The sequence below is a fragment of the Marmota monax genome, unplaced genomic scaffold (assembly GCF_021218885.2).
Source record: "Marmota monax isolate L192 unplaced genomic scaffold, Marmota_monax_Labrador192_F-V1.1 WCK01_AAM20220418_F8-fsc00131, whole genome shotgun sequence".
Taxonomy (NCBI): Eukaryota; Metazoa; Chordata; class Mammalia; order Rodentia; family Sciuridae; genus Marmota; species Marmota monax.
Window position 1 is genome coordinate 4,478,834 of NW_026693141.1, and position 72,089 is coordinate 4,550,922.

The window sequence follows — 72,089 nt, forward strand, 5'->3', positions numbered from 1 at the left end:
GGGTAACAATCCTGAGCACTGCACTGCAAAACAAACAAACAACGACAATAACAAAAACTGTAGAAAAAATACTTGTTTGATGTCTAACTCCACTAAGCACCACGTCACCTCTATTCACTACTGTCATTGCCATGTTTAGTGCAGTGTCAACAGGATATGTTCAATAAATATATTAGACAAAGGAGGGAGTGTGCAATGGCGTCAAATGCCACATATTTCTATATCCACCCACAACATGATTTCTTTCTTTCCTTTTATTCTTTTTTTTTTTGTACCAGGGATTGAACCCAAGAGTGCTTACCCACTGAGCCACATCCCCAACCCTCTTTACTTTTTATATTGAGACAGGGCCTCAGGGCCTTGCTAAATTGCTGAGGCTGGCATTGAACTTGCAATCCAACTGCCTCAGCCTCCTGAGTTGCTGGGACTATACAGGTGAGTGCCACCATGCGGGCCCACAACGTGTTTTCTAAGATTACCATACTTCACCTCATAATCGTGGTCATCCAGGTTTTTCAGTCCAAAAATTGGTTTGTTTGTTTGTTTGTTTGTTTTGTACCGGGGATTGAACTCAGGGGCACTTGATCACTGAGCCACATCTCCAGCCCTTTTTTGTATTTTGTTTAGAGGCCGGGTCTCACTGAGTTGCTTAGTGCCTCGCCCTTCGCTGAGGCTGCCTTTGAACTCGCGATTCTCCTGTCTTAGCCTCCCGAGCCGCTGGGATTACAGGCCCGCGCCACGGCGCCCGGCATGGTTGATAACTTTTTATTGCATTATCGTCGCACGGTATAATTCAGTTCATCGCGCCGCTTAAAAGGTAAACGGAACACCAGGGTCTTCACCAGTGGCCTATGGGGATGTGCCATTTGCCTTCGCCGGCGTTGCCAGCTTTCAGCCTAGAATTCTCAGCGCATGCGCTGTGTCCGTGCATTTCCTAGAGAGCCGACCAGCGCAGGTTGTTTAGAGCGCTGCTGTACGGACGGTACTGTCACTCAACCCAACCGAGGGCTGTGGGTGCAAGGGCAGTGCGCCCAGGAAGCTGCCAGCAGACGGGGTATGTATGGTTCAAGGTGCATCTTCCTGTGATATAAACTTCACTGCCTTTTGCGATATTTCAATGTGCAAAGCATTTCTTGCTGGTTACGGGTAAATATAAAAACTATTGTGCGGGCTTCAAGCTGAAAGTGATTAAGTTGGCTGAACAGCATGGAAACAGCTGCATGCAGAGTGTTATCGGTGAATGAAAAGTTGGTTAGAGGGCTGGGGTTGTGGCTCAGTGAAAAAGCACTTGCCTAGCATGTGTGAGGCACTGGGTTCGATTCTCCGCACCACATACAAATATATGAATAAAATAAAAGTCCACTGATGTTTAAAAAAAAATAAAAAACAAAGAGAAAAGTTGGTTGGAGACTGGCGGAAACTAAAAGACTAGCTGAAAACCACAAACCTTTCTAGATGCAAGGTTCGAGGCCTTAACACAGGCAAGTTTCTACAAATTGATGAAGTGTTTGTATACGTCAACAAAATGCGTAACCATGGCTTCAGTGTATTATACGAAATGTTGCAATTGAAGGCACGAGAGGAAGCCCGCAAAAACAACATTCTTAAAACTCAGTTTAAGGCGAGTCGAGGCTGGGTTAGGAGACTGTTGCGAAGATGCAATCTATCTGTGCGAAGGAGCCGCTAGGATCAGAGTGCGCCACCACGCCTGGCCAACATATGACCCAAATTGCTTGCTGATTACAGTGAAAAATTGTAGCCCTGCAGAATCTTCAGAGACAGATTAAGTTTTGTAAATTCATATTTTGCAACACTAGTAAGTTTTCTCTATTGTAATATTTCAACTATAATACAAATCAATAACAACTAATGTGTTAACTTTTTTCTTTTCTTTTCCAAACCAGAAAAATATTCACTATCCGGGAGCGGTGGCGCACACCTATGATCACAATGGCTCAGGAGGCTGAGGCAGGAGGATCACGAATTCAAAGGCAGCCTCAGCAAAAGCGAGGTGCTAAGCAACTCAGTGAGACCCTGTCTCTAAATAAAATACAAAATGGGGCCTGGGATGTGTTAAAGTGCCCCTGAGTTCAATCGCAGGTACATAAATAAATAAATAAACTGTTAGGAAGAAATGATGCGCATCGATTTGGACTATTCAGTTCAATGTATATTCACAAGTATTCTGTGCATCCTAATCCTGCTCTAAAGACAGTTTAATAATAAGTGATGTTTTATTATTTTTACTTTGTTTTTGTGGTACAAGAGACTGAAGCTAGGGCCTTCCTTGCACATGCTAGGCAAACACACCACCACTGTTACACCTCTAGCCCTGTAATAAATTTTTTTTTTTTTTGTACCGGGTATTGAACCCAGGGGAACTTAACCCTGAGCCACATTCCCAGCCCTTTTTTTGTGTGTTTTATTTAGACAGGGTCTCGCTGAATTATTTAGGGCCTCACTAAGTTGCTGATGGTAGCTTTGAACTCTTGATCCACCTGCCTCAGCCTCTTGAGCCGCTGGGATTACAGAGTGCGCCACCATGCCTGGCCCATAAACGATTTATTTTATTTTTTATATTTTATTTTTTAGTTGTAGTTGGACACAATATCTTTATTTTCTTTGTTTATTTTTATGTGGTGCTGAGGATCAAACCCAGGGCCTCGTGCATGCTAGGCAAGGGCTCTACCGCTGAGTCACAACCCCAGCCCGCAATAAATGATTTTTAAGTAATATCAGCACAATTTTTTTTCTAAAAAAAAAAAAGAAAAAAAAAAAAACAACTTCATATAATTCTCGTACCCCGCTTTTTTGCTTAAAAAAAAAGGCATATAATCTGCGATGATTATTCGGTGAAATACGGTACATTGAGTCCCTTGTCCCCGCTGAAAGCTCTAAAGATTCTTTACCAACCTAAATATTCTGATTAATAAAGGAACCGATCAACCTAAGTTTGGTCTTACATAATGCGATCATCCTTAAATCCTCTTCCTAAAAGCACCAGGAAGGGGCGGGTCCTCCGATTAGACTCTTGCGTGGGAGATTGCTTCAAGAGGCGGATCTTAACCCCTCAGAACGGAAGTTCCTGAGCCTTCAAACCCGCGGGGAAGCAACTTTGCAACGGACCAACATGGCGGCGTCCAGTGAGGAGCAGGCGTTTGCTTCAGGGGTTGAAAAAAACTGGGGTACAGTAGTCCGTTCCCCAGAGGGGACCCCTCAGAAAGTCCGGCAGCTGATAGATGAGGGGATTGCCCCAGAAGAGGGAAGCGCAGAAGCGTGAGTTCTAGAGTCAAACCTGGCTCAGGCACTGGGAGAATGGAGATGGCTTGGGGAAGATAGCCCTGGAGCAGGGGCGGATGGTATTGGGGTCCCCTCGGTTGGCGACTTGGTCAGTAGGGATGAATAGTTATTGGGACCAGAAGGAAACTGAGACGGCTGGGATAGGTCGACTTAGATCTTCTCAGGATGTACCTGATTTCGCACCACGGGAGGAATTTTGCCATAAATTGTTTTTGGAAGGAAATATAAAAAGAACCGTTAGTTAAGCTCACAAACTTCTTTTAGTTGGGGTTCTTAGTCTTTTTGTGTGTGTGTGTGTGTGTTGTAGGCCGTTTGACAGTATGGAGATATGTTTTTAAAGTGCTTAAAGCAAATAAGGGATTATAAATGAAACCCGTTATGTTGGAATGTAGTTATTAAGACAGTAAAAGAAAATATTATGCATAACGTGCGTTTTTTTATTAGAGTTAAATGTTATCTGTAAGTATGTCTACTATCAAATGGTTCTGAAGTAGTAAAGAACATCAACTGTATTTCGAATTATAGCCAACAACCATAATGTGAGAAAATTGTTTTCATTGGTGACAATAGTTATTGCTTTGGTGACAGATTTGTAAGTACTGCTTATACTGCGGGTTTTTGTTGTTGTTTTGTTCTTCCCTCATAATTGAAGAAAATGTTGAATCTCAAAGGTTAGTGAACTCAGTGCCGTTTTATTCCCAACTTCATGGATGTTTTGAATTTTTTCCAAGAGGGGCTCGGAATCTTTGAGGAAGATTAGAAAAAAAAAATGTTTCTTTGAAGCTGTGATTGTTAGTGTAACCCAATTTTTATTAAAATGATACTTGTCTCAGCAGTTCCAACACGGACCTCTACTCCCAGGCACCCTTGAAATGGCTTTCATTGAAAATAAACATATCGCCTGGCTTTTTTTTCCCCCCTCTCTGCAAAATTTTTTCATGAAGTCTCTTAAAGATCCTTACTTTGATTTGAATTGTTTAATTGGTTCTTTTTGGAATGGAGCCATCCTCAAAAGAGTATTCAGATAGCAATATCAGAGTTACTTTTTCTCCTATTATAACATTGCATTTCAGATTGTATGGTGAATACCTGAGGACTTCAGTTCTTATTTTGTGATTACTAAAATTGGGCCAGGTACTGTTGGAGAACAGTGAGTGAGCTAGGAGAATAGCTTGTTGGTATTAGCAGAGTACTGTAGAGGTAGAAATTGACTGAAAATTAGATATGGCTAAACTGTAAAGAATTTTCGATGCTAAGTTAAAGAATTTGGAATCTATTTAGTAAGTGTTATAAAATGATTTGAAAAAAAATTTTGATACCAGGAATTGAACCCAGGGGTGCTTAACCACTGAGCTACATCCCCAAACATATTTATTTATTTAGTATATATTTATTTGTTCTAATTAGTTATACATGACAATGCATTTTGACACATCATACATAAATGGAGTATAACTTCTCATTTATTTGGTTGTACATGATGTAGAGTTACATAGGTTATGTAATCATGTATGCACATAGGATATTAATATCCCATTCATTCCATTATCATTCCTACGTCCATGTCCTTTCCTCTCCTTGTTTATTTTTTATTTTGAGACTATGTTGCTGAGGCTGACTTTGAACTTGTTTCAGCCTCCCCAGCCACTGGAAATGCAGGCTTGAAAAATAGTAAGCAGAGGAATGACATTTCTGAAATGATTTTTTTTTTTTTTTTTGGAAAGCTTAAAATCCAGTGTGGGGGGGGGCTGGGGTTGTGGCTGAGTGGTAGAGTACTTGCCTAATATGCATGAAGCACTGGGTTCTATCCTCAATACCACATAAAAATAAAATAAAGATATTTTGTCCACCTAAAACTAAAAAAATAAATATTAAAAAAATCCAGTGTTGGTATGATTGATGGTGATTTGCAGAGAAGCTAGATATGAAACATTTAAGTAGAATGGTACCATGAAAAGATTACCAACAATTCTATCACTTTGTTTTAGGAGGGATACATCTGCCACATTCCAGTCAGTTAATGGATCGCCCCAAGCAGAACAACCTCCATTGGAATCTACAAGCAAAGAAGCCTTCTTTAGCAGAGTAGAAACATTTTCTATATCCTTTTTCAGTACATGTAAGTTGTGCTTTCTACCTGTTCCTGAAATTTTTATTCCTTCAGGCCATTACATCACTTACTCTGATATTTTAACTTGGTAAGAACTTTTATAGGAAAATTAACATCATAACATGTTATCAATCAAAAGGAATATTTGAGATTATCTGACCTCTTCTTTTTACAGAAAAAAAATTAAACACCTGAGAAAAGGAAGAATAATAACTAATACTTCTATAGTGTGTTTTCTATAAATTACTACATTTGCTCTTCATCTTAAGCCTTTGAAAATAAGTATTATGATTACGATTATTATACATTTTACGAAGGAGGAAGCAGTCATAACAATAGGTTATATGACTTGCCCAAAACAGCCTTCTAGCAAATGGCAGAGCCAAGACTATAGTTTAATTTTTTAAAAATATTTTTCAGTTGTAGTTGGACACTATACCTTTATTTTATTTATTTATTTATTTTTAGTGTTGCTGAGGATCAAACTTAGGGCCTCGCACATGCTAAGTGAGCGCTCTACCACTGAGCCACAACCCCAGCCCTTATAGTTTAATTTCTTAAAGACTGTCCTACTCCATTATCTCTTTCTAGATTTTCCTTTGTGTGTTAGTCCTCTGTTATTACATGAAAAATTGCTTTAAAACTAAGTGGCTTTGGGCTGAGGTTGTGGCTCAGTGGTGGAGCGCTTGCCTAGCACATGTAAGGCACTGGGTTCAATCCTTAGCACCACAGCAAAATAAATAAATAAAGGTATTGTGTCCATCTACAACCAGTGGCTTAAAACAACAAACATTATCTCACAACTTCTGTGGATTCAGAATCTAGGCAAGACTTAGTTGAGTCTCTGGCTCAGTTTCTTACTGAGAGTGCAATCAAGGTCACCTGAGTACAGTCATCTCAAAGCTAAGCTAGGAAACGATCCACTTCTACCCTTTCTCATGATCGTTAGCAGGATTCATATTCTCGTGGCTATTGGACCAAGCCTTCAGTTTTGTGCTGCCTGTCAACCAGAGATGACCTCTTGATTCCTTGCTGTGCAGTCCTTTCAGTAGGAACAGTTCATGACTTGGCAGCTGGTTTCCATCAGAATGAGTAAGCAGGGGAGCAAAATGGAAGCCATATTCATTTTTGTAAACTCATCTAAGAAATGGATGCTCTGTCTCTATTAACTGGTGGTAACTCTGCAGGAATCATAGACAGAAGGTGGAAGAAATGGTGGTCCACTCCAAGTACTCCTATTTTGATGACTTTGTTACCCCATATGCAAGGACCAAAAGGCCCAGCTGCTATTTTTTAGAATTTTTATTTTTATAGTTTTAAAATAGTTAATTTTGTCTCTAAGTTTCCATGGGGGATTGGTTCTGTGACCCCCTTGGATACCAAAATTCAGTGAAGCTTAAAATCCTCATAAAATGGCGCAGTATTTGCATATAACCTATGCAACTTTAAGTCATCTAAGTACTATGTAAAATAATTGTTATACTTTATTGGGTAGGGAATAATGACTAGAGAAAGGGTTGTACATGTTCAATAGAAATGCCTTTTCTTTTTTTTTTTTTAGTACTGGGGATTGAACCTAGGGGCACTTTACCATTGAGCTACATCCTCAACTCCCTTTTAAATTGAGACAGGTTCTAAGTTGCCGAGGCTGACATCAAACTTGAAATCTTCCTGCCTCACCCTGCCAAGTAGCTGGGATTACAGGCATTTACCACTTCACCTGGTTCAAATGTCATTTATTTATGTATGTATGTATGTATGTATGTATGTACTGGGTGTTAAACCCGGGGGCACTTAATCACTGAGCAACATTCCCAGGCTTTTTCATTTTTTTTTAATATGGACACAATATATTTATTTGATTTATTTATTATGTGGTGCTTAGGATAGAACCCAGTGTCTCACATATGCCAGGTAAGCGCTCTGCTGCTGAGCTATATCTCCCACCTCCTTTTTCACTTTTTATTTTGAAACAGGGTCTTACTGAGTTGCTGAGGCTGGCCTCAAATTTATGATCCTCCTGCCTCAGTCTCCTGAGTCACTGGGATTACAAGCATGCGCTACTGTGCTCAGTTTAGATGCCATGTTTGTAAAAAAGAATTTTTTTTTTTTTTTTTTTTTTTAATACCAGGGATTGAACTCAGGAGCACTCAACTACTGAGCCCTATTTTTGTATTCTATTTAGAGACAGGGTCTTGCTGAGTTGCTTAGCGCCTCACTTTTGCCATCCTTCTACCTCAGCCTCCCATTACAGGCATATGCCACTGCACCTGGCTAAAAAAGAATGTTTTTGATTCTATATGGATATAGACCTTGAGAATACTAGGGGCTGACTATATAGACTTAGAAAAAGTTTGCAGAGGTTATAAAGAATATTTTTTAAAAAAACAATTTTTTGAGCCAGGCATGGTGGCACATGTCTGTAATCCCAGTGGTGGGAGAGGCTGGGACAGAAGGATGGAGAGTTTAAAGCCAGCCTCAGGGGCTGGGGTTGTAGCTCAGTGGTACAGCTCTTCCCTAGCACTTGTGAGGCTGAGTTCAATCCTCAACACCACATGGAAATAAATGAATAAAATAAAGATATTGTGTCCATCTACAACTAAAAAAATTAAAATTAAAATTAAAATTAAAAAATGCAACACCATGGTGCTTAGCAACTCAGTGAGACCCTGTCTCTAAATAAAATACAAAAAAGGTCTGGGGATGTGGCTCAGTGGTTGAGTTCCCCTGAGTTCAATCCATGGTACCAAAAAAATTTTTTTTTCTAGTTGTTTGCAAATAATTTCTTAAAGTGATGCCTCATTTACTCCCAAATAATTCCTACAAACAAGGACTTTTTCCTACATAACCAGAATGTAACAATCAAAAGCAGGAAATTGACATTAAGTTACTACCATGTAATCCTTACACCGCAGGTTTATTTGATTTTTTTTTGTTCCTTTGAGATGGGGTCTCGTGAATTGCCCAGGCTGGCCTTGAACTTTGGATCCTTCTGCCTCAACCTCCTGCATTGCTGGGAATATAGGTGTGCAGTCACCACACCTAGCATCCCAATTTTTGTTTGTTTGTTTAAGTCAATTGTACTAATAATGTTTTTTCGTAGCAAAAGGATCCAGCTGAGAATCACACATTGCTTTTAGTTGTTGTTAGTCTCCTTCAACCTGGAACATTTCCAGTTTTTCCTTGAATTTCCTGATTTTGATACTTTTGAAAGCATTTGTCTGAGATTTCTTTATGGTTTATATTGAATTATGTACAAGAGTCATGAAATGATGGTACATTCTCATTGCATCCTGTCATGTGGCACACAATGAAGATTTATCCCTCTAGGTGGTGATCACTTTGATCACTTGATTAAAAGAGTGTTATACTTTTTCATTGTAAAATAATGAATTAAAAAATGTTTCACGGGGAGGTTCTCTGAAATTATATAAATGCCCATTCCTCATCAAACTTTTTATTTAGACTCATGGTTTCTTTTTGTTACTCAGTAGGGTTTTTTTATATATATATATAAAACCATCAGTATATATTTTGATGCTCTAATTGTCTTGTGTTTAGTCAGCGGAATCCCCTTCAGAATGGCTTTTGTGTCCTTTGACATGTCCTCTGTAATTGTTTGATCTCCTTATTGCTTTCTGGGATAAGAAATAATTAAAAAATTTTTTTTCCTGTAGTGCTTAGAATCAAATCCAGAGCCTTGCACATGCTAGCCAAACATTCTACCACTGAAAACAACATTTTTTTGCTATTATTTTTGGTGATACTAGAGATCAAAGCCAGGAGTGCTTTACCACTGAGCTACATCTCCAGCCCTTTTTAAAAATTTTGAGATATGGTCTTGCTAAATTGTTGAGAGTTGGGTCAAAATTGGAATGAATCTTCCTGCCTCAGCCTAGTTACACAATGAATTCTCTCTCTCTTTTTCTTTTTAAGTGGGGTTGGGGATTGAACCCAAGGGTGATCTACCACTTAGCCATATCCTCAGCTCTGTTGATTGATTGATTGATTGGTTGATTATTTTTTGGTAGCAGGGATTGAATCCAGGATTGAATTTAACCATTGAGCCACATCCCTAGCCTTTTTATCTTTTTTTTTGAGACAGAGTCTCTCTAAGTTGCTTAGGGCCTAACTGAATTCCTGAGTGTGGCTTTGAATTTGTAATTCTCCTGCCTTAGCCTCCCAAGAGGCTAGGATTATATGTGTGTGCCATCCTGCCCAATTCCCTTTTTATTTTTTATTTTGAAACCCGGTCTCATTAAATTGCTGAGGCTGGCCTCAAATTTACATTCTTTCTGCCTCAGCCTTCCAAGTATATACCACTGTGCCTGGCTGCACAATGAACATTTTAAAATGTTGTAACACATTTACAGATGTGCTAATGTTTTATTTTGTTTGTTGTTTTGGGTGTTTTGGTACGGGGGTTTGGCTCCAGAGCTCCTCCTTGTACACCAAAAGCTTTGAATGCTTAAGTACCATCTGTAAAATGGCTTTTACTTACACATGACCTATATGTATCCTCCATGTACTTTAAATCATCTCTAGATTACTCCCAATACCTCATGCAATGTAAATGCTGTGTAAATAGTTGTTATATTTCATTGTTTAGGAAAAGGTCTGTACATGGTCAGTATAGATACCTTTTTCATTTGTTCTTTTTCTTTTTTGGTATTCTGTGGGTGAAACCCAGGGCCTCATACATGCTAGGCAAGCACTTACCCTGAACTATAGTCCCAGTTCCCAGATACAATTTTTGAAAATATAGATTTCATATCCACAGTTGGTGAATTTGAAGATGTAGATCCCACACAGAGGGAGAGCTGACAATATACCTCCTATTTAAGTTGTATGCCATAGGATTTATTCTATTTCTCTCTATCCACATTTGCCCCTTCTTTATTCAACATTTGTGAAACCTTATTTCTTTTATTCTGATTATATTTACTTCTTTGATCAGTCTTCCTATGTGCATTTAACTGCTATACTACCATTTCCTTCCTGCATGAATGCCCTCCTTAACTCATTTAGACTGTAGCTCTCAGCACTGAGCTGCCCATGTGAATGCCTTTTATATGGTGCTTGGTTTCAGCATCTTGACATGGGCCGTCCATCTTTATGGACACTCTTTTCATCCCAGTTGGGTTCAGCTACCTGGTACTGAGCTGCCTCTTTACATCCTGGCTCACACATCTTCCTTATTTCTCACCTGTTGTTTTAAGATGAAATTGCTCAGGAAAGGGAAGGTATTTTAAATCATTTTTATAATTGTTTATTGCATTCAATTCTGATTTTGATGCAGTACTTAGATTTATTTCTTTTTTGTTCTCATAGACTATAAATTGATTACCATTTTCTTCTTTTTTAAAATAATTTAACTTTTTTATTTTATTTTGTTTTTACGTGGTGCTGAGAATCAAACCCAGGGCCTCACTTATGCTAGGCAAGCATTTTACCACTGAGCTACAAACCCAGTCCTTGATCACCATTTTCGATATAATAATCAATTAATCAAGTTAAATGATTCTATAACTAGATAATCCCAGTTCCTTTAATATTTATATTTAAATTCTGTTTTTCTAGCCTTCATTTATTCTTTTGCTGATATAAAAATGTTTTCAAATGTCCATATCATGCTAGGCATGGTGGTGCATGCCCATAATACCAGCTACTAAGAAAACTGAAGTAAGAATAGGCTGAGCACTGTGGTACATGCCTGTGATCCCAGTGATTTTGGAGGCTGAGGCAAGAGACTCATAAGTTCAAAGTCAATCTCAGCAACTTAGTGAGACCCCGATAATAACAAATTAAAAAGGGCTGGGGTTATAACTCAGTGGTAAGGTGCCTCTGGGTTCAATCCCCAGCACAAAAAAAAAAAAAAAGAAGAAGAAGAAGAAAAAGTTCAAGACCATTGTGGGTAACGTAGCAAGACCCTATCTGAGGGGGGAAAGATTCTTATAAAACTACTGTAGAACTTTCCTGCCTCACATTTTATGTTTTATCATTTATTTATTTATTTTTTCCTGGTGCTTTATAAAATAAGGGCTGTCAAAGTTGGCGATATAGCTTGGTAGAGTGCCTGCCTTGCATGTACAAGGCCCTGGGTTCAATTCGTAGCACCACAAAAAAAATAAATAAATAAAATAGAAAAGGACTGTCTAGAAAGGATCTATAAAAGTGAGTGTTGAATAATAAGGATCAATAAATGTTTAAGGACTTAACATATGCTTGGCTGATTAACACATGTACTCTGAATAAAATGGACTTGATAACCCTCAAATCATATATGCTCACATACACAGTATATAACAATTAAATTTGGGGGGGATAATAATAATAATAACTTTTATTATTTTTACCACTTTTATTCTTTGGAAAGTAAAGGTGGATGTGCTACAATTAGAAGACAAAGACAAGTTGCAGAAAATATTTCTACCTTTTTGACTTTGCTCATTCCTTATTGCATAAACAGGTCTTAATGCTTTCACTAGTGTTTTTAAGTTTCCAGTATTTCAGATAAAATGAAAATTATTGGCTTCTATATTCCACCCCACAACCAATAATAAAAGAAACCTTTTTTTTTTTTTTAAAGATATGGTCTTGGCTATGTTTGTTGCCTAGGACAGTCTCAGCCTCCTAAGTAGTTAGGACTATAGGTAAGTTATAAAACCTTTGAATCATATAAAATACAGAAGCTTCCTACAGAAAAAATTAGGAACTTTTTCCCCCCTTAGCTTATTACTCAGATGACCTTCATTCTGCAAAGCATGTATCTGCTTTAAAAATGGTCTTTACCATTTGCATTACTGCTTTTCTCCTTAATTTGATGTATTTATTCTTATATGAATTAAGAATGAGTCTTACTTCTGATTTATTCATGTTAATATACTTGCGGTGTTGTTTTTCTTAACATGAATACTCTTTGAAATGGGCAGGGAAGCCCCCTGAGCTGTCTCCACTCGTCTGTGCAAAATATGGTTGGGTCACAGTTGAGTGTGATATGCTCAAGTGTTCCAGCTGTCAAGCTTTTCTCTGTGCCAGTTTACAGCCAGCTTTTGATTTTGACAGATGTAAGTATAAAACATGGATTATGTTTTCCTCTGCTTTTAAAGATACACTAGCTTTTGTTTCACCATATATAATAAGGTAAATTTGCAGTTGCCTTCACCCTAATTGTTAGCTTCATTCATTACTTTTTTAAAAAAATTAAGCTACCCTAGAGTGGACTTGAATCTTGAATTCATGTATTCTAGGTAGCTGATGGCAATCTGTTTACTTTTTGATTTGAAAATTTGTACTTTTAGACAAAGTACTTTCTGAAGTCTCACACTTTGGAACGCCCAGCCTTGTAAGTTAAATGATGTATCTTATTTGTTGATTTTAGGATAACAGTTTAGAGCTTTTTCATGGAAAATGTTAAGATGAAATATTTCTACTATTTTTGTGTATTTTTAAATTATCTTAGTTGTTTCTATTTGTAGTTGTATTTGTACTCTTTAAGGCTTTTGGTTTTTGAATCTATACAGTGTTTTTTTAAGGCATTTCTACCTGTGTGGATTTCAGATAAGGAACGATGTGCTGAGCTGAAGAAATCCTTGTGTACTGCCCATGAGAAGTTCTGTTTTTGGCCAGACAGCCCCTCTCCAGGTACTTATTTCTGAGAATTCTCATTTTATATCTTCTGGGTCATTGCATTTCTAGTGTTGTCCTCTTTGTGTGTGTGTGTGTGTGTGTGTGTGTGTGAGGGGGGCGGCGGGTGAGAGAGAGAGAAAGAAAGAAAGAAACCTAATCCTTCTTTTTCTTCTATTTGTGCTTTTCAAGAACTTGCATTCATTTGTTTTTTAATTTTTAATTTTTTTTAAATACATGACAACAGTGGAATGCATTATAATCCTTATTACACATATAGAGCACAATTTTTCATATCTCTGTATATAAAGTATGCTCATGTCAATTTATGCCATTATACATGTACCTTTTTTGCATTATAATTCTTAATACACATATATACCACAATTTTTCATATCTCTGTATATAAGGTATGTTGACACCCAATTCAAGTCTTCATAAGTGTACTTAGTATAATGATGTCCATCATATTCCACCCATCCTTGCTAATCCCCTTTCCCCTCCATTTCCCTCCCACCCCTCTTCCCTATCTAGAATTAATTTAATCTTCCCATGCTTTCCCTCCCTACCCTATTATGAGTCACCCCCCCTTATATCAGAGAAAATATTTGGCATTTGATTTTTTGGGATTGGCTGACTTCACTTAGCATTATCTTCTCCAGCGCCATCCATTTACCTGCAAATACCATGATTATGTTCCTTTTTAATGCTGAGTAATATTCCATTGTATATAAATGCCACATTTTTTTTAATCCATTCATCCACTGAAGGACATCTAGGTTGGCTCCACAGTTTAGCTATTGTGAATTGGGCTGCTATAAACATAATGTGGCTGTGTTCCCGTAGTATGCTGTTTTTAAGGTTTTTTTTGTTGTTGTTGTAGATGGACACAATTTCTTTCTTTCTTTCTTTATTAATTATGTGGTGCTGAGGATCGAACCCGGTGCCTCATATGTGCCAGGCAGGCGCTCTACCAATGAGCCACAGCCCCAACCCCTGTATTCATTTATTTTACTACTCATTAAGTGCATAATGTGTATACATTATCCCATTTAATCTTCATAGGGCCTAGGATGTAGATATCATCAACTGAGCTTTTTTAATTGAGGAAACTAAGAATCAGAGATCCTAAGACAAACTAAAGAGAACCATAACTATGATTTTATCTGATTCCAAACTCTGCTTTTCCCATATACTGTGTAGCTCCAGGTTCTACCAAAGCTTCTTTAGAGGTAAATACATTTTGGTTGTTACAGGAGGCTCAGGGGACCCCAAATAAGAGTGGTGTCACAACAGAGTGTGGAAAGGCAGGTCCTAGTCTTCTCTCCCCTTTGTGTAAGGGCCATGGCAGGACATAGTCTCCCTGAAATCAGGAACCACTGATGTGTGCACAGAGTGCTTTATAATAAGCCAAACATACAGTATCAGCTAGGATTTTGAAATATTTTGTTATTTATGCAGACATGTTTCTGCTAAGTAAATTGCTTCAACAGCAGAGCCCTCTGGTGGGGAATCTCACTAAGAGCAGAACAAAATTTTTCAGACCCATGTTTACAAAGCAGAACCGTTCATCTGTATTTGTCATTCCTTGACCACAGAACAGTGCAGTGTAGGTATATTTTTTATTTTAAGAAGACAGCTCACGCTAATTCCAGGGTCACTAATGGCTAGGAATATTCCATGAATGACTACTAAGAGGATAAAATAGATTAAAAGTGACTATGGATTGTTATCTACCTCTGATGACACTTTCTAAAAGAAGTTAACATACGACAAAGATTTCCTACTGTTGGCCTAAATTGTATCACTGTATAGCACAGCTCAGCCCTGTGAGGACTGAAGTCCATCCTTCCCAGTGCACTGAGTTTAAGTTTATAGAGTCTGCCTAGCACTCTGTTCATAACTTATTAACTCTTGTAATTATACACATTGCTTTCTTGATCCCATTCACAATTTTACTACCTTGAAGACCTCTAATTCCTATCTAGACCTTTTTTTTGAACTTGATTCATATTTTCAAGTATTCTCTAAATATTTCCACTTATTATTATAGGTACCTGGAACTCAACTTACACAAAGTTGAACTCTTCTCATATACCCAAAGCTTTGCCCAGCTCAGTAAATGGCACTGACCTCTCCATCCATTTGTCCTAAATCCAGAAGTCATTTTTAGCCACCCTTTTCTATCGTCACCCATTGTATCCTATTCATTCTTTCTCCTAAGTAGGTCTCAGATATAACTTCTTAATTACAGCATTCCTAGTTTGGTTCTTTAACATAAAAGAGATTTTTATGTGGAGAAAGGAATGTGCACACTATTTATGTTGTAATTCGAATTTATTAAGCATACCTATTAAATTTTAAGGTAATTTTTTTCTAATAATTATACAGTTGCTTTAAACATTTAAATGACATTTGCTAACTTACTAGGGCTGATTATTTTGAATATGTTCAAACACTTTATAAACAAAATATACAAATACATTAATTATGAAAGATATTTAAGCTTATTATGTTAAGACATTTTCCTAATGGGTTTCATTTCCTCTCTGTTCTTTTACCTTCATAAGATTTTGCTGTTGCTTTCTTAGTATTGTAGCAATCAAACAAAACACTAAATTAGAAAATGATCAGAAGGGCCTTGGGACCTGGTTTCTTTTCCCAGATTTTGCCAAACCTAAGCCCTGGTCATCAGAACATATACCTTTTTATTGTTAAACATTACTTGATTTTTAAAATCTATACCTTTTCCTTTTATTTTAATTTTACTTTTTCTTTGTAGTGCTAGAGTTCAAGCCTAGGGTCTCACTCATGCTAGGTAAGCACTCTACCTTTGAAACACACTTCAGCCTGTAACCTGATTCCTTAGTAAAGTAATGTTTCTTAAATTGATGGTGCTGGTTGCATTGGCACACACACCTGTAATCCCAGCTACTCAGGAGCTTGAGGCAGAAAGATTACAACTTCCAGGAGAGTCAGAGCAATTTTGCAAGACCCTGTCTCAAAATAAAATAAAAGGACTGGGGATGTACCTCAGTGGTAGAGCACTTGCCTAGCATATAGGAAGCCCTAAGTTGAATCCCCAGTATCACAAAATGAATGAATAAATTAAATTAATTGATGGCATGTATTTTGACATATGTGGTTATAGTCGTCCATTTTATCCATGAATAATTGGTTCTAAAACTCCCTTTGATACTAAAACCTGCAGATCCTCAAGGCCTTTATATAAAATGACATAGTGTTTGTGTAAAACCTACTTTCTTCTTCCTATATACCTTAAAGCATCTCTAGATTACTTATGTTACTTAATAGAATATACTGTATCAAATAGTTGTTATAAAAAGCCTGTACCTGCTCAGTACAGATTTTTTTTTTTTTTTTTGCAGTGGTTGAATCTAGGATGCAGTACCCATGGATTTTGAGGGCTAACTATATTTACAATGACTTTAAATATTTTGATTTAATCACCCCGAATGTAGCAAGTCCCACTTTCAGTAACTCATTGTAGAATGTTTGCCTAGCACATCATGCAAGGCCCTAGGTTCAATCCCCAGTACTGGGAAAAAGAGAAAAAGGAAGTATTCCTTTGTTTTAATTTTTTAACTTTTAAAATAATTTCTAAAATTTTGAAAATTTTCAAATATAGACAAGATTTCTACCACCCAGTCCCAAATAATACCAACATTTTCTATGTTTCAAACCGTTTCACCTTGCTTGTTTTTGTGTGTGTGTTTTGGGGGAGAGGGGGTTGTGTGTATCTAGTTATGCTTTCCAACTTCACAGTTTTTAATTTTTCTCTTTATTGCTATTCTTTATTTAGTAAGATATCCTTCTCATGCTTTCCTTTAGTTTTTTGAACGTTTTAAATTTTCTACCTATGTTTCATGATGTGTCAACTTTGGAAATCCACCCCACCACCACCAGTGTTTGTTGTTATTATTTATTGTTTGTTTAGTTACTTTTTCTGAGCTGCTTCTATAAAATACATCTTCTTTATCATAGGTGTTGCTGAAGTCTCTGCTTGGTTAGATGATGATTTGTTCAGAGATTTCCTTAAATGCTTACAAACAATAAGTCCCCCAGTCTTTGTCAAGGAACTCTGTGCATTGGGTCAAGTTGTCAAGCAGGCAGTTTGCAAATCTGCATTAGGTCTCACTTCCTCCTTGCACAGAGCCACCAACTCAGCCATAGATGAGAGCTTAGGGCCTTTTTAGGTCTTTCCTGAGCTTATGTACAGCCCTACACATTCGCATATCTCAGATTCCAAGGAGTGTGTCAGAGCTTTTCAAACCCTCCTATGGACATCTCAGTTCCCAACTTTTCATTTTAAGGTTTGTGGTCCGTTTGTTGCTTGCCCCCAACTGTTTTGGTTGCCTCTGTTTTTTGTTTTTTAAGTGATCCCTCATTTTTTTTAAAGTATTTGTTTTTTTAGGTGGACACAATATCTTTATTTCATTTTTATGTGGTGCTGAGAATTTAACCCAGTGCCCCACACATGCTAGGCGAGCACGCTACCACTTTAGCCACATCCCCAGCCCTTGGTTGCCTCAGTTTAACTGTGATACTAAATATTTGCTTAAAACAACTGTTCTTGAAAACCATTCTCAGGAAAAGAAGGCTTCTCATATGCTAGACAAGTGCTGTACTACTGATTTCACTGGGCCAATATGATTTTTCATTCACTGTTAGATCATATAATAACAGTCTCTAAGATGGGGCTTTGGAGGAGCACAGCTCCCCAATGTCCTCTTCCAAGGCTGTTAAGCTGCTGATTTGCATTATGATTGTGGAACTCTTGGTTTTCAGGGCTATATGGAGGATCTAAGCTGGGGAAAGAAGGATGGATACAATACAAATTAAAATGCCATAAGTTCATTTTCCAAGCTGACTAGAGCCTTTATTCTTATCAAGATTCTGCCATTTTTTTCTTGAATAAACACTTCTCAGATTATTGCAAGCCTTTGGTTAAATTTGAGAATGCTAAGAAAGTAGTTTTACAATTTTACCAACATTCTTATTGCTTTTATAGAAGATAGGATTTTCAGAGGTTCTCAGTCCACCATTCCCACAATGACATCCTACAGAGAAGCAAGTGACATGTACTTAACAGGAAAAAGTACTCAATACATCAGTGCTCTCCTACTTACTAGAATTAATTTAAAATTAACAATTAGCTAGGTGCAAGTGGTGCATATGTGTCATTCCAGCTATTTGTGATCTTAGTCTAGGAGATTAAGGTAGGAGGATCACAAATTCAATGCCAGACTGGGTTACTTTGGTAGACCCTGTCTCCAAATAAAATAAAAAGGGCTGGGGATGTAGTTCAGTGGTGGAGCCACTTGCCTAGCTTGAGCAGTGCCTTAGTTCAGTCCCAGGACGGCAAAAAAAGTTACTCTTTTATGCTTGTTTGTATTGTATTTGTTTGCATATCATTAAGAATTCATAGCCTTTCAAAGGCATTTTATTTTAATTATAAGTAATTTTCTTATTTGAGTTTCAAGGTATTCATAGCTGGAAATAATGGATTGATTTCCTTTAAACTGGCTCTTCTGTACTTTCAACATTGTCTCTAACATTCTTGAAAGCATTCTTGCTTGGCAGCAACAGACTTCTATTCTGGATACAACTTGATTTATTTTCCCTACCTCACAATGTGAAATCAGCAGCTCTCTCAAGAGCTTGATCGTTTTACTAGCATTAGAATAGTATTAGAGACCAAAATCTGATTGCTAATGAGGCCTATAATTATTGGGCAGAAGTGCTACTGTTACTACTATTAATACAAAATAAACTAAAATATTTAGAGATACAAATTGGTAAGTTTTCACATATGACATATGTGTACACCCTTGAAATCATCACTGCTAAATATTTTTATTCTTTCTTTCTTTTTTTTTTTTTGTTTTTGTGATGCTGGGGATTAAACCCAGGGAAGGCCTTATAAATGCTCAGCAGGTGATCCTAGGTACATCCCTAGCTGCTGGATACTTTTTTTTTTTTTTTTGAATTTTTAATATTTATTTTTCAGTTTTTGGCGGACACAACATCTTTGTTTGTATGTGGTGCTGAGGATCAAACCCAGGCCGCACGCATGCCAGGCGAGCGCGCTACCGCTTGAGCCACATCCCCAGCCTTGCTGGATACTTTTTAAATGATCAGTTTAGGGTGACATGTGAAATTTCACGTGTGTGGCGGAGGGTGGTACTGGGGATTGAACCCAGGGTCACTACCACTAAGCTACATCCCCAGCCCTTTTTATTTTTCATTTGAGACAGATCTTACTAAGTTTACCTCAAACTTATGATCCTTCTGCCTCAGCCTTCCTAGTTGCTGAGATTACAGGCATGGCCACCATGACTGGTCAAAATGTATTTTCATTCTTTGTCAGAGCTGATTAATTGTGGTTTTTACTAATCATTCTTGGCCAGATAGCCTAGTCTCCTTAGGAAGTACCTCAGCAAGACCTTTCTGTCCTCAATGTGCTTTTTCCAGTGTACCAGATTCCATAGATGAAGATGAAGATAGGGTTTACCTGTAGGGTTTTTTCCTTCCTGGCTCACAATAAGTTATGTTTCTGACAGCTTGGTAGTTGTTATAAAAGGCTGGTTCTCTAAGCTTTGTCACCTGTTCAAGCCTCTGTGTTTTTTTTATTTTGTATACCAATATCATCTTCCTGTTTACTTTTTCCATAGATCGATTTGGGATGTTACCATTAGATGAGCCTGCTGTTCTTATTAGTGAATTCCTAGATCGTTTTCAAAACCTTTGTCACTTGGACCTCCAGCTTCCTTCCCTGAGGCCAGAGGACTTGAAAACTATGGTGAGTTTTTCTTGGCTAGGTTGTAGTGACCTCCACTTGTCATCAGCATTTGTACATGAAATAATTCTTTTAATGACAAAATGGTGCAGATTATTAGGAAGAGAACAACTCATTCATTTCTCATCTGACCTTTTCGATTTCAACCAGAAAGTGACTATTGAGGGTTGAAGCAAATAGGTTCCACTTAAATGTTTAGGTATGATTCTTGAAGTGGCAAATTTAATTTTATCTTGATTAGTTACTTATATTGTTTAACAGAAGACACTGACATGTGACTGCATATCATTTTTTGCATATAATTTTCCATAGTGATAGAGGCCAAGTAATAAACTCTTCCTGTGAATAGAAGTGTTGAAATACTCTGGCCCATCTGTACTTTGAAATTCCATATTTACTATCCCATTTCATTAGCCTGTTAGTGCTGTGAGGAAAAGCTATATTATAGGAAATAGCAGCTTATTTTAGTCATCTATTACACTACTGTGACTAAAGGACCCAACCAGAAGAACTGTAGAGGAGGAAAAGTTTATTTGAGGTGCTCACTATATCAGAGGTCTCAGTCTCCATTCCTCAGGGCTCGAGTGAGACTGAACATCATGGTGGAAGACAGTGTGGCAGAGGGAACCAGCTCACGTGATGATCAGGAAGCAGAGAGGGAGAGACTCCACTCTGCAGATACAAAATACACACCCCATAGCCATGACCCCATAAATTATTTCCTCCAACCACACCCCACCCATATCCAGTCATCACTCAGTTAATCCCATCAGGGATTAATTAACTGATTGGGTTAAGGTTATGACCCAATCAGTTCTCTTACATTGTCTCACACATGAGCTTTTGGGGGACGCCTCAGCAACCGAGTAAGAAGACCCTGTCTCAAAATAAAACAAAAATGTGGCTCACTGGCAGACCACCTCTGGGTTCAATCCCTAGGACCATAGGGGAAAAATAAAGCTGCTGTGTGATTCCTTAGCCCTGCCTAAAATAAATCTCTATGAGGTCAGTCTCATCATATTTGTCATTTTTTCCCCTGATTTTTGCCTTGTACCATATAAGTACATCATATGAATAATTTTTCTTTGTATAATGGTAAAAACTTGAAGTTTTTTATCTGGTTCCTTTGTAGTGCTTGACAGAAGACAAGATCAGTCTTCTGTTACACCTGCTTGAAGATGAACTTGATCACCGAACTAAAGAGAGAAAAACTCCAAGCAAGTTAGGCTCCGACATCCAAGTCCACATCACTTCTTGTGTTCTCTCTCTGTGTGGCTGGGCATGTAGGTCAGTCAGCAAATTTTGCCTGAGGGCATAAGCTGTGATAGTTGCATACACCCATATGTATATCATTCACTTATAGTATTTGGAAATCACATGATGTTTCCAGTGAGAAAACAGAAACAAAGAGAAAAGTGAGGGGAGGAGTGGATGGGTGCGGGATAGATAATAATTAGTAACAAAGAGAATTAGAACTTGGGGATTCCTTGTCTTCACACCTGAACTTTGTTTCTTGTACTGTAACTATCCAGGTATGTTCCTATAAGCAGTGAAGCTCCTTTTTGAAAATAGAAAATAAGCTATTTTTAGAAAGAAAAATCAGTGTAATTGAGTAAAAACTACCAGAGATTGGTGGGGGATGCAAGTGTAACCAGATAGAGCACTTTCCTAGCATGTGCAAAGCCCTGGGTTCAGTCCCCAGCACTCCCTAAAATTTCAGACACCAGTTGGTATCCCCTTGCCCCATGCTGATGTGTTTTTTTTAACTGCTCAGTTTGGCAGAGACTGCCTCTGAGATAGAAGATTTTTGAAACAAAATTTTTTTGGCCCCCAATGGGGAACAAAGCTAGGCAGGGCCTCACACACCCTAGATGAGTGCTATGCCACTGAGCCATGTCTCTTTTTATTTTTTGTATTTGAAACAGTGTGTTAACAAGTTGCTGACACTGGCTAAAACTTGCAATCCTCCTGCCTCAGCCTCCCAGATTGCTAGGATTGCCGGCATGCACCACCATGCCTGGTTTGATTTACCTTTGATATGCTTTCTTTGGTAGATTAGGAAAGAGTTTAAAGAGGGACGGGGGGCTGGGGATGTGGCTCAAGCGGTAGCACGCTCGTCTGGCATGCGTGTGGCCTGGGTTCGATCCTCAGCACCACATACCAACAAAGATGTTGTGTCTGCCAATAACTAACTAAATAAATAAATATGTTTTAAAAAAAAAAAATAAAATAAAATAAAGAGGGACAGGACAATTTTATAAAATGTACTTCCTACATAGCCTTGCCATAGAGAGCACACCAAGAAATAATGTAAGAGGTGATGGAGAGACATAGGAAGATGACTGTCCTCAGATCAGAGGATGTAAGGACATGGTTTCCAGTTCCCTGAACCACTGAGATTTTTTTGATGAGATGAACCATACTCACATTACACTTGGTCACATAGAAGTGTTATCCTTCAGAAAGACCCAGCTTGTTTTCCATTTCTTCCTAGTTCTGCTTTGGAACCCATGCAGCTCTCCCTGATAACATGTTCACAGTGTATGAGAAAGGTGGGGCTCTGGGGCTTCCAGCAGATCGAATCATCCATGACTGACCTGGATACATCCTTTGGCCTGACCAACTCTCCAGTCCCAGGCCCTGAAGGTCGTCCAGAGCGCTTCCCTCTGGTGCCTGAATCGCCTCGGAGGATGATGACCAGGAGCCAGGATGCCACATTTTCCCCAGGCTCAGAGCAGGTATTGACTTAACTTGTTTGAGGTGGACATTTTAAAGACATTGTTGCCAAAAGTGTTGGTGGTAGAAAGTGGAAAATTGGTGGGTAGGTTTCACTTCTGGCCATATTGATCAGAGTATTATGTCATTTTTCTGTTCATCAATTGAGAAGCTAAATTTGTTATAGAAATTCAATAAAGAAATATAGTATTCTTAGAAGAGTGTACTTATGTAGGTAAAAGAATTTTTTTTTTTTTTTTGGTGGTACTGGGGATTGAACCCAGGATGTACCATTGAGCTTTATCCCTAGCCCTTTTGTAAATTTTTTTAAAAAATATTTTTTAGTTGTCAATGGTCCTTTATTTATTTATATGTGGTGCTGAGAATCGATCCAGTGCCTCAAACATGCTAGGCAAGCGTTCTACCATTGAGCTACAAGCCCAGCCCCTTTTTGTAAATTTTGAGACAGTGTCTAGCTAAGTTGCTGAGGATGGCCTTTAATTTACAATCCTCCTGCCTCAGCTTCAGGACTATAGGAGTGCACTGCTGTGTCTGGCAGAAACTAAATTTTTATTCATTTATTTGTAGTTCCAGAAATTGAATCTAGGAGCACTCTACTGTGGAGCCACATTGCTTTCTGTTTTGTTTGAGACAGGATTTGACTGAGTTGCTGAGGCTGACCTGGAATTTGTGATTCTCCTGCCTCTGCTTCCCAAGTCACTGAAATTATAGGCTTGTGTCATTGCACGCTGCTCCAAATAATTTTTTATATATATTTATTTTTTAGGTGTAGATAGACACAACACAATGCCTTTATTTTTATGTGGTGCTGAGACTCGAACCCGGGTCCCGCCCGTACTAGGCGAGCACTCTACCGGTGAGCCACAATCTCAGCCCTCCATATAATTTTTTAGTAATGTTTTGTTTTGTTTGTACTGAGGAATTGAACCCAGGGTCTCTTTACCACTGAGCTACATCCCCCACCCCCCACTCCCCCCTTTTTTTGAGTCAGGGTCTCAGTTGCGTAGTGCCTTGCTATGTTGCTAAGACTGGCCTCAAACTTGGAATCCTCCTGCCTCGGTCTCCCAAGTCACTGGGATTATAGTCATATGTAACCACAGACAGCCTAAATTATTTTCTTTCTTTTTTTTTAGTGTATTTATTTTAATTAGGTACGTATGACAGAAGAATGCATTTTGATTCATTGTAAACAATTGCAGCACAACTGTTCATTTCTCTGATTGTACACAATGTAGCTTCACACCAGTCATACATGTGCCTAGGGTAAGGTCCATCACCTTCCACCATCTTTCCTACCCCCATACCCTCTGCTTCCTTCATCCCCTTTGCCCAATCAGAGTTCCTCCATTTTTCCCATGCCCTCCCCCATTATGGATCAGCATCCACTTATCAGACAGAACATTTGCCCTTTAGATTTTTGGTATTAGCTTACTTCGCTTACCATGATATTCTCCAACTCCATTCGTTTACTTGCAAATGCTGAGTAATATAATAATTTTATTCTCTTTTAATGCTGAGTAATATTTGTGTGTGTGTTTGTGTGTGTGTGTGTGTGTGTGTATCACAGTTTATTTATCTATTCATGTCTTAAAGCGCATCTAGGTTGCTTCCACGATTTAGCTATATGCTGATTTTAAGTCCTTTGGGTATATATGAGGAGTGGGATAGCTGGGTCAAATGGTGGTTCCATTCCAAGTTTTCTGAAAGACCTTGCTTTCCAGAGTGGTTGCACCAATTTGCAGTCCCACCGGGCAATATATGAGTGTGCCTTTTCCCCTACATCCTCACCAACACTTATTGTTGTTTATATTATTGATAACTGCCATTCTGACTGGCGTGAAGTGAAATCTTAGAGTAGTTTTGATTTGCATTTCTGTAATTACTAGAGATGTTGAACATTTTTTCATGTATTTGTTGATCGGATGTACATCTTCTGAGAAGTGTCTGTTTAGCCCCTTAGCTCATTTATTAATTGGGTTGTTTGTTTTTTTGGTGTTAAGTTTTTTGAGTTCTTTATATATCCTGGAGACTAAATTATTTTCAATGTACCAATTAAAGATTTTCTCTGAAACCTAATATAAACTATAAAATACTTGATTTCATATGTTTTAAGAAATACTTCTGGCCATAATCATCAACATGATGCATGGACTTTCCATGTTTCCTCTTCAGGTTGAAAAGAGCCCTAGTCCCATTGTCTCCCGAACTCGGAGCTGGGATTCTTCTAGTCCTGTTGATCGGCCTGAGCCGGAGGCAGCCAGCCCCACCACCAGAACCCGGCCAGTGACTCGAAGCATGGGAACAGGAGACTCTGCTAGCCTGGAAGTACCCTCTAGTCCCCTCCGGAAAGCCAAACGAGCTCGCCTCTGCTCTTCCAGCAGCTCAGTGAGTCCACCTTCTCATGTAGCCATCACTGAGCACAAACAGCAGGCTGTGCTCTCACCACGCAGCACTGAGACACAAGCGTGAACCACCCCGGGTCCTCTGGCTAAAGGTAGACTGCGTGAATAGGGTTAAAGATGAAATAGGTGACCAAAGGGAAAAGATTGAAGGGTTTTGTCATTTGTTCCTTTGGGTAGATTCTGGAGAGGTAATAAATATTTGAGGCTAATGGTATAGCAGTGAGGTGGGGGGACAAAGCTGATAAGGTAGTTTGTTTAACACAAAAGGACTGAAAGGAATGGGCTGGGGTTGTGGCTCAGCAGTAGAGCACTCGCTTAGCATGTGTGGGGTCCTGGGTTTGATCCTCAGCACCACATAAAAATAAATAAATAGAGATATTGTGACCAACTACAATTTAAAAAAAAAGAACTGAAAGGAAAATTTTTAAAAGACAGAATTTAAAAGCATTAAAACTAGAAGTGAGGACAATTATGAGATTTTGGACTTTATGACTAATAATATGCCTATAATAATATTCCTCCCTGAAGAGACATAGCATCTGCCCTTCATTAACACTCTCTCTTCCTCCTCCCTCAGGACACATCTTCCCGGAGCTTCTTTGATCCTACCTCTCAGCACAGAGACTGGTGTCCTTGGGTGAATATCACACTTGGCAAAGAATCTAGGGAGAATGATGGAACAGAGCTTGATGCCAGCACCCCAGCAGAGCCGGGCTGGAAGGCAGTGCTGACCCTCCTGTTGGCCCACAAACAGTCTAATCAGCCAGCTGAAATAGACTCCATGGTGAGATAAGCTGTTGCCCTGCTTGTATGCAGCACTTGATCTTTATGGGATAAGCAGCAGCAGTTAGTCCTATAATTAGCACCTGCCTGCCTTCAGCTTTCCTAAGTCTTGTAGACTTATTCTGATTTATCCTTAAGAAAGGTGTGGAAGTGGTCAGTCTTTCTGCGGCTTAGTATATGGCATTCCATCAAATTCTGTTAAGTTCTTTGTTCTCTCAAATAAAATGACTCAAAGTGGAAAAGTAATACAGAAACAGAAATAGATGAATAGGCAGCTGCTGTGGCCTCATGTTGCAGCGCAGCTGCTTTCTCCATCAATTGCTGTCACTTGCCTTTGGAGCCTGGCCCGATAACTTAGCCTTTGGATCTGTGCTCTGACACCAAGCCAGTTTCTTTCACTCCCTGTATCAGTCAGGCATGTGCGTTGGACCATCATTAGCCATCACAGTCATGGCTACTGTGGTTAACAAATGTGGGTACATGCAAAGCCATTGTCAAGAATGAGAGTGATGTGTGTCCTTAGTGTCCACCATAATTCCCTAATGGAATGTTAAGAACTATTTTGTTTCCGTTAGCGGACTTACTTTCATATTCGCCTAAAAATTACTGATCTCTACACCCTCCAAGGTCAAAGCAAAGTAATACCTGCCAGCCAGTGTTCCCAAATTCATGGTTTTGTAGGGTCTTAGGAAGCCACTGGAAGGAGCTGCACTGATGTTTTTTTTGGTACTGGAGATCGAACCCAGGGGCACTCTACCATTGAGCTATATCCCCAGCACTTTTTATTTTTACTTTTTTCTTTTTGAGACCAGGTCTCATTAAGCTGCTGAGTCTGGCTCCCAAGTTGCTGGAATTATGGGAGTGTGCTGCCACTCCCAGCTAGTACTTATGCTTAAAGCCCAGCAATGAGGGGCTGGGGATGTGGCTCAAGCAGTAGCGCACTCGCCTGGCATGGGTGCGGCCCGGGTTCCATCCTCAGCACCACATACAAACAAAGATGTTGTGTCTGCCGAAAACTAAAATGTAAATAAAATATTAAAAAAAAAAAGATTACAGATCAGGGCTGAGAATATAGCTTAGTCAGTAGAGTGCTAAAAAAAAAAAAAAAAAAAAAAAAAAGCCCAGCAATGAACAATGTATATTAGTGCCTTTAGAAAATATGTAGATGAATGTGTCCAAGTTTTTGCAGGAAAAAAAAATCACTTCTTTTCAATTTAAAAACAATTGGAATTGTGTAAAGCTATTTAAAGAAAAATATTTGCCCAGCTATTCAATTTGGAGTTATTAAATCTATATTTGCACATAAGTTCTCTCTACCTAGACCTTTAGGAAGTAATATTTTGGCAGTTTTACTAACAGTTCCCTCTATTACTGTTATACCAAAAAGAAACCACACAGGGTTAGGTTTTTCATTCATTTGTAGAAAAAGTTGGCCTCATAATTGGTCCTGGATTCTGGGGCTCTTAGAATCCTTTTTAGTAGCTCGTCTTTTAATCTTCCCACCAGCTGCTATGACTGGGTGAAACAAAGCTTGATGGGGCTATGGTGAAGGAGCTTGATGTTGGAAAAAGTTTATACTATTTCTTTTTTCAACTTTGTTTCTTTCAGTTTTTTACTAAACTAAATTCCCTTAGTTCCTCGAGTCAGAGCTCAAACTTTTCCTCCTGGCTCCTCGTTTTATTAAAAATTTCATCCCACAAAGAGGAAAGGAAAACAGTAGAAATGCCATCTTATATGAGAAACTGGAGGTTATTTTATGGCTCATCTTACTAAATATTCTTTATTCTCTTACTGAAGTTCTTGCTATGTGAAATATCTGCTCTTTATTATCTCAAAGACAGAGAGAACCAAGTGTTCTGATTTACCGAGAACTTTTATCTTCTAATGAATTGCTTTGTCTCCTGTAACACTATTTCTCAGAATCTCAGAGCACTTGATAGGTATGATCTAGTGGCAATGAGAGTCTTCCTATTTTTAGCTCTGCTGGCTAAAAATGAAGCTGAGAAAGTCAAGGTCATAGTTTAGACTCTTAGGGGTTATTCAACATTTATTTCTTGGCCTTGGATTATACTGTTAACCCCAAGTAGGTAGGTTCCAGGTAAATTTGAATCCTGTTCACAAGAAATAATGAACTTGGGCCATTTGAACATCATGGATTTTTTAAAAAATGCAAAATGAATGTGTGCTCTATTAATGGTAGGTCGGAAGTGTCATCATCACATAGAAAGATTAGACACTTAGAAAAGATGATGAGATGGGCTGGGGATGTGGCTCAATCGGTAGCGCGCTTGCCTGGCATGCGTGCGGCCCGGGTTCGATTCTCAGCACCACATACAAAGATGTTGTGTTCGCGGAAAACTAAAAAAAATAAATATTTAAAGAAAAGATGATAAGCCATGTTTGTTGCCTCAGTTTGTTAACAGCAGTCTGACAGTAGAACAAAGGCTTCTTGATTTCATTTAATCTTTTTTTTTTTTTTAAATTTTTTAGTTTTCAGCGGACACAACATCTTTGTTTGTATGTGGTGCTGAGTTTGTATGTGGTGCTGAGGATCAAACCCGGGCCGCACGCATGCCAGGCGAGCGCGCTACCGCTTGAGCCACATCCCCAGCCCAATTTCATTTAATCTTAACTGTACATTATAGCATATTATAAAATGGGTTTGTATTCAGTCCTAGAAATATTTTGATCATTGTAGAAGAAATTTATAGATTCTGATACTGTAGAGTCTAAAAAAAAAATAGTGTAAACTTTTTTCCAACATCAAACTCATTCACCCCAGCCCCCTTAAGCTTTGTGTTGTCTAGTTAGATAAAACTTTTATGTGTTATTTGTTATTTGTCTCTATAAAAGAATTTAATCCTAATAATAATCTTTTTCTACCAATAGAGTCTCTCTGAAAAATCAAGAAAAGTATTCCGAATATTCCGACAGTGGGAATCTTTATGCTCATCCTGAAGCTACTCTACCCCATTCCTGGAGAAAACTGAAATGAGAGTGACTTTTTGAAAAATAAAACCTGAATTCTCTTTGGGTCAGCTGATACTGTTTTTCTCCATTCTGGTTTAATCATAAAGAGCCCCTGCCATTGCAGAGGTAGTGAGCGTCAACAATCTGCATGATTAACATTTCCCTGTGGGGATGTGGACAGGATAAGGTACTGCAAACCCAGTTCTATTAAAGGACTGTGAGGCTACAAAACTAGATGGAAGACCTAGGAACATGCATTTCAGCAGCTTTAGTGTGGGCAGTGTTTCAAGGACTGTATATCCCAGGATTTGACAGTGTGTGTTATTAAAGTATTTGCCAAGATGCTTCAATGCTTGAGAATTGTTTTCTCCCTTGCCTGGTAGGCTGGAAAAAGCTTAGGTGATATTATCAAGAGTTAAACTGTGGGCTGGGGGGCTGGGGATGTGGCTCAAGCGGTAGCGCGCTCTCCTGGCATGCGTGCGGCCCAGGTTCGATCCTCAGCACCACATACAAAACAAAGATGTTGTGTCCGCCGAAAACTAAAAAATAAATATTAAAAATTCTCTCTCTCTCCCCCCCTCACTCTATCTTTAAAAAAAAATAAAAAATAAAAAAAAATAAACTGTGGGCTGGGCATGGTGGCCCACACCTTTACACAGGAGACTGAGGCAGGAAGATTACAGGTTCAAGGCCAGCCTGGGCAACTTAGCAAGATCCTCCACAGCTTAGAACCTGTGTCAAAATAAAAAGGCCAAGGGACATAGCTCTGCATTAGAGCATCACTGGGTTCAGTCCCAAGTACTGCTTTCCCTCCCCCCCCCCCCAAAATAGAGTCAAACTGGGTTTTCAGGTTTTCAGAATACAAAACCTGAAATTTATTTGTAATTCCAGTCAAAGAGGTATAGTCTTTTTTAAACTGGAAGCAAGGTGGTTTCATTCTGTTACCAGGACTCCTGGTGTGATGCAGTGTAAGGTAAGCTGGTTATTTTCTCCTCACTTTGATGTTAACAGAGTAAGAGAATAGAAGGAGGCTAGGAAAAAATACCCAGAAGAGGCCCCTCATGTGCTGTCTAATGCCTGGTTCCCCGGACTGGGCACCCCAAGCCTTTTTCCCTGCTTGTGAGGCTCATCAGTCTCTGTAGTAGGGAAGAGTGACCTGAACCTGACCCATCTAAATACAGCTGCCTACTGATAAAGTGACCATAAGCTACTAGAGGCTGGAAAGAATTCTCTGATATGTTATACTTCAGTAACTGGTTGATTTATTTTATGGCTCACCTTTTTTTGGGGGGTGGGGGGAGGGCTTGCTAGGGATTAAACTCAGGGGTGTTCAACTCCTAAGCCACATCCTCAGCCCTTTTTTATTTTTTATTTTTTTTTTATTTTTTTATTTTTTTTTTTTTTAAAGAGAGAGAGAGAGAATGAGAGAGAGAGAGAGAGAGTATTTTTTTAATATTTATTTTTTAGTTTTTGGCGGACACAACATCTTTGTTTGTATGTGGTGCTGAGGATCGAACCCGGGCCGCACGCACGCCAGGCAAGTGCGCTACCACTTGAGCCACATCCCCAGCCCCTTATTTTTTATTTTGAGGCAGGGTCTTGTTGAGTTGTTTAGGGCTTTGCTACGTTTCTTGAGGCTGGCCTTTAACCTGTGATTCTTCTGCCTCAGCCACCTGAGTCAGATGTCAGGTTTATAGGCGTGTGCCACCATGCTTGGCCTTTTTTTTTTTTTAATAGTTACTGGGGATTGAACCTAGGAACACTCTCCCTCTGATCCATGTCCCCAACCTTTTAAATTTTTTGAGACAGAATCTCACCAAGTTGCCCAGGCTGGCCTCAGACTCAAAATCCTCCTACGTGAGCTTCCTAAGTGGTTGGGGTTACAGGCATGTGTCACCACATCTGGTTTATGTCTTTATTTTTAAACTAAAGTGATTTAAAGAAAATAACATTAATATTTTATCCATACTATACTTTGGCTTACCTCTCTAAAAAATACACCTTTCCCCTTACAAATTAGACCAAACAAAAATTAATAATCCCTGGGAGCTGGTTGCAGTGGTACATTCCTGTAATCCCAGCAATTTGAGAGATTGAGGAAAGAAGGATCATAAGTTCAAGGCCAGCCCCAGCAATTTAAAAAAGACCCTGTTTCAAATTTAAAAAAAAAAATAAAAAGGACTAGGGATGTAGCTCAGTGTTAAAGCACCCCTGGAGTTTCCCTAGTACCACACAAAAAAAGTAATTATCCATGAATATCACGTAATACCAATCTGTATTCAAAATTCCTAATTGTGAGGCTGAGTTGTAACTCAGTGGCAGAGCACCTACCTAGTAAATATGAAACTCTTGAGTTCAATTCCCAGCACCAAAAGAAAGTTCTTGGGCTGTGGCTATAGCTCAGTTGGTAGAGTACTTGCCTTGCATGCACAAAACCCTGGGTTCAATCCCCAGCACTACCAAAAAAAAAAAAAAAGACCTTATTTTTTCTAAACATGTTCTTTATATATCTGATTTGTCCAAATCAGGATTGTGTATTGTATAATTCTCTTTAGTCTTTAACTCCTTATGTTATCAGATTTTAAATTCATCATTTCTTTTTTTTTAAATCTCCCACCTCTTTTTTTTATTTATTTCTTACATATATGACTCATACCTCTTTCTTTATTTTTATTTTTTTAGTTGTAGTTGCATACAATACCTTTATTTATATGTGGTGCTGAGGATTGAACCCAGGGCCCCGCACATGCCAGGCGAGCGCTCTACCACTGAGCCACGACTTCAGCCCCCCACACCTCTTTCTTTAATTTATTTTTATGTGGTGCTGAGGATCAAACCCAGTGCCTCAGATGTGCTAGGTAAGTACTCTACCACTGAGCTACAAATTCATCATTTCTAATTCTAATTTTTAAAATGGTAAACAGTTGTTGATCTGTCTCCTAATCAAACTTTTTCCACTGGAGGAGGTCAGGTAGAAGCTGACAGGTTATTTTTCTAATGCTCTTCTTGCCTTTGACATTGGTAAATGGCTTGACTGTTCATTGTTGGTCTGCATGGTCCTCCTTAGAGACTAATGGGCAGTGTTCTGATGTTTATAGAAATTAGAATTCTGGTGCAGGATGGGAAATCATTTGCTGGCTGATGACTATGTGAATTAGAAATCCACTCAAGAAGTTCTGAGCTTGTAGATCATAGTACCTTTTCTTTTCTTTTTTAATACTGGGGATTAAACCAGAGCCTCATGCATGCTAAGCAAGGACTCTACCATTGAGCTACATACCCAGCCTTTTTATATCATTTTGGATACAGGGTCTCACTGAGTTGCCCTTGGACTTGCAATCCTCCTGCCTCAGCCTCCCAGGTAGCTAGGATTAAATTCATGTGCCACAATGCGTGGCTTCTAGGTAATAATTGTTCTTAAGGAGTGGTATAGAATCATTAATATAAGGTAGCCATGTGGACTTTAAATCTTAGATTCAGGCTTTAATAATGTGAGTAGTTTTTAAGTCTTTCCCACTGTAAATTTTTAATTTATACTCCCTCCAAAAAGTACTTACATTTCTTTAAAATAGGCAAAACTTCACGTTTTTGTGTTTATTTTTTAACATAAATGGAAGCAGACTGAGATTTGCTGTAATTTAAGAAACATTGGGTCTTAAAGGCACCATGGGAGCCATCATAAATGAATGACTACCTAGTTTCTATCTTCAAGAAGTTTATAGTCTGGGACAGAAGATAAAAATGTTGTTTGGGTATACAGATGTCACACAAGACAAACTGTGCCAAATACTCTAGAAGTATAAAAGTCAAGGGAGTTAATTAATGTTCATTATGGAATGCAGAGAATTTCAGTGAAAGTAGATTTGAACTGCATCTGAGAGTATAGTGAGAAATGGAGGCTCCATGAGAACAGGAACCTTGTCTATCATAGTTTTAATCTTAACATGTAGAACAATACCTGTGGCAAATGGTGGACATTCAATAAAAAAGGACATTAGAGGTTGAAGGTGTTCTGCTAATGACTAGAGACTTGGGCTGAATAGATGAAAGAGGCAGAGAATGGTAGTTGGACCAGTTTGAGGTCTTGTATGTTATACAAGGAAGTTTAGACTTGGTTCTGTAGGGAAAGAAGATCTTGAGGAATTTTTGAGCAGAGGAATGACATTCATTCTTCGAAAGCTAATTCTGGTCCCTCTGAATATCTTGCATTAGGGGAGACAGGAAGGATTAAGGGAGGTGTGTAGGCAGTGGCCCGGTAATGGTAGTAGAACATGATTTGATAGAAATGTCAGAAGTGCCTCCAACATGATTGGTGTGCATATAAGGAAAGGGGAAAAATCAAAGGTGATCTTCAAGTTGTGGCCTAACCAATCAAGATAGAGAACTAGGTGGGAAGAGAAGATAGTTGTTTTACTTTTAATCTGTTAAATTCAGTATATCTGAAATGGTTTTCTGCAGGGAGAATGACTTGATGTGTTGAAATCAAGGAACATGCCAGGCGGTGGCGCACATCTGTAATTCCAACTGCTCAGAAGGCTGAGGTGAGAAGATCGTGAGCTCAAACCCAGCCTAAGCAACTTACTGAGGTCCTAAGCAACTCAGTGAGACTGTCTCTAAATCAAATAAAAATAAAAGGCTGGGGATGTGGCTCAGTGGTTGAGTGTCTCTGGGATCAATCCCTTGTACCAAAAGCAACAAACAAACAAGGAACATCAGTCCAAAGGCTCATCGTCTATAGGGCTGTGCAGAGTGAAGCTCTCAACATTGTTTTCTTAAAGCCAGCCTGTCTTGGTCCCCAGTGTGGAAGTATTGGCAGGTGGTACCTTTGAGAGGTATTTGGGTCTATTAAGAGGAATTAATGCTTTCCTCACGGAAGTGAGTTCACACTGTCCTGGGACTGGCTAGGTTACTGCAAGAATGAGTGGTTATGATATGTTTGGCTTCCTTGCTTCTTTCTTGCTTCCTCTTTCAATGTGTGTCCCTTCCACATGACCCCTCCATGTGATGCTATCCACCATGAGCCCCCTCATGGGAATTTAATGCTGTGCTGTGTCCTCAGACCTCCAGAACTATGAGCTCAATAAACTTTTATTTACTTATATGTTTGTTTATTTATTTGCAGTCCTGGGATTGAATTTAGGGCCTTGAAGTGCTATGCAGATGTTCAACCTCTAAGTTACATCTCCCACCCTTATTTTTATTTTATTTTGAAACAGTGTCAGTCTCACCAGTGTCAGTTGCCCAGGCTGCTCCTGAACTTGTGATCCTCCTGCCTCAGCCTCCCAAATAATAAACCTCTTTTCTTTATGAAGTAACCAGTCTGCATATGACGTACCCAGTCTACAGAATTTTGTTATAGCAACGAAAACCAAGACTTTAATTTTCTACAAAAGTTGGGGCTGGGGATGTGGCTCAAGTGGTAACGCGCTCGCCTGGCATGCGTGGGGCACTGGGTTCGATCCTCAGCACCACATAAAAATAAAGATGTTGTGTCCGCCGAAAACTGAAAAATAAATATTAAAAAAAGTTTTAAAAAAAAAATTTTCTACAAAAGTGTTGTAAGTCAACGTGTTAAGAAATGTAGCTAACTTGTATTACCTACAATAAGTACATTATGGGATACTGTGAATCTGAGTTAATTTGTTCCCTCCTGGTAAACAAAAATTTCAAAACCTTCCTCTTTGCCTCCCAGACCAACACCTTCTTTTGCAGCATGGTCTCAGTGATAAGATGGTGGTATCTTGAAGACCCCCTGATATTCAAGGTTATTTAGACCCTCCCCTCTTTACCCAGTTATCCCAGTCTTCAGAATCTTCTTTCATTTTTTTTTTCACTGAGCCTCTAGAATTCCAACAAAAGTTGGAATTCTCATCCAAATCAACTTTTTTTTCAGAGAGGAAGACTGAATCTCATATTTAATAACTAGCTCAGCCATAGCTAGAATATGGCAGAGCTGCACTTCATTTGCTCTTTCCAGCCTCATGTTCTTTCTGTTACAGTACAGCTGGGATGGTCTTCAAGCACTATGATTCTGACTTTCCTTTCCCAAGCTCAAAGTTGAAATCTTCCTCTTACAATAGAAATACCTTACAACCACTCATGGGATGTAAGCATCTTGGTTCTTTTTAGATGTTTAATAAATAGACTTTGCAAGTGGGGCATTTGGGTGGGGGGGTGCTTTGGGGGGACTTCCTTGTGAACTTTTTACACTCAGATCAGTTGTGGCTGCCTCCAAACCAGCTTTCTATCCCTTCCATCCTATCCCTTCTTAGGCACTAAGAGCTGCATGTGCAGCTTGACCAACAACAAAAGTGCAGATGCTTCCTCCTCCAGTTTGCCTTTCTATTTTTAGTTATATTCCTATTCTCAGTTTTCTTTGGCTTTATATAGCTGTCATCTGGGTCAGTTGACCCATGCTCTCAGAAAAGAGTATTACACTTGAGCCCTTTAATGAGAGACCATTCATTCCATCTTTAGCCATGTTCTCTTTTCTCTCATTGCTCCCTGGCTACAATTGTAGCGAGTTCTACTTTCTATCCACAGTGCCTCTGGTTGAATTGACTGTTGTGTAGCTGAGGCTGGTAAAGAGAAAAGGGAATATATAAAGGCCTCTGGGCCTTTGGAAATTTAGTCTTTTATTGAAGATTCAAATCATTCTAAGAATATACTTGTCAGCCTCCTGTACTCTATCTGTTAGCTACTGATATCCCAGAAGGCGGATAGAGGAAAACTGACTATTTCCCATGGCAGGTCAGCAAAGTCCTCAAGGGTATGGAAATAGGAGCCTAAAATGAGAGGCCTAGAAGGGATTCAAGATTCACCTCCAAGCCAGATACACAGGCACATGCCTGTAATCTCAGCTACTCTGGAGGTAGATAATTTTGAAGCTAGCCTGAACAACTTAGCAAGACCCCTGCCTCAAAATAAAATTTTGTTTATTGAAAAAAAATTTTTTTAAGTTGTACATGGACACAATACCTTTGTTTTATTTATTTTATGTGGTGCTGAGGATCAAACCCAGTGTCTCACACATGCTAGGCAAGTGCCCTACCACTAAGCCACAACCCCAGCCCTTGTTTATTTATTTTTATTTTTTGTTGAGGTACTGGAGATTGAATCCAGGGGTGCTCTACCACTAAGCTACATTCCAGGCTCTTTTTATTTTTTATTTTGAGAAGGTCTCACTAAGCTTCTCATGGCCTTGTTACATTACTGAGACTGACCTGGAATTGGTGATCCTTCTGCCTTATCCTCCCAAGTTTGTAGGAGTACAGGCATTCACCACCATGCCCTGCAGCCTGGTAGTAATCCTATGAGGTGGGTACAATTACTATTCCTTTTTTACAAATGATGAAGTTAAAGCATAAGTTAATTACTTTGCTCAAGGTCACCTACCCAGTAGGTGAGGGCCATGATTCAAACTCAAGCCATCTTCCTCCAAAGCCTGTGTTCCTAACACTATTCTTAATGCCTCCTGACCAAGGGTATATTTCAAAAGAAGAAAAGGCATATGTATGACGATCTTAATACACTGTTACTGATAATAAATTGAAAATAACCTAAACATCTAAAACAGTTGATTACAGAATATGTATGTGGAATCTAATTCAAACCATTAAAATGATCATTGTAATTGATCATGCAGCAATGTGGAAAATTTTTTGTGATATATGTGAAAAACAACCATGACAAGAGGACAATACAAAGGCTGGGGTTGTAGCTTGGTAGTAGATCTTTTGCCTACTATACACAAGAATTTTAGTTTTGCAAGATGAAGAGGTTCTAGAAATCTGTTGCACAATACACATATAGTTAACACTACTGAATTGGACGCTTATCAAACAGCTAAGGTGGGGACTAGGGATGTACTCAGTGGTAGAGCATTTGCCTAGAATGTGCAAAGCCTGGAGAAAAAAAAAAAAAAAAAAAAAGATGATCTTAGTTTTTTTTTTTTTTTTTTTGCAATACTGGGGATTGAACCCAGGACTTTGCACATGTGAGGCAAGCACTCTACCACTGAGTTACATCCCCAATCTTTTGTATTTTATTTTGAGACAGGATCTTGCTAAGGTGCCCAGGCTGGCCTCCTACCTGAGCCTCCAGAGCGGCTGGGATTATAGGTGTGCACCACCACATCCGGCTTACAATAGTAAATTTTTTATATGTTCTTTACCATAATAAGGAAAATAGAAATGGCCTAACTTGTTATATACATGGAACAATCAGCCACGCAACCAGCACGCTAGCTTCATACTAGAGGTTCTAAGCATAGAAGTTAACTAGTGAGATCAAAATAAACACACATAAACTCAATTTACCTTTTTCTTTGACCAGGTCTGAGACAGCTCCCCCTCTGGCTCCTGCCTCGAGCCACCCGGTGGGGCAGCAAGGTTTACACAAGACTAGCAGGAGAGAGAGAGGCAGGGCACGCCAGACGATGGCCTTTTATTGGGGAACAAGAAATTCAGGGGAAAATTCCATCCAATGAAGGTCGAGGGGGACAGCATTCCAAGGTCAGGGTCAGTGATTGGTCTCAGGGTCAATGGTCAGCCACACCTCTACACAGATGGGCTCTCGCACCTAGAAAGGGTGGGGATTAGTTCTGACATGCCTCACACCCAGTCAGGGAGGTGCCCAATCACGTGCGAGAATGGCTTTCCACAGAACAAGATTATTTCCCTTAATCCTTCAGTTTAGGCTTGGATAGCATCATTTGTCATATCTTCTTTCTTTTTTTTTTTAATATTTTTTTTAGTTGTAGATGGACAAAACTTTACTTATTTTATGTAGTGCTAAGGATCGAACCCAGTGCCTCAATGTGCTAGATAAGCACTGAGCCACAACCTCAGCCCATCATCATCATCCCTTCTTTCTCTTGACATGTCTGATTGTCTGCTCTGACACCTACCTGTAGTCATGTTCTTGGTCTTCCATAACCTTACATTGCACTTTCTCTGGTGGGGAAAGGATGAATGAAACCAAACGTGAGACTCTTATAGAGCCAGAGAAGTTGCATGTCAAGATATATTTGACATTACCAGATATAAAGTGGCTAGAAAATCTCCCCTTAACAATCATGCCGTCTCCCAAGTCTCTAAGAACTGAAGCAAGTCTGTGTAGCCTACTTGAGATTCAAGGTCAGGTATGGGGCTTTAGTGCCAAGCACTAATGCTAGCAGTACCAGCCAAAGCCACTAGATGCCCCCAGTGCTCCATGCCTGACTTCTTAGCTTAAATTGCGGAGGCAAGACAAACCTGACCTCCCCATTTCATACCAATCACCATCAAAAGTATTGGGCAATACAGCACTGATTTTTCAAATGATTTATCCTCATTTCTGCATCATTCTTACTTTGTCCTTATTTCTGTTATAGGTCTTCCTTCCTAGCCCTGCTTAAACTGAGTCTGAAGCTGCTTAGTGTCAACCATAGGCTATAGTCCAGTGGTGGAAAAAGAGAGATTGAAAGCATTAAGATAATCCATATGGAGAGATTGGTATTTATTGAAGAGCCAGAGAAGGGGGGAAAAAATCTCCCTTAATTGAAGGTTGGGGTTAGGACCCTGCATCCAGGATATAGAGGCATGAATAGCAAGGGTAAGGACCACGTTCACTGAAAAGTCAGCTGAAAAAAGAAACCCAGGGGAAGATAAGCCATTGGCAGCCATCAGCACACATGAAAGTGCTGAGGCAGCCCTCTCAAGATGTCATTCTTGCGCCCCTCCCCCCCCAGCACCAGCACTCAAGGCTAAGTCACCCCAGGGCCAGGTCACCTCAGGGCCAATTCACAAAGTTAAGCAAACCAGTAATGAAGTTTCAAGGACATATTCATAGGGGCACAGGCCAGTGTGGTGTGTCATCATGGTCACAGGGCTGCTTAGACCTGGCAGGTGACCCTTTGCATATGAGGATTCCAAAGTCTGTGACTAATACTAATTAACTCTGACTCATGGTAGCACTGAGTACAGAGAGATCATTATCTCCCTAGATCGAGTGGGGAAACTGAGGTATGGAGTGGGGAAGCAGCTTTGCTCCATTAGTCAGTGTCACCAGGTCATGAGTTTATCACCGTCCTACTCCAATGCCCGTGAAGCTTCCCTTGATTGTCAGGAGTAAACACTTCCAATGGGGCTGTGCATGGAGGAGGGAGGGGCTTTTCCTCAGTGCCCTTTCCAGCCCTGTAGAGCCATAGGTCTGGAAACAGTTGAAAAGACTATGTGACCTAACTCCCCTGAGTTCCACAATGAATCCGAAGGTCAGAGTGGGGAGATGCAGCCAAGATCGCAGAGTGGGTGTGGCTGTGCCAGGCCTAGAGTCCTGGGGTTCCATGTTCAGACCCCTGCCTGTTGTACAGTAAGGATGACAGAGCAGAAAAAAGCAAATATTCTGTGAGAGGTAAGAGTGCCAGCCTTAGGCCAGGTGGCTTGGCAGATGGAGCAAGCAGGCACTAGATCTAGTACCCTGGGTTCAAATCTTGGACTTGATGGTCACCAGCATGTACTTCTAGGCCAACAACCCAGCACTTCCATTTCTTCATCTGTAAAACAAAAACAATACTAGTAGTGTGTCATAGGGGTATTTGAAAACTAAATAAGAACTGGGCACAGTGACCCATGTCTGTAATCCCAGCCACTTAGGAGGCTGAGGTGAGAGGATCACAAGTTCAAGGCCAGCCTTGGCAACTTGGCAAGACTGTCTCAAAAGAAAAAGGACTGGAGATGTAGCTCCATGAGAGAATGCCCCTGGGGTCAAACCCCAGTACTGCAAGGAAAAAAAAGAGAGAGAGAGAAAGAAAGAAAAGAAAAGAAAACTAAATAAGAGATTGAAGTGCTTAGAGCAGTAGCTAGCATATGTAGTGCTTATTCAGAGGTTCAGTATTATTTCAATGAGGGAGGCATGGCCCACCTGCCTTAGTGGCACACACACCTGTTGGTTTAAACCCAGTTGTCTCTGGCCAAATGCCTCTAGTTTGCCTGGCCTTTGGGGTCTCCTGAGAGAAGGAAGTGCTGAAACAATAAATGTGGGGAGGGGCTGGGGATGTGGCTCAAGCGGTAGCGCGCTCGCCTGGCATGTGTGCGGCCCGGGTTCGATCCTCAGCACCACATACAAACAGAGATGTTGTGTCTGCTGAAAACTAAAAAATAAATATTAAAAAAAAAAAAATAAAAAAAAATAAATGTGGGGATTAGGAAAAAGTGATAGCCTAGAATTTCCTCCACGGATTGGCCTTGGGTAGGGATCTTTTAGCTCTGCAGCTTCCACCCCGTCAGACAGTGCAGGTGCTGGTGGTTCAGCTTCAAGCCCAGCCGTAGAAGCACCTTGGGCAACAAAACACAAACCAAGGTAACCACATTCCTGCAGATCTCCTTGTGTCCTGGTTCTGTGCCAGCAAGGCCACCCTCAGGAGGTGGTGGTACAATGACAACAGGAGGGCTAATTACAGGATCATCCTGCTGGGGTGAGGATACTGGTTTGTTTGTCCAGCACAGCTTACCTGAGTCATCCATCCTGGAACTTGCAGCCACCTGGGCCTGGAGCTAGACCAGCAGGCTGCCAGCCTTCTGTGTGCTGCACCCGACTGGTGCCAGCCCTTCCTTCCTGCTCTCTGCTCAGAGAGCCAGATGAGGAAGTTTTGGTTCTACAAACAGCCCAAACAGCGAAGAACTGGGCCGGGGCCTGACAACAAGCCAGAGACCCCAGGGCCCATTGTTGGGTAAGCAAACAAGAGCTGAGGCCTCCAAGTATTTGGAAAATCACCTCACAGATCAGAGATGAATCTCAAAGGTAGAGAACAAGCAGGGTAGCAGCTTCCTCCACCCCTCCATCCCACCTCCAGGTCCCCACTCCCATGCCACTGAGCTCAGGGGGCCTTGGGATCTCTTGCCAAGCCCCAACTCTGCCCAGGGTGCCTAGGCCCACCCTACTGGTCAGTCATGATCTGAGTTCAACTCCTACAGCTCAATCTTGGGGTCTCCCAAAGTAAGATGGGGAGCAAAATGGGTCCTGTGTGTCACAGGAAAAGTTTCCAAAATAATAACAGAAAGTACTTTTTCAAAAGGTGTTAACAAATGAGAGTCAATGTTCCCTGTTCCTTCTGACTTACTGGGTTAGGGGAACAAGGACATAGCAGAGGAGAAACGAAGTGGGGCACCCCCTTCCGAACTGGGTGTGAGGATGGCCTTAGGTCTTAGCATAAGCAACTCCATTTTAAAACTACATTTTGAAACCTGCAGTCTCATTAGACATGCCTACAGAGCACTCCAATATGGTCACCAGGCATAGCCCTGACATAAACAAGTCACTTCTCCCCACCCTGACAAACTCAGAGTGAAGTAATACCACCCTCGCCCCCATAAGGGTAAAAGGCAAGAAAATCAGGGTGGGGACCACCAGACCAGATGCTTTAACCTCAGGGCGGATGATGTCACTGAGAAATTCAGTAGCAGCTGATAGGGATTGAAAGGGCAGTCAGATGCCCCAGAATTTAAATTTAAATAATGGAGCAAATGAACAGACATTCAGCCAGCTGACACTGATGCCCTCATGCCGGAGAGCCTGGTGAGGACCTGGACTGATATCCCAACTCTTCTCATCCTCTGCATCTTCCTCACCACTCTCAAACTCGACAGCCACATCTTGACCTTGGTGAGAACTGCAACATCTCCCTATGACCTTCTCCTCAACCAGCAGTCAGCTCCACCCCAGGAGAAGCCTGCCTCAGCTCCTGACCTGATCACCGCGATCTGAGTGAGGAGTGAGTGTGCATCTACTAGACTTAGAGCCTAAAGCTTGAGACTTTAGATCTGGCACTTGAGCTTAGCTCATGTCTGTCATGAGCCTGTCATGGTTAAGAGTGTTTGCAGTGCTTAGAATTAACTTAGCATTGTTTGCTGTGGATTGATTATATCTATTGCAGTGTCTAACATTAAGGATTTAGTCATTTTCTTGATTAAGAACCTATAGAGTGAAATTGTATTGAGTGAATAAAACATTGAAAAGGGCAGAAGCACGTGGACATTCTTTATTTCTCCCCCTTGACTGCGTAAGTCGCACCTTTGCTCCTCCTGACACTGGGAGGAAGACATTTGTGCCCTGAAGGGATTTCCACAGGAAGGTGCATCTGCAACCTGGCTGGCAGAGGGAACCTGAGAAGGCCTCTAGTGGGGACAACTATGGGTGGGACAGGAAACACAGGAAGCCATGTCTTAAGGCAGTGATCCCATAGGCCTAGGAAGGAGGCTCTCTCCTCTAAGAAAGACAGCCAAAGAACCCACATAAAATCCAGTACTGCTCAGAGGCCTGGGCTGCTGAGGGGGAGATTGCGTCAGGCCTGCCTCCCTTCAGCTGAGGTCCCACTTGTCTGCCTCGCCCCCTGCAACTCCCACGACATTAGTTATGGGTGTTGGCACCCTCTGCCATTAAGTCTCAGCACACTCCTGTTGCCACCCACAGCCCCTCACGTTTTCTAGATCATCATGAAGTGAGCCTGACAATAGACTATCCCCTGAGGGGAGGGAGAGGCAGGAGGGTGGAGAAGACCTAGTTCTGGCCTTGCTGACTAAAACATGACCTCAGTTCATAATGACTGGCTTTCTGGTTAACCAGCCAACCAGGGCCTCCCCGCCCTGGCCTTCTAGATGGCCTCCTACAGGATATCATGTCTCTTGGTGTACAGGGAGCAGTGGGGTTTCACGTGGCAGAGGTCAATCAGGGGTGGCACTTGTTAGTTAAATCCTCATGTTGTGGCTCCCCAGAACAGGACCTGAACCCTGTAACTTGAGACAACTTTCATCATCACATATTCTGAGGGAAAAACCTGGACGAGGGGGCTAAGTAGGACTGACTTCATGAAGACAACATGACAATTTAAAAATTGTCCCGCCAGGTGCAGTGGCTCACACCTGTAATCCCAGCAGCTTGGGAAGCTGAGATGAGGATCACAAGTTCAAAGCCAGCCTCAGCAATTTAGCTAAGCCCTGTCTCAAAATTAAAAACAAAAAGGGCTGGGGATACGCTCAGCGATTAAGTGCCCCCGGATTCAATCCCTGGTACCAAAAAAGAAACTGTCCAGCCAGTTGTGATGTGTACCTGTAGTCCCAGCCACTTGGTAGGCTGGAAAAAAAAAAAGAAAGAAAAGAAAAAAATAGACTGTCCAAAAAAACTTGGGATATGTAATCTCTGGGGTGTACCCAGTGCTCAATGTCCAGGAGGCAATGTGGTGCAGGAGGCCCAAGTTAGGATAGGGAGCCTGGCTATCCTGCGGTCCCATCCGTCATCCTGGTGACTTGGGGGAAGCCAGTCTTCATTTTATTCTCTATCTGTACTAACAGTGTTCAGAACAACTTGTTGATGTTCAGAACATGTAAAGTACTTTGGGGGAAAGTAAAACTGTACATACATACACACCATCAGCATGAGGTAACGGGTTACTTGATTTGGGGATGAGAGGTTTCACTGCAGGTAGGAACAGTGACCGGCATCTGAGTCAAGAACAGGCACCGCAGTACATACCTTTAATCCCAGTGGCTCAGGAAGCTGAGGCAGGAGATTCACAAATTCAAAGCCAGCCTCAGTAATAGCAAGGCACCAAGCAATTCAGTGAGACCTTGTCTCTAAAAAAAATAAAAAACAGGGCTGGGGATGTGGCTCAGTGGTCTAGTGCTCCTGAATTCAATCCCCAGTACAAAAAAAAAAAAAAACAGAAGACAGAACTGACATGGAAAGTCAAGGGCCAAGGAAGAAAGCCCTGAGAAATCAGGCTGAGAAGCATCCTGCTGCCAAGGTCAGAAAATAAAAGGGGTTGGGTGATGACACAAGCAGAAGATGTTCTTTTCCTCAGTGGTTGTGGCATCATATTTCCTGAGACCCTGTGGCATATAGTCCAGTTTGCCCACTAGGAGAGGAGCTCTGGGTTCCAGGGCTGTGCTCCATCTCTGAGCCCCTGAAGCAAGCAACAGAGGCCTACAGACTTCTGTGAATGCCAGATCTGGCACTTACTGTGGAACAGGTTACCACATCCTAGGCATGTGACATAATAAGTCTTCAGAAATTTGGATTCTTATTCCCTGAACTCTCCAGGTAGGAATTTAGTGCCATCTGGGGTCCTCAGATCTTTTGAGGAGTTCCAAAAGGGGGCTTTACATGTGTCCATAAGCTAGTCTGTCATAGTCACAATGGGGAAGTTACATTGGGTTCTCTGTCTCTGGCTTCAGCTCTTACCAAGTAACTCCCCATGCCCCTAAGCCCCTTGAAGGAATCCAAACTGCTATGTTTCTGGGCATCCCAGGAAGCTGGGTTTCCTGTCTATGTGGAGATAACTCCTCTGGCTCAGTGCCAAACATGGCAGTGTACCTCAAAGCCACAGTGCATGGCCTCCAAAGTGATCTGTACACTGTTGGGTTAGCTTCTGGCCTTCCCCTCAGACTATGGGGACATAAACTGAGATCAAAGATCAGAAAGGGACACCTACCTGATCATTCCTCCTTTTCTCCACCAAGTTCCTCCTTCCACCCTTATCCTTTGCCACCTTAATGTAGTTTTAGATCCTTGGAGCCAGGACAAGCACAAATCTCCATCTCAGAAAAAGCTGTTCCTTCAGGTTTGCTTATCTGTAAGATCAATTTTAGTGCTTTTTCCTGATACAAAGGAACTGGGTGTCCTAAAGGTATACGGAAGTTTGTACAGGAACAGGATTCCAATGAGAAGTTGGCTTTGATTGTTTTCTTGGTCTCATTGAAAATCTTAGGACAGAGGTTCTGTGGAACACAACATAACTTAAGGGTTCAAGTAATAAATAAGACAAATTGAATGTTAAAAGGTGTGAAATCATGTGTAAGATGACCTTTGATCTCTCAGAACTTCTCGATTGCTTCACCACCTACATTCCGTATCTCTTTAAAAAAAAATTTAGTTTTAGTTGGACACAATACCTTTATTTTATTTATTTATTTTTATGTGGTGCTGAGGTTCAAACCCAGTGCCTCATACGTGTCAAGCAAGCGCTCCACCACTGAGCCTCAGCCCCAATCCTCCATGTCTCCTTGCCATGGCTGTATCCCAGTACCCAGAACAGGTTCTGGTACAGAGAAATGCTCAGGATATATCTGTTACATATGTAAACAAACAAATGTTTATAATTAAGTGTAACGGTTGGAGGCAGAGCTAACTTTGTCTTTCCATCCTATGCAGAGTTGAGGCAATGCATTCTGGGTTCTTAAAAGAACCTGCATTGGACTGGGAATATAGCTCAATGGCTCAGTGCTTGCTTAACATGTGCAAGGCCCTGGGTTCAATGCCTAGTACTGGGGAAAAAAAAACCTACATAATGGGATTGCCAGATGGAACTCAGGGGTAAAGCATGTGCTTAGCATGCATGAGGCCCTAGGTTTGATCCCCAGAATCAAAAAAGAAAAGAACCTACGTTGGGTTGGAAGGGGTCTGGAAAACATGATTGTCCACCTCTTAATGAAATACAGGCAAACGAGAGTAGGAAGTAGAAGGGGAAACTGGCCAAGTTCTGGAAAGGGGAAATTTGAGGCAAAGAAATGAAAAAGAGGACCATGTGTGTATGTGGCTTGACTTTAATGACATTAGGAAAATATTGACATGATATGTATTTCTATAGCTCTTCCCCACCTCATTTGACATTCTCAACTTTGATCATATAAAGGAGAGAACTGTGTGTAAACCCTTGGGTTTATTTTTTATTAAAATAAGGATAATAATTTAAAAATAAAATCTAATAAAGGAAACAAAATTTTAAAAAAGGAAAAAGAAAAAAAATAAAGGGGTAAGCCAGGTGTGAGAGCCCACACCTGTAATCCTAGTGACTTGGAATGAGGCAAGAGGATCACAAGTTCCAGGCCAGCCTCAGCAAGTTAGTAAGATCCTCAGTAACTTTAGAAAAACTCAATCTCAAAAAGGGCTGGGGAGCTGAGTGCAGTGGTGCAAGACTGTAATCCTAGTGACTAGGAAGGCTAAGGCAGGAGGATCATAAATTTGAGGCCAGCCTCAGCAATTTAGTAAAATCCTTTCTCAAAAATAAAAAGGGCTGGGGGTGTAGTTCAGTAATAGAGCACTCTTTGGTTCAATCTCCAGTACTGTAATAAGTAAATAATGAATAAGAGTAACTAACCTTATGTGGAGATTTATCATAAAGAAATCATATCCTATCGCAATTGCAATAATTTTACAGAAAAATTTCAAGAGTAGTAAAGAGAATACCCATATCCTTTACCCTGTGTCACCAATTTATTGACATTTTGCCACAAACATTTTGTAGTTCTCTTTACATACACACACACATACTTTTCTCTGAACAACTAGAGGATGGATTACATATCCTAGGCCCCTTTTACTTTTTTTTTTTTTTTTAAGAGAGAGAGAGAGAGAATTTTCAATATTTATTTTTTAGTTTTCGGCGGACACAACATCTTTGTCTGTATGTGGTGCTGAGGATCGAACCCGGGCCACACGCATGCCAGGTGAGCGCGCTACCGCTTGAGCCACATCCCCAGCCCCCCTTTTACTTTATACCTGTAAATTCTTCATGTATTTTTTCCTATTTCTATTATTGCATATTTCCTAAGAATAAGAATATCCTCAGCTGTGATACACAACTGTAGTCCCATCCACTTGGGAGGCTGAGGCAGGAGGATCATTTGAGACCAGGAGTTTAAAGCCGGATGGCAACATAGTAAGATTCTATCTCAAAAAAACAAAAAAAACTTCTTAACCGTAGTCCAGTTATCAAATCCAGAAGAGTTTAGCTGATATATTTTTAAATATTCAGTCCATATTCTAATTTCTTCAGTAGTCTCAACGATGTCTGTTAAAGTGTTGTCCCCCTAGCACAGGATCTAATCCAAGATGCCATCTCCCATTAAGTCATCCTATTTAGTTTCCTCTAAGGTATTTTTTCTATTATTAATTCCTCAGTTTTTCCTATCCTCCCTTTTTTGACTTTCATGACTTTTTTTTTTTTTGGTACTAGCCATTGAACCCAGGGGTGCTCTACCATTGAGCTATATCCTCAGCCCTTAGCACTTTTTATTTTATTTTGTGACAGGGTCTTGCTATGTTGCTGGCACTGACTTCAAATTTGCAATCTGCTTGCCTCAGTTTTCCTATTTGATAAGATTGTAGGCATATACCACGGCACCTAGTGACCTCATGACCTTTTTAAAAAGACCAGTTATTTTACAGAATATCCTCTAGTTTGGATTTGTCTAATGTTCCCTGATGATTAGGTTCATGTTACCTATATTTTACTAGAATATTACATAAGTGACATGGTATCCTCCTCATCGTACCATAATTGGAGACACATGGTATCTTTTAATGAGATGTTATATTTGGTGAAGATGTTTCAGGTTTCTCTTCTGTGAGGTTATTATTTCTCCTTTTATAATTAATGAGTAATTTGTGGCAAAATAGCTTGAGACTACATAAATGTCCCATCCTCATCAAACTATGCTCTGCAATTCATTTGTTATTGGTTTTCTGAGGGGATCAAACAGAGGCCCTTGCATATGCTAAGCAGGTCCTCTACCACTTAGCTGTAGTCACAGTCTTTTTTTTTCTTTTAATGGGGGTTATTTGAGATTGATCCCAGAAGCACTCTACCACTGAGCTAGATCCTTGTCCCCCCTCTTTTTTTCCTTTTTTTTGGGGGGGGGTACCAGGGACTGAACTCAGGGGCACTTGACCACTGAGCTACATTCCCAGTCCTGTATTTAGAGACAGGGTCTCACTGAGTTGCTTAGCACTGAAGCCAGATTTAAAGTTAGGTAGTCAGTGTGTAAGGGTCCTGCGAAACGTCGGAGAAAGAGACCACCAAGTGACCACTCATGCAATTGGCAGAAGGGGGATTTATTGAACCAGCATGCTGGGGCTCCGTGCCCACTCAAGAAGGGAAAGCAGCCAGAGCCCCGAGCAGGGGCTGAGCACTGCTTAAGTACACTTTTTGGGGAGGGCGGAGGGCTTTGTATACATCAGAACAAATCATCATGAGGCGCGGGAAAATTGAACAACAACTCCTAAACATGATTGGTTCATTCATTGGCGGGAACAGGTCAGGCTGGAGTGATAGGTCATTCCTAAGGAGGGGGTTACATTTAAACTGATTGGTCCAGGCCCTGCAATGCCTACGTGCGACCACACAGAGCCCTTATTAAACAACCAAATAGTCAGGGGAAATATTTACTGGGCAGTTCCAAGCATTGTCTTAACAGCTACAGAAATTTCAGGTTTTGCAGGTAGCATAGAAACCTAACAATACCTAATCCTTTACATTTTAACTCAGACCTTGCAGCTTAGAAACTTTACAACACCCGGTGTTTTACCCTTTAACTTTTACGCTTTAACTTCAATTTCTTTTACCCTTACAAGTGTAGTTAGGTAAATCGGGTCTAATGTTGAGTAAGATCTAAAATGGAGGCCATGTTTAGAATGAATTCCGGGAAAAGTTGAACAACTCTTGGAATGTTAATGAAATCTGGGAAAAGCCCAAGGCCAGAGCCCATCCCAAAGAAGTGTTAATGAACAGCCCCCAGCAAACTTGAAGATGCTGACTCAGAAGTCCTTCCTGACCAGATGACTTCTTTGGCCCACCTGTGTCCCACCCCTCGGGCCTTCCCACCTACATTCCATCACTGAAAGAACTATAAAAAGGGGAAACAACCGCACTTCCACGGATTCCATCTCTTGGGTCCCCTTCTTCCTCTGGGAGAAGTCTTTTCTGCTGTACTTTAATAAACTTCTACTTTTCACTTTGACCTTGCCTCAGTGTGCTTCTCTGGTGTCATACTTCAACATTGGGGAAGCAAGAACTCGTCACCAGTCAACATCGGTAACAGCGCCTCGCTTTTGCTGAGGCTGGCTTTGAACTTGTGATCCTCCTGCCTCAGCCTCCTGAGCCACTGGGATTACAGGTGTGTGCCACCGTGCCCAGCTCCATTTTTAAAAATTTGTTCTACTTAGTGATACTTGACAGCAGAATGCATTTCAATTTATTGTACACAAATAGGGCACAATTTCAATTCTCTGGTTGTACACGATGTGGAGTCGCACCATTCGTGCAATCATATCGTGTACCTAGGGTAATGATGTCTGTCTCGTTCCACCATCTTTCCTGCTCCATGCTCCCTCCTCTCCCCACCCTCCTCTTTGCCCAATCCAAAGTTCCTCTATCCTTCCCAGGCCCCGCCATCCCCATTATGGATCAGCATCCACTAATCAGAGAAAACATTCGGCCTTTGGTTTTTTAGGACTGGCTTACTTCACTTAGCATGATATTTCCCAATTCCATCCATTTACCTGCAAATGCCATAATTTTATTCTCTTTTAATTCTGAGTAATATTCCATTGTGTATATATACCACTGTTTCTTTTTTTTTTTTAATATTTATTTTTTAATTCTCGGCGGACACAACATCTTTGTTTGTATGTGGTGCTGAGGATCGAACCCGGGCCGCACGCATGCCAGGCGAGCACGCAACCGCTTGAGCCACATCCCCAAACCATACCACTGTTTCTTTATCCATTCACCTATTGAAGGGCATCTAGGTTGGTTCCACAGTTTTTAGCTATTGTGAATTGAGCTGCTATGAACATTGATGTGGCTGCATCACTGTAGTATGCTGATTTTAAGTCCTTTGAGTATAGACCTTGGCCCCTTTTTAAAATTTTATTTTGAGACAAAACCTCACTAAATTGCCCAGGCTGGCCTCAAATTTGAGATCCCCTGCCGCAATCTCTTGAGTTGCTGGGATTACAGGGTATACCACCATGCCCTGCCTTGTCTTTTTTTTTTTTTTTTTTTGTAGTGGGGATTGAATCCAGGGGCACTTAACCACTGGGCCCCATTCCCAGTCCTTTTTTGTATTTTCTTTAGAGACAGGGTCTGACTGAGTTGCTTCAGGCCTCACTAAATTGCTTTGAACTTGCGATCCTCCTATTTCAGCCACTGGGATTACAGGCATGCACTACCACAGTTCTTTGTCCTTTTAAACTAAAGAAAAAGGAATCCTAAATCAGCCTAGAGAGGGAATCAGCCCTGCACCTCAGCGGCAGCACAGTGTGAATTTCCCTGAAGCTCAGGGGCCCGGGACCTTCTGCCAGATATGACCAGAAAACCCTGGAGCTGGGTGGAGACTCCGGTGCCACCCTCTGGCAAGCTCTCCTTTGTTTTCTTAATGAGAATATTTCTTTCCATTTTCCTTTCTCGAGCCCAGACTTGTCGCCCAACTCTCCACCTACATCGCTAATAACCTCCTGGTTGTTTACATCCGGATGTCCTGTTGTCACCTCAAACTCAACAGAAGTGTCCTCCTGTTTTCTGTGTGGCTATCCCAGTCACTCAGGCTGGGGGCCTCGGTGTCACCTTGGATATTTGATGTTTCCTCTCCTTCACCACCATTCACCAGTCTCCAGAGCCTGCTGCCCATTCCTCCTGCGTCTCTCCCAGCCTCCGGTTGCCTTCCCCACTGTACTCCACCCAGCCCAGGGCCCAGGCCTCTTGGCATCTTGTCTAGATCACTGCTGGGACAGATCGGCCTCCACACTTTACCCCAGTCCATCTTGCACCCCCTCCTACCAGAAGAATCACTCCAAATACTGCTTTTACCAAGCTACTGTCTTCCACATTTTATGTACATTTAAAAATAAAAATTATTTTGTAGTTGTTGGTGGACAGCACGCCTTTATTTTATTTGTTTATTTTTATGTAGTGCTAAGGATTGAACCCTGTGCCTTCACAGGTGCTAGACAAGTGGTCTGCCACTGAGCTACAGCCTCAGCCCCAGCCTTTGTACATTTTAGTTCCATGAGAGGAGTACGCTGTACACACCACTCTCACTCAAGCCCCCATCCTGTGCCTTTCTCCCTGTTTTCAAATGCCCCTCCTGTGACCTTCTCCCTATCTCAATAGGATCCCCCACTTTAGGACTAAGCTGTATGCCAGCTGCATACCAGCTCACAGGATTCTTTGCTCTGAACTCTCTAAAATTTACTGTTGTACATACACATTTATTTCATGCTTATGCATTGTTCTATTTTTTTTTTAACATATCTTCTGTCTACCATAGTGGTTAAAAATGTTGATTCTTTTTTTTTTTTTTTTTAGTTTTTTATTGTTGGTTGTTCAAAACATTACAAATTTCTTGACATATCATATTCCATACTTTGATTCAAGTGGGTTATGAACTCCCACCTTCACCCCATACACAGATTGCAGAATCACATCAGTTACACATCCATTGATTTACATATTGCCATACTAGTGTCTGTTGTGCTCCGCTGCCTTTCCCATCCTCCACCCTCCCCCCCTCCCCACCGCTCCCCTCCCCTCCCCTCCTCTCTCTCTACCCCCTCCACTGTATAACCCTGAGGGTCTCCTTCCATTTCCATGCAATTTCCCTTCTCTCTCCCTTTCCCTCCCACCTCTCATCCCTAAAAATGTTGATTCTTAAGTCAAAGTCTGTGAGTTCAAATCCTGACTTTGCTATTTATTAGCTGTGTGATCTTGAGTAAATTACCTAACTCTATGCTTTATCCATAAATTGAGAATACTACCCAGGCGTGTTGGCGCACGCCCATAATCCCAGCAGCTCAGGAGGTTGAGGCAGGAGGATCATGAGTTCAAAGTCACCTCAGTGAAGGCAAGGTACTAAGCAACTCAGTGAGACCCTGTCTCTAAATAAAATACAAAATAGGGCTGGAGATGTGGCTCAGTGGTTGAGTGCCCCTGAGTTCAATCCCAGTACCCCTCCCCCATAAAAAATACTTATACTGGTGATCTTCTAGGGTTTGTTGTGACAATTAAATAACTTAATACACAAAAGGTACTTATAAACATACAATTGCCACATGACCCAGCAATTCCATTTCTAAGTATATGCCCAAAAGAACTGAAAGCAGATACACACACACACACACACACACACACAGAGGCACTTTACCCCTGAACCACATTCCTAGTTCTTTCATTTATTTTTTAAGACAGGGTCTCACTAATTTCTGAAGCTGGCTTTGAACTTGAGATTCTCCTGCCTCAGCCTCCCAAATTGCTGGGATTACAGGTATGCACTAACATGTGTAGCTCTTTAGGGACTCAGATCTTTACACATCAATATTCATAAAAGCACTATTCATAAGAGCCAAAGGGTGGGAACAACCTAAATATCTATCAACAGATGCCTAGATGACAAAAAATCTGCAAATACACAATGTAATACTATTTAGCCTTAAGAAGGAATGCAGTTGTGTGATACATATGAATCTTGAAAACATGGTATGTGGGGCTGGGGTTGTGGCTCAGTGGTTGAGCTCTTGCCCTAGCATATGTGAGGCAGTGGGTTTGATTCTCAGCACCACATAAAAATAAGTAAGTAAATAAAATAAAGGTATTGTATTCATCTACAACTGGAAATATTATTTTTTAAAAGGGTACATGAAAGAAGCTAAGCAGGGTGTAGCACATACCTGTGATCTCAGCAATTTGGGAGGTTGAGGCAGAATAATCATATGAGTTCAAGACCAACCTGGAAAACTTAGCAAGACCCTGGCTCAAAACAAAAATAATTTTAAAGGTCTGGGGATGTATCTGAGTGCTAGAGCACTTGCCTAGTATGTTTGAGGCCCCTGGGTTCAATCCCCAGTACCACTAAAGAAAAATTAGAACAGAGGTTATGAGGGGCTGGGGGAAAGTGGGAATGAGGAATCATTATTTAATGAGAACAGAGTCTATGTTTGGGATGATGTAAAACTTTTGGAAAGGGATAGTAATTGTATAACATTTTGAATGTACTTAACTACTGAATTGTACACTTAAAAATGATTAAATTGGCAATTTTTATGTTATATAAATTTTTCCACGGTTTAAGCAAATTATCCCTAAAAAAGGTGTTTAGAACAATACCTGGCACATGGTATGCACTGTTAGTTGTTTGTTACCCTCTCTCACATTACTGTGCTGTTTTTGTAGAGATTAATACATGTCAAAGGGAAGAGGCTATAGTCATTTGGGTGGCACCTTAGTTCAAGGCCTGGACCACCCAGGTTCAGATCATGATCCTCTCAGTGCTTCTGGAGTGGATCAGCCTCATGGGAATGATTCATAAATCAAACTCTGTGCAAACCATCCAGCCAGCTCTCCAAATGCACATTCTTGGAAGGACTTGTGGAAAAACCAACTGTTGTCTACAGGTTCCTTAGAGAGTGTCAGAGGCTAGGGGTCAGTGAACACTAACCACTTGTGGCATTAGGAACTGGTAACAGGGGTCCCGTGCATCTGCAGGGATGGGTTTGTGGCCAGGTGTCCTGCTCAGGGCTCTCCCCAGGCATCTATACCTGAAAATCATGTTGACTCGCCTTTGCTCTCTCAACTTCCTTGTTTTGCAAATTGTGGGTAGATTTCCCCTACTCCACGCCCTGAAAAGACATTCTTTCTTTAGCCAAGTTCCCAAACCATTAATTCACTTCTAAACCCTCTTTGCTCTAGATCTGACTGTCCTACTTTGAATGGCCTTGAGAGTTTCCCAAGACCCTGGCACCATATTGACAAGGCTATTTCAGGGGAAATATGTGTGTATCTGGCTGAGTGGGTTCATTTTCAGTTCTCTGGGAAACTAACCATCTTGAAGTTATGAGGATACACATCCAGTAAATGCTGTCCACAGTTTTATTTTCATTTTTTTTTTTCAGAGTCAAGGATGGAACCCAGAGCCTTGCAGATGCTAGGCAAGCATTCTACTACTGAGCTACACCCCAGCCCTACAGCTTTCCATTACTGATTGTAGTTTCTCATAGCACTTAGTATATGTCATGTTATTTATTCATTCAACAAGAATTTCTTGAGCACCTACTGCTGGGGATATAACATTGGGCAAAATAGACACATACCTTCCAGAGATTACACCCTAAAGGACAAAAAACCGCCAAGGCAGTGAGACAGATGTTCCTAATATGCAGAGTAGAAATATACAAAGGAGAACTCCCCTCCAGAAGTTACAACATGAGATGAAATCTCCCTGCCCGCCTCTGACAAAACTGCCCCTGCTCAGGTTTTATTTGTGTTCTGTTCGTTTTGTTTTGTAGATTTCTATTTCTCCTGAAATAGCTTCAAGAACCTCTGGCACATTCTTTGGAATAACCTCAGTGGTGGCAAAGCCATGACTGGTTTATGGCAGATTTGATGTTTAGAAATAGCTTGGCAAATAAGTCCTGTGATAAAGCTAGGTAATAGCATTGAGGGCAAATAAATAATAAATAAATGTGCCTCTCTGGAGACTGATTCTTGTCTTGTTCAAAAACTATCTCTGGAAGCAACTGCAACCCTGCAGAGCCAAGAATGTTTGGAGGTTCTACAGCATCCCAGTGCAACCTTCCAACATTGGAAAGGGTAACTCTGGCTGGGGTGTGTGGCTCCCAAGTTGTGGCAGGGTGGTTACACACCACAACCTTGAGTTCCCTTGAACTTGAGAGCCTGGGGTTCTATTTTCAACAAAGAAAACAGCCTCAATCCTTCCTAGTTATGAATTCCCAGGAGGAAGAAGGGGCTCCAGGAAGTATCTTCCTGGTCCCCAGTCTGTGCCAATCACATTTAAAGGCAGTATAGTGCCAAGGTAATGGACCCCATTTTGGGTACTAGTGTCTGGATTCAGACCACAGTTCTGTCCCTCATGGGCTGTGACCAAAGACAAATTACTTAGCCCTTCTATGCCTTGGAGTCCTTGTTATGGTTTAGATATGAGGTGTCTCCCCAAAGCTCCTGTGCGAGACAATGTAAGAAAATTTAGAGGCAAAATGATTGGCTATGAATTTTAACCTAATCTGTGCATTAATCCACTGATATGGATTAACTGGGCGGTACTGTAGGCAGGTAGAGTGTAGCTGAAGGAAGTGGGTCATTAGAAACTTGCATTTGGAGTTTATATGTTGTACTTGGTGGATGGAGAGACTCTGCTTCCTGGTGCCATGTTCCCAGTTGTTCTCTTCCACACGCTTCTACCATGATGTTCTGCCTCACCTCAGGCCCTGAGGAACGGAGTTGGCCATCTATGGACTGAAACCTCTGAAACCATGAACCCCCAAATAAACTTTTCCTCCACTGATTGTTCTTGTCAGGTCTTTTGGTTATAGCAGCGAAAAAGCTAGATCTAGAACAGTCCTCATCTTCAGAATAGGGATAATAATAACCAAAAATAATTGTGAATTCCTTAAAACCTCTCCCTAAGAGAGTTATAAAAATTCAGTGAGTTAGGACTTTTTAAGTCATTGGGACTAGTGCCTGGTCCATAGTCAAGCTTGGTGAGTAATTTTCCAACTATGATTTGGGTCCTCCAGGAGCAGGGACCATGGATATACTTTTATTTGTCTGTCCTGTGGCATGGAGCTATCAACATGATACATGCTCAAAAAATATTTACCCCAGAATCAAGCAAGCAAGCTCACACAAAGAGATCTGTGTCCCAACAAACACATCTGCTTAAACAGATGCCAGCCCTTTGCCCTCGCCCTTCCTCATGGGTATGTTCACTGTGATAATGTCTGACCTTCCGCCTTGGTTCCCCGCAGTACAGACACTCAGAGGACTTCTCTACTCTCTGGCAGACAGACAGCAGGGGCTGTGGATGCAGGGTAAGAAAGGGGAGGGGTGGGCACAGGAAACAGAGGGCCCTCTATTTTAAGCACTTGCTTCAGCTGTTCTGTGGGGACTGTACTCTCAGGATTTAAAATAGATAGAGCCCTCCTGGTGGCTAGGGCAAGTTAGAAAGGCCCTCTGGGGCCCAGCTGACCCAACATGGCAGAGGGCTGTCTCTTGCAGCCTGCTTGCAAGAGTGGCATTGTTTGGGGGTCCAGAGGGAGTTGCCCGACATTATAGCAGCCTCAGGAGATGCGCTGAGATGCCTGTGGTTCCCTGAGGACAGCATCGGCTCAGGGGCCTCTCCATCACTGGGGAGAACCTCAGGATCCTTAATGAGCTGACTTCTGGCCGGCTTGGTTTTATTTTTAGACTCCGTGGTAGGTTGGATTGTCTCCAGTCCCGAACATACTCCCAAGCCACCAGCAAAACTTTCAGCAGCTCCAGCCATGTCTGTCTCCTCCTGACCAAAAAGCAGGAAACAAAACTCACAGTAAATAGAAGGGCAGCTCTCAGCCTGTGGTGGCTGCTGGCTCTTCATGCATGATCTCATCCAAACAGTCCCACCGCTCTGCTGTGCCTACAGAGAGGCAGTCGCAGACCTCCTGAGCCTTCTGCCTCCCAGGTCCAGGCCAGCAGCTTGTCTATAGCCCAGGACTCACAGCAGCTGAACCCTTACTCGTCAGCTGGCCCTGGTCATGTTTGACCAAGGCGGAAGGTCAGACATTTGTGTTTTGTTCTCAAAACACAAATGGTCATCAAAACCACATCGATGGCTTGTTAAGAACACAGTTGCCTGGGCCTCACTTTAAACCCATTAAATCAGAGTCTATGGGGTGGGTCCAGGCGTCTGAATTTTTTTTTAACAAGGTTCCAGGTGGTTCTGATTCACACCAAACTCAGAGTCAATGACCTAATCAGTCATGGTCTCTTTGATCCTCACTTCCTTGTTTGATTGAAACTGGAAACCCCTGAGGCTCAGACCAGAACCAACATTATTTCTGCCTCTGTCCAAAGCAGTGTTAAAATTATGAAGATCTCCAAAATGAATGACTGACTTCCTATTTGCCCAGGCATTATCATTTCTTATATATCAGATTCTGCTTCTTAAAAATACAATATGAGTATTAGCAAGAATAACAGGGTCAGTGCTGGGTGCTGTGATGCATGCCTGTAATCCCAACAGTTCGAGAAGCTGAGGCAGGAGGATCGAAAGTTTGAGGCCAGCCTCAGCAACTTAGTGATGTCCTAAGCAACTTAGCAATATCCTGTCTCAAAATAAAAGACTACAAAGGATTGGGGATGTGGATCAGTGGGTAAGCACTCCTGAGTTAAATCCATGTTACCAAAAAAAAAAAAAAAAAAAAAAAGAAAAGAAAAGAAAAAGAAAAACAAAAAACAGCAGCACCAATTTGGCATAGTTTGTTTATGCAAGAACCATTTATTAGCCAGACTCTGTTCTAGGCACTAGGGATACAACAAAAACAGGCCAAGTAGGGTTTCTCATCATTTCAGCAGGTAATTGAGTCAGGATGTTCTCAACTAGCAGTAACAAAATCTCAATTGACTTGGCTTAAGTTACATGGGGGATTTCTTACCCCACTGTTAAGATTGAACTGTATCTGCTCATTCACATGTTGAAGTCCTAATTCTCAGTACCTAGCACATGACTATGGAGACAGAGGCTTTAAAGACATAAAATGAGGTCTTCTGGGTAGGTCCTCATCTAATATGACTGGGATCCTTATATAAAGAGGAGATTAGGACACAGAAATGGATAGAGGGTAGATCATGTAAAGACAGGAAGTAGCTGAGCGTGGTGGTACACACCTGTGACAACTTGGGAGGCTGAGGCAGGAGCATTGCAAGTTTGAGGGTCTCAGCAATTTAGTGAGACCCTCAGCAACTTAGTGAGCTCATGTCTCATAATAAAAAATTAAGCCTGGCACGGTTGCACATGCTTGTAATCTCAGTGGCTCAGGAGGCTGAGACAGGAGGATTGCAAGTTCAAAGCCAGCCTCAGCAAAAGCAAGACGCTAAGCAACTCAGTGAGACCCTGTCTCTAAATCAAATACAAAATAGGGCTGGGGATGTGGCTCAGTGGTTAAGTGCCCCTGTATTCAATCCCCAGTACCCGCCCCCCCCACAAAAAAAAAGAATGAAAAGGAATGGGAATGTAACTCAGTGAGCGGGAGGGTGTGCCCCTGGGTTCAATCCCCAGTACCAAAAAAAAAAAAGAAAAAAAAATCCAGGGAAAAGAAACTAAGGAGAGAGGCCACAGAAGAAACCAAGGCTTTGATCTCAGACTCCCAGCCTCCAGGACTTAAACCATCCAGTCTGTGGTATTTTGTTATGGAAGAAAAATCAAGTTCTCATGCAATTCCTGAGCAGACAACTCCAGTCTTGATTTAGTCAGGGACTTCATCTCTGATGTACACTCCTTTCACCCTCCTGTGTCCACCTGCTCCTCAGGGTGTCATGGGGTTGTCAGCTGGCTTTTAAGGTTCCAGGCGTCACTCTTAGACAGGACAACATTCCCTGAGGAAAAAAAGGGACTCTTTCATGCCATATACCTCCTTTTCAGAAAAATAAATATTTTCCCAGACCATAGTGGGCTTAGACTGATTAGGATTTACTCCCAAGATGAGCAGGGCTGGGGAGAGTCACTTGAACAGGACTCAAGTTGCATCACCAGGAGGAAGGGGAAATGGCCAGCTGGGAAGGCTGCCAATGGTGTCTGCTATGAGATGCTCTCAGAGAACAAAAATAAGCTGATGTGACAGCGACGGGCTGGGTGAAGGGGCCAGCTCTGAGAAAGAGATACCTGACAGATGAGAAGGAACCGGCAGGCCAAAATTAGGGAGCAAAGCATTCTAGGCAGTGGCGCCTCTAGGGCCCAGACGTGGGAGCAAGAGTGCTGCACTCCAGCATCAGAAGGAACGGCACTGTACTACCTCTGACAGCACCACCTCTTCCCTCCTCTCTTCTACCCCTTCTCTGCCTCATCTTTCCTACCTGAAAAATGGGGCTGGATGGAGACTGTCCATCACCTCCATGTGCCTGACTTGCACCAGGGTGGATGCCAGTCTGGCTCCCACCATAAGGAGAGTAACAAGAGCAGGAAGCCCTGGAATGATGAGGCAGGTGTTCTCCAGGATGATGGGGAAGCTCCCACTGGAAGCCTGTCCAAGTGCCTGGTGGAGTTTGGACTTCTGTTCTGATGGAAGAGAACTTACAGAGCTTGAAGGAAAGGAGGCTACCAAGAAATCAAATGCCTCAGGGACTGGGAGAAGCTCATGTCCAGGTCCTCCAGAAAGGTAAATGTCACAGGCCAGCTGTCCACATCCCCCTCCCTTCATTCACATAATTTCTGCCTGGACAGGGAGGGTGGGAAAATGTAGGGATCAGCACTGACAAGTATGAGTTCAATACCAGGGAAGAGAGGTGGCCTCACTGGACGCCAGGCTGGAGGGATGTCAGAAGTCAACTGACCACCTGCTTCCTCTCTTGTTTTTCTTTTTTTATGGCCAGGCATGGTGGCACATGACTGTAATTCCAGTGACTCAGGAGGCTGAGGAAGGAGGATCACAAGTTTGAGGCCAACCTGGGAAAATGAGACCTTGTCTTAAAATAAAAAAATAAAAAGTGCTGGGGATGTGGCTCACTGGGTTAAATTGTTTATATAGTTGATCCCCTTTTTTCTTGAGGGACACATTCCAAGACTCTCACCGGATACCTGAAACTGTCAGATAGTACTGAACCCTGTATATACTGTTTTTTTCCTTTATATACATACCTATAATAAAGTGTGTGTGTCCATGGGGAAAGAGTTGGGAGGGTATTATTATGTATTTATTTACTTACTTACTTTTTTATTTTGTGGAGCTAGGGAACAAACCCAGGGCCTTGCACATGCAATAGGCACTACCACTGAGCTACATACAGCCCCAGCCCTTTTTATTTTTTATTTAAGACAGAGTCTCATTAAGTGATGAAACCTAGCCTCAAACATGTGATCCTCCTACCGCACCCTCCATAGCCACTGGAATTACAGGTACATGCCACCATGCCCCACTTAAAGTTTAATTTGTAAATTGGGGATGGTTGCTGGGCATTGGGACATATGCCTGTCATCCCAACAATCAGGAGGCTGAGGCAGGAGGATCACAAGTTTGAGGTCAGCCTTAGCAACTTAGTGAGGACTTCAGCAACTCAGTAAAAAAAAAAAAAAAAAAAAAAAAGTGCCCTGAGTTAAATCTCCAAATCTCCACTACAAATAAATAAATAAATAAAGTAAAAGACTAATAACTAAAATAGATGTTATCAGAATATACTGTAACAAAAGTTATGTGAATGTGTTCTGTTATTGTACTTTTCCTTTTTCAGTTAAAGGAAGCATTTTATGGTCTCTCTATGGCATATCCAAATTGCCAACATCACTACTCTTGTGATTTAGGATAGTTATTAAGTAATATAAGGATTACATGAACATAAGCACTGTTATACTGAGACAGTTGCTCTGAAAACCAAGATAGCTACTGACTATTGGGTGGGTAGCATATACAGCACAGATACACTGCGCAAAGGGGTAATTCACATCCCAGGCAGAATGGATAGTTTTCATCATGGGACTCAGAATGGTGTAAATTTCAAACCTATGAATATTTAGTTTACTTTTTGAATTTCCTGCTGAATATTTTTGGATCACAATTGATCACAGGTAACTGAAACTGCAAAAAGTGAAACTGTGGATAAGGGGAGTGGGAAACTACTGTATTTTCATTATTATAGCAGTCATAAATAGAGTCAAGTTAAAATCCCATTGGTAAATAGATACACCCACTTTGGACAATAATTGAACCAAATCAAGTTGAATATGTCCATATCCTGTAGCCCAGCAATTCCTCTCCTAGGTATATACCCAGAGAAACTCAGACACTTTCACCAGAAGATGTATATAAGGACAGTCATTACAAAGACACAGCCACATCAATGTTTATAGCAGCACAATTCACAATAGCTAAACTGTGGAGCCAACCTAGATGCCCTTCAGTGGATGAATGGATTAAAAATGTGGCCTATATACACAATGGAATTTTACTCAGCAATAAAAGAGAATAAAATCATGGCATTTGCAGGTAAATGGATGGCTTTGGAGAGGATAATGCTAAGTGAATTTAGTCAATCCCCACCCCCCCCCAAAATGCCAGTTTTATCTGATATAAGGAGGCTGACTCATAGTGGGGTAGGGAGAGGGAGCATGGGAAGAATAGATGAACTCAGATAGGGCAGAGGGGTGGGAGGGGAAGGGAGGGGCCAGGGGATTAGCAAGGATGGTGGAATGTGAGAGACATCATCATCCAAAGTACACAAATTTGTGTCAACATACTTTATATATAGAGATATGAAAAATTGTGCTGTATACATGTAATAAGAATTGTAATGTATTCCACTGTCATTTTTTTAAAATCAACTAAAAAAAAGAACAGTCATTGGTGGCATTACTCTTGGGAGCACAAAACTGTCAATAATCTAAATTCTATCAAAAACAGAATATCTATATAAATCATAGTACATTAACACAATGGGTTACTATATGTAAATGAAATATTTTTTTAATATTTATTTTTTAGTTGTAGTTGGATGCAAAACCTTTATTTTATTTATTTATTTTTATGTGGTGCTGAGGATCGAACCCAGGGTCTCGCATGTGCTAGACAAGCGCTCTACTGTTGAGCCACAATCTCAGCCCCCGAAATCTTTTACATATAGAATCATTGAATTTTGCAAGATAATACTGAGTGATAAAAGATAGCCAAAGCCCAGCACAGTGGTACATGCCTATAATCTCAATTACTCTGGAGACTGAGGGAGGAGGAGCACAAATTTCAAATTTAAGGCTAGCCTGGGCCATTTAGTAAGACCCAGGCTCAAAACAAAAAACTTTTAAAAGGGGTAGGGACATAATTCAGAGGTAGAGCATGTGCAAGACCATGGGTTTGATACATAGTACAAAAAGAAGAAGGAGGAGGAGGAGGAGGAGGAGGAGGAGAAGAAGAAGGACAGAAAAATACAGTACGATTCCAAATAAAATATTATAATATTGTTTAGGGATACATGCATATGTGGCAAACTATAAAGAAAGTAGAGGATGGATAAAGAAAAGAGATGCAGGTGGAAAGAGCATACAGGGTATGAAAGGTATTGATATTTGCTCTCTTAGTCTAGGTGGAAGGTACATTGATGGTTGTCTTTCTGTTTTGTGCTGCGGGGGGGGGGGGAATACCAGAGACTGGGTAATTTACAAATAACAGATATTTATTTCTCACACTTCTGGGAAGCTCAAGGTCAAGGTGCTGGCATCTGATATCTGTGGAACTTCTTGTATCATCAGGTGATGGAAGGCAGAAGGGCAGGAAGGGACAAATGTTAAATCTTCACATAGCAGAAAAGCAACAGTACATACCTGCTCCTGAAAACCTTTATTTTATTCATGCATTCACCAGAACAGAACCCTCATGACCTAACACCTCAAAGTATTCCTCCCCCCACAACACTGCTGCATTAGGGATTAAGTTTCAGGATGGATGATTTGGGAGGAAATGAAAACATTCAAACCATCACAGTGGTATTATATAGTTATTCTCTAAAGAACTGCTTCTAGAGTGGAGCACAGTGGCTTATGCCAGGAATCCCAGCTACTTCGGAGACTGAGGCAAGAGGATCACAAGTTCAAGGCCCCAAATAAAACCCTCTGGGATCAATCTTCAGTACCAGTAATGGTGGGGAGCTGCTTCTGGGAAGATGGAGTAGAAATACTTTTTCCTAAAGCTACCACTAATATCACTAAAAGCCCTGGACATTACATATGAAACAAAGACAAGAAGACTCTGAAAGGTGGAGAGAAGAAGGCGAGGCAGCCCCAGGACCCAACATGGCGGTGACTTGCCGAGACTGTCTTTCTCCTCCCCTACTTCAGGTGTGGGGCTGAGGAAGCCTGCAACCAGGAAACATGAATGGGCACAGGCCAATAAAAGTTCCAACAAAAGCCTGTTCTCCCTAGCCAAAAGACCAAGAAAGGGATGGCCTAGCAAGGAAACAGTGTTCTTGCACAGCCTGACCTTGAACATGACCCTAGCAATTCTGCCAGTTCATAGCTCCTCTCCATGGTGGCAATTGTTTGCTTTCTGTTTTAGTTTTTGAAGTTCTGAGGATTGAACCCAAGGCCTACACACACTAGGCAACTGCTCTACTAATGAGCCACATCCCTAGTCCGCCCCCCCTTTTTTTTTTTGAGTCAGGGTCTTGCTAAATTGCCCATTCCTTTAATTTTTTCAAAAAATATAGTTGTAGATGGACAGCATGCCTTTATTTTTATTTATTTATTTATTTTCCATGTGGTGCTGAGGATCGAACCCAGTGCCTCACATATGCTAGGCAAGTGCTCTGCCATGAGCTACAGCCCCAACCCCTAAATTGCCCATTCTGACCTCAGACTTGCAATCCTGCCTTAGCATCTGAGTAGCTGGAATTACAGGCATGAGCCACCAAGCCTGGCCGTGATGGCAATTCTCTAGGCTGTCCTTTAGCTTCTGTCCCTGCTACTAACTGGTTCAATCTCTCAAAAGAAATTTGACCAACTAGATGTACCTGCAAGTCACTGATTGCTATAGGCAGCCTATGGTTGGCCGTATTGATTCAGTATTCAGCTCTGGCACAATTCACTGGGGGCAGGGGTAGCAGAGTCTTGTCCAAAATAATGACTCCTTTAGTGCCTATGAGAGCAGGCATTTCTCCAGAAGGGGACAGGGAAAGAAAGATGGGTCCTTGAACAATACCAAGTAGAGAGGTAAACAAGTACATATCCATTTTAGCAGGCTGCAGCTAGTGCCAGGCAATGCCAAGGCCTTGGTGAGTCCAGAACTGAAGGAGTCAGGGACAGCTGTGGAGAGAACGTAACCTGAAGGAGGAGCAGGTGTCTGTCGGGGAAATGTGGATGGGAGGGTAGTCCAGGAGCAAATTCCAGCTGTCATAACAGGTCATGGCTGGTTCAGAGCAAAGAAGTTCAAGGAGCCTGGAGCCAGAATGCATGGGTGGTCCAGAGGGAAGGCTTCTGGAAGATAAGGTAAGATCAGATTGCATATGGCTCTGTATGCTGAGCTAGGCAATGAGGAGACAGCCTGCATTATAAGCAGGGAGACCACATGATCTGAGGTTTTCCGGAAGCAGACTCTACATTGCACACAGAATCACCAATATCCACCATGTTTGGGTTCTGCTCCTATGTCAGGGATACTGCACTGGGTTTTTAAAATCCCATTAGGACTGGGTATGGTGGTGCAAGCCTGTAATCCCAGTGGCTAGGGAGGCTGAGGCAGGGGGATCATGAGTTCAAAGCCAACCTCAGCAAATGTGAGGCGCTAAGCAACTCAGTGAGACCCTGTCTCTAAATGAAATACAAAATAGGGCTGGGGTTGTGGCTCAGTGGTTGAGTGCTCCTGAGTTGAATCCCCAGTACCAAAAAAATAATCTCCCATTAGGATATGGCCTTCCTTTTGGAATGGTTTTTTTTTTTTTTTCCTCCCATCTTAAAGTCATCAAAATATCCTACCCTAAACCCATCAAAAATATCTATACTTAAAAGGTAAAGATGACCTGAACCAAACTAGCAAGAGAGGTGAGTGGAATCCATGGTACTTTTGAAATGGTTGGGGTGAGGGTGGGGCAGATTGGGAAGGTAAGCAGCCGTGAAGACACTCGGGGGACCCCTTGGAGAAGGAACTGACTTGGCAGAAAATCGTGGGTGTTTTTAGCTTTCTAATAGGCAGTTGGAAGTGTGGACCTGAAGCTCAGGAGACATCTTCTCTACCACCACCCCTTCCAATCTCTTCCACATGTTCAGTAAAGCTGTTAAGATTCATTTCCTTCCTCAGTGAAACCATGGCTGGCCACCTCAACACGTGTTTGTGTATTTTACTGGGGATTGAACCTAGGAGTGCTCAACCACTGATCTACATCCCCAGAACTTTTTAATTTTTATTTTAAGACAGTGTCTCACTAAATTGCATAGTATGGCCTCAAGCTTATGAGCCTGGGGACATGGCTCAGTGGTACAACCATCTGCCTAGCATGCACAAGGCCCCGGGTTTGATCCCCAGCACCATAAAAAACAGAAAAAATCTTATGATCCTCCTGCGTCAACCTTTCTAACAGTTGGGATTACAGACATGTGCCACTGTACCCAGCTTACAAAACTGATTCTGAAGAAATTTGGGCTGTCAGGTTGAGCTTGGGAGAAGAGCAAGTTTACAAACACTGGTACTCTAATATTTTTGACCTCATCACATTCTTTTTCTTTTTTCTTTTTTTAAAAGAGAGAGAGAGAGAGAGAGAGAGAGAGAGAGAGAGAGAGAGAGAGAGAGAATTTTTTTAATATTTATTTTTTAGTTCTTGGCGGACACAACATCGTTGTATGTGGTGCTAAGGATCGAACCCGGGCCGCACACATGCCAGGCGAGCACGCTACCACTGGAGCCACATCCCCAGCCCCACATTCTTTTTCAGAATTTTATGTAATCTCTCTATATTTCTCAAATCATTTATGAATCTACTTTTGTTTTTTCCATTACTAGATTAAAAAACTTTTTGAGCATCCATAAAGTGTCTAAATTAAACGCTTTCAAGAACTTAGTCTATAGTCATCTTTCTTTAGGAATCTTGACATCTAAGTGGCCCTTGTGGAAATGGGAGCAACTTGATGGGGCAGACTGGAGTGAGAAGAGCGAGTTTTGGTCCCCTTCTGTTGTGATGGTCCACTGAAATACTTGGTAAAAGAAATTTAAGGAGAAGCTAATTGGCATGGATCTTTTGATTAGACATGAATCACAACAGATGGTGGCACTCCACTGTCTCTCCTCATTTAAAAAATTAGGATAAATAGCACCTGTCCTGTCTTTTCCACAGGATACCTGTGAAAATTAAATATGGAAGCATTTGTAAAAGCCCTTTTTAAAGTGTAAAGTTCTGTACAAATGTGAGAGATTGCAATCACCATCTAGGGCGCCAGCATTAGAAAGTCAGGATTCTACTGTCTCCTCTCCATTTGGGATTAAGAGCCTATGTGACTTGGTTACTTGACTATGTCCAATGTCTACTTGCCGATTTTCTCAACTTGCTAATGATGCAAAGCAGTGCCAGCTTGTAGTGTTAGCAAGTGAGGAAGTAAAGCAGAGAAGAGAGAGAGAGAGAACACTGAGGACTTATAAACCCGCTAACAAACTCCTGAATGGCTACCAGGTTCAAGCCAAAGAACTGACCTGCCTGGGTAACTGACCTCTGCTATGGTCACAATTAAAACAAATATTTGAGTTCAAGAATATATGACATAGGGCTGCAGTGGTAACTTTGTGGTGGAGCACTTGCCTAGTATGTGTGAAGCACTGGATGCGATCCTCAGCATCTCATAAAAATAAATAAATAGAAATAAAGATACTGTGTCCATCTACAACAAAGAACATATTGTATAGTTCCCCTGCTTCCTCTCCGTCATGACGAAGCCAGATTTAAAGTTAGGTAGTCAGTGTAGTTAGGTAAATCGGGCCTAATATCGAGTAAGATCCAAAATGAAGGCCATGTTGAGAATGAATTCTGGGAAAAGCTGAACAACTCTTGGAATGTTAATGAAGTCTGGGAAATGCAGGACAACTCATGGAATGTTAATGTCCTCAAGGCCCAGAGCCCATCCCAAAGAAGTGTTAATGAAACAGCTCTCATCAAACTTGAAGATGTTGACTCAATTCCTGCCCAGATGACTTCTTTGGCCCACCTGTGTCCCACCCTTGGGCCTTCCCACCTACATTCCATCACTGAAAGAACTATAAAAAGGGGAACACATCCGCCCTTCAATGGATTCCATCTCTTGGGTCCCCTTCTTCCTCCAGAAGAAGTCTTTTCTGCTGTCCTTTAATAAACTTCTATTTTCCACTCTGACCTTGCCTCGGCATGCTTCTCTGGTGTTATTCTTCAACATTGGGGAAGCAAGGACTCGTCACTGGTCAACAGCGGTAACAATGAGTGAGCAGCTCTCCTCCACCATGCCTTCCACCATGATGTTCTGCATCACTTTAGGCTCAAAGCAATGGAGTTGGCTGACCATAGACTGAAACTTTGAAACTGAGTGAGCCAAAATTAACTTTTCCTCCTCTGAAAAATAAAAATATCATATAGTTAAGTAAAGATGACTTTATATGTGTATATTATATATATATATATGTGTGTGTGTGTGTGTGTGTGTGTATAATATATATTACACCAGAAGCACAACCCAAGAAATAAAGGAACGAAGAGGCCATGCATAGGCACTCCAGTGGGCAGAACTGTCCGAGTCACACTAGCCCAGGCATATGCATGAATTCACAGCGAGGCTCTGAGTCTTTCTGGCTGAGTCCCCAGACATTGCGTAGCAGAGACAAGCCTTTCCCACTAGGATCTGTCTAAACTCTTGACCCATGGAATCTATGCACATAGTAAAATGCTAGAAGGAAGGAAATTAGTTTAATACATAAGTCTGGAACTCCAGAAAGAAGCTGGGTCAAAAATGTAAACTTGTAAATTGTTTGAGTAGACTGGTGGTTTTAAGTCACTAAGTTTGGGATGGATTAGTTATGTAGCAATGGTGCCCATGAAAGAGAGCATGCCAGGATTTTAGGAGAGTTGGAGCGTAAATATAAGACCTGGGTGGTATTGATGGTCCACTGAAATCCTTGGTAAAAGAAATTTAAGGAGAAGGTAATTGGCATGGATCTGTGTTTTGATTAGCAACAATTGATTAAGCAAACACAGTCATTGAACAGTGACATATTCATTTCCCAAGGTTGCCATAACCAATTAGTATAAACTGGATGACTTAAATGAACAGAAATTTAAGCAGGATGTGGTGGCACATGACTGTAATCCCAGCAGCTCGGGAGGCTGTGGTTGGAGGATTACAAGTTGGAGGCCAGTGTAGGCAACTGAGTTAGACTCTGTGTCAAAATAAAGTAAGAAGGGCTAGGGATGTGGCTCAATGAGAGAATGCCTGCATAGCATGCATAAGGCCCTGGATTCTATTCCCAGTACCAAATACACACACACACACACATACACACACAGACACACACACAGACACACACACACACACACACACACACCCCTCTCAGAAATTTATTCCCCCACAGGTCTAGAAGCTGGAAGTCTAAAATCCCCCAAATCAAGGTTTTTGGCATCGCTAGGGTAGCTCTGAAGACTCAAGGGAAGGATCCTTCCTTGACTTCTAGTTCTTGGTGGTTACTCATCTTGGAGACACTCACTCTAACCTCTGCTTCTGTTGTTCCAGGGTTTCTTCCCATCATGTGTCTGTCTCCAAGTCCCCCCACCCAGCTTTTTGTTGTTGTTATTGTTATTGTTTTTTTGCAGCACAATACTCATTATGCCAGGCAAGTGCTCTACCCCGATCCGCACCCCAGCTCACCAAAGTGCTTCTTTCTAAGAGCAGAGATGCCAGAGACTCACAGTACCTTCCTTTGCATCTCAGACATTGGAAATTGCATATTTCCCCTCTTGTTTTCTCTCTCTCTTTTTTTTTTTTGTGATATCAAGGATTGAACCCAGGGGTGCTTAACCATTGAGCCACATAACCAGCCTTTTTATTTTTATTTTTTTTTAGAGATAGGGACTCCCTGAATTGCTAAATGCCTTGCTAAATTGCTGAGGTTGGCTTTGAACTCTCGATCCTCCTACCTCAGCCTCCTGGCTGCTGGGATGACAGGTGTGTGCCACTGTGCCCGGCCACATTTCCCTTCTTTTTTTTTTTGGATTTATTTATTTATTTATTTATTTATTTATTTATTTATTTTTTTAAAGAGAGAGTGAGAGATAGAGGTAGAGAGAGAGAGAGAATTTTTTAATATTTATTTTTTAGTATTTGGCGGACACAACATCTTTGTTTGTATGTGGTGCTGAGGATCGAACCCGGGCCGCACGCATGCCAGGCGAGCGCGCTACCGCTTGAGCCACATCCCAGCCCCGGATTTATTTATTTTTTTTCTGTCTTTTTTTTATTATTAGTTGTTCAAAACATTACAAAGCTCTTGACATATCATATTTCATACATTTAATTCAAGCAGATTATGCACTCCCATTTTTACCCCGTATACGTATTGCAGATTCACATTGGTTACACATCCACTTTTTTTTTTTTTTTTAAACATTTATTTATTTATTTTTTGGCAGACACAACATCTTTGTTTGTATGTGGTGCTGAGGATTGAACCCGGGCTGCACGCATGCCAGGCGAGCACGCTACCGCTTGAGCCACATCCCCAGCCCCACATCCACGTTTTTACATACTGCCATACTAGTGTCTGTTGTATTCTGCTGCCCTTCCTATCCTCTACTATCCCCCCTCCCCTCCCCTCCCCTCCCCTCCCATCTTCTCTCTCTACCCCATCTACTGTAATTAATTTCTCTTTCTTAAATCCATGTCAAGCAGGGGGGAAGATAACCATGACAGGTAGATTTCTCAAATAAAACTGAAGTTATTCTAGCCAGAAAGAAGGGGAGACTGTGCTTAATACTGTCTGCTACTAAGGCTGGCAGCTGCCAGCTTTACCCTTTGAAGAGCTGGGAGTTCTGAGAAAGTAGGGAAAGAGGCCATGTGGGAGAGGCCCAGGGTTACCTGATCTAATTCCAGGCCCTGACGTTTATGGACAGGGAACTTCTCTGTACCTCCTTAACTCTGCCACACTCAGTGACCAGGACTGTACCCATCCTCTTATGCTGTGCTCCCTCCAAGCACATTAGTGTCTCCTCCCCTAACTTTATTCGTTCATTTGTTTGTTTATACTGGGGATTGAACCCAGGGGTGCTCTACCACTGAGCTACATCCCAGTCCTTTTTTTGTGATGGGACTTGAACCCAGGGAACTTTACCACTGAGTTAAGTCCCCAGCCCTTTTTATTTTTTTACTTCTTTCTCAGTTGCTTAGGGCCTTGCTAAATTGCTAAGGCTGGTCTCAAATTTGCAATCCTCCTGCCTCAGCCTTCAGAGTCACTGGGATTACAGGTGTGTGTCTTGCCTTTCCTCTCCCTAGACTTTTAATTGTATTGCTGCTTCTTCCTCCCCAAATCCCCCCCCCCCACTCCCTATCCAGCCTTAACCGGTTAACTTCTCTGCTCCTAGGTCAAAGGGTTGCCTCTTCCAGCAGCTGCCTCCAAATTCCTCAAGAGTAGGTGTCTAACAGGATGTGGTGGCACACACCTGTAATCCCAGTGACTTGGGAGGCTGAGGCAGAAGGATGCCAAGTTCAAAGCCAGCCTCAGCAATTTAGCAAGATCCTGTCTCAAAAAAAAAAAAAAAAAAAAAAAATTAAAAGGGCTGGGAACTTAGCTCAGTGAAAACAGTCCCTATGTTCAAACACCAGTACCACAAAAATAAGTAAGTAAATAAATAAATGTTGCATGAATGAATTGCCCGTGGAACTCAGAACTCTCAGTACTACTGTACTTACTGGCAGTATTACAAGGCTTAAATATTAAGGTCCTTGCCTTCTTTTACTAGCAAAGTTTTATTTATTTATTTATTTTTTGTGGTACTGGGGATTGAACCCAGGGCCTTATGCATACAAGGCAAGCACTCTACCAACTGAGCTATATCCCCAGCCCCAACTAGCAAAGTTTTAAAAAATATTTTTGTTTTAGTTGTACATGGATACAATATCTTTATTTACTTATTTTTCTGTGATGCTGAGGATAGAACCCAGTGCTTCACACATGCGAGGCTGGCACTCTACCACTGAGCTACAGCCTCAGCCCAAGCTCCTAATTTTTGAAGCATGATAATGGCTTATCCTCCTAGACTTTTGTATGAGGAGCAAGTTTTTAGGGGGCGGAATGTTTGTACTGGAAATTTCTAGCATATGTGGCCATGTCTGCCAGTTATAAAAATCAGATTCATGGTCAGACAACAGACTTGACCTTCCTGTTTTCAGGCACTTAGGAATCAAAGTGTTAATAATTTAGCCAATACAGACTTATTCACCCAAGACAAACTTTGGACTACCTGTGTGATTGAGTAGGATTCATTTGTTGGTTTATTTGCTTATGAGTGTGTGAATGTTTCTATTTTGTTTTGCTTTATTTGGGGTTTGATCCGTCAAAACCCTAGCTGCAGGGTGTTAATAAAACTAACCAAATAATAAGCTGCTGAATCAGTACTGTTCCAGAAACCCAGGTACCCTGGGATGTCTTGTTTCCATCTGTGCTGAAAATAAGCCTTGGTCGCAAAACTGACCACTACGATAAAGATCATTCCATTCCAGAAGAGCACAGGGCCAAAGAAGGGCTCCTTGGGACAATCTTCTTAGCACTTGTGACTCAAGATCTCCTTCCCTTTTCCCTAGAAACAGAGGAGGGCCTGGGAATGCACTTTGTTATCTCAGTAGCAGACAGCTTGTTATCCCTTAGTGAGAGAAATTTAATTTCAGTGATCTCTGTGTGTGAGCTCAAGGGACACCAATCAAAACCCAGCTGGGTTTGAGAGAAAGTACCTAATAACCAACACACACTCATTTCTCCAAAACAACTCCTTCCAAAAAAAAATTATGGCTTCTTTTTGATTCTCTTGACTTAATTATCTATCTGGTAGATAGCTGCAATGCAGAAGAAAGTGAAATCTTGAACTATAATCAGAAATATCCCCCTCTTCATGCTAAATCAGCCATACAAACCCGAGCACAAGTTAGACTTGAGGTTGTCCTACCTGGATGACTTGGAAGAGAATCAGTACCAAGCCATCACAGAAAAGTAGATGTAAAGGAAATTCATTCTTGAGGGGGACACTGTGTTTGTCAGACAGAATCTGATAGTGAGAAAGCAGAGCAGAAGAGATAGGGTCTAATATTGTTGAATTGATGCTTCTATAGCACAGGAAACCTCAGGGCTCCTTAGAGCATAGGGAAGACAGGGAGAAAAATGCTCCACATAAATCTGGACAATGGCCACCAGAGACAGAACTCGAAAATGAGGGCTTTCAATACCATGAAAAAGGAGAGGAAAGCTGGGCACGGTGGTGCACGCCTGTAATCCCAGCAGCTTTGGAGGTTGAGACAGAAGAATCACAAGTTCAAAGCCAGCCTCAGCAAGGGTGAGGCACTAAGCAACTCAGCAAAACTCTGTCTCTAAATAAAACATAAAAAAAAAAGGCTGAGGATGTGGCTTAGTTGTTAAGTGCCCCTGAGTTCAATCCCCATTTCCAAAAATAAAAAATAAAAAAGAATAAGGAGAGGAGGGACCCCCTCCAAATATTTATTCACAAATCATTATTGAGAACTTGTCTATATCTGCTAGTGACTCTGATTGGCACTAGGAATATATTGTATGAGAGATTTGGTTTCCACCCTCATGGAGAGTCTAGTGCTGTGAGAGAGAGTGTAACATTAATCAACTAATCACATGAATATAGCCATGAACTTCAAGAGTCCACAAGTATTCTAGTCTCCTGGTGTTGGCCAGAGCTTTGCCTGGGCCACACAGTGTTCTTGGGCTACAGCCAAAGATGGATTCAGCTCCAACAGGACTTTTTGAAGATCTCAGAGGACATCCCCTTTCCTCCTTTAACAGCTCAGAGAGGAAATCTGTTGCTAATAAACAAAACAAACAGGGCTGGGGG

The 72,089-nt window shown here is 41.3% G+C and overlaps 1 protein-coding gene and 1 non-coding gene across 4 annotated transcripts; one reads left to right on the plus strand and one right to left on the minus strand.

The window, feature by feature from the left end:
- The first annotated feature begins 3,090 nt into the window (after nucleotides 1-3,090).
- Nucleotides 3,091-28,820, plus strand: Zc3hc1 (zinc finger C3HC-type containing 1). 3 transcript variants are annotated; one of them, XM_046455123.2, is made up of 10 exons: nucleotides 3,095-3,276; nucleotides 5,289-5,400; nucleotides 12,327-12,477; nucleotides 12,971-13,054; nucleotides 19,732-19,859; nucleotides 20,989-21,143; nucleotides 22,351-22,594; nucleotides 24,765-24,977; nucleotides 25,572-25,778; nucleotides 28,667-28,820. In XM_046455123.2, exons 1-10 carry the CDS (start codon nucleotides 3,131-3,133, stop codon nucleotides 28,733-28,735), a joined length of 1,509 nt encoding a protein of 502 aa, XP_046311079.1. In that variant the 5' UTR covers nucleotides 3,095-3,130; the 3' UTR covers nucleotides 28,736-28,820. The 3 variants fall into 3 exon arrangements, with proteins under 3 accessions (XP_058438820.1, XP_046311081.1, XP_046311079.1); XM_058582837.1 differs by lacking the exon at nucleotides 28,667-28,820 and having other exon boundaries at nucleotides 3,091-3,276; nucleotides 24,765-25,086; nucleotides 25,572-25,707; XM_046455125.2 differs by lacking the exon at nucleotides 12,327-12,477 and having other exon boundaries at nucleotides 3,094-3,276; nucleotides 5,289-5,419.
- Nucleotides 28,821-70,006: 41,186 nt separating this feature from the next.
- Nucleotides 70,007-70,080, minus strand: Trnat-ugu (transfer RNA threonine (anticodon UGU)). The gene has a single exon. It is a non-coding gene; the product is annotated as a tRNA-Thr (tRNA).
- Nucleotides 70,081-72,089: the final 2,009 nt, after the last annotated feature.

Coding starts and splice junctions, on each gene's coding strand:
- Zc3hc1 (XM_046455123.2), top strand. CDS start 3,131: ATGGCGGCGTCCAGTGAGGAGCAGGCGTTTGCTTCAGGGGTTGAAAAA. Junction 12,478..12,970: donor AGCTTTTGATTTTGACAGAT/GTAAGTATAAAA, acceptor TGTGGATTTCAG/ATAAGGAACGATGTGCTGAG. Junction 13,055..19,731: donor GCCAGACAGCCCCTCTCCAG/GTACTTATTTCT, acceptor CTTTTTCCATAG/ATCGATTTGGGATGTTACCA.